We start from the raw sequence: 51,058 nt of genomic DNA on the forward strand, positions 1-51,058 counted from the left end.
TGATCAGCTGGACCAGCCATCTACGCGAAGCAGCGTGCGGTTCTAAGTGATTCCTATCTGCACTGGACTCTGTGCAGTTAAAATCGCCAGCTAAAACTAAATAGTCATCACTGCTGCAGCCACCCAGCGTTTTACACAGAACATCTAAATACAGCATCCTGTCCACCCCACTGCGAGTGCATATACACACACAGAAAGACAAAAGCGCAATGTTCAAAAATGGCACAGACTCTTAAAATTCTACCTGCCATTATGTCCTCAACTTCAACCGACTGAGGAGCCCAGCTTTTAGTGAAGAGCAGTGCCACACCTCCACTTACAGAGCTTCTGTGACTGAGAAAGGCCCTCCCGTCGTATTCCCTCACCCAGTCTACAGCGTTCCGCTCATCAATATGTTTAAATCTAAGCAACCCAAACAGTTGTGCTCTCTTATTAGCATCTCTGGCCCCATTGATATTTAATGTCGCCAACCTGAACTCATCCATGTTAAAAGGAGAGTATATAAAGACGACACAGCCAGCACTCCACACCACAGAAACCTGAGGGGATGTTCACGCCATCTCACTGCTGTCATCAGGGAGCTGATGGTTTAGTTTGGCCACTATCTTCTTTAAGTGGAATATCTCCTGGTCAGTAAACCCCTCCTCCCCCGAGTTGTTCCGCAGATACTGTACTGACTGTACAAACCCGACGCGGTCAGGGAAGTGGTCTTCCACCGAGAGAGAGAGAGAGAGAGAGAGAGAGAGAGAGAAAGAGAGAGAGGGGGGAGAGTGACACACACACACACACACACAAACTCATACTCATACACACACACAAACACACAAGCACACACACACACACACACACTCATACTCCTCAGTCTCCTCAGTTAGAGGAGAAAGAGGAATTTTGGAGTAAGATGGATGAAGTGGTAGATGGTGTCCCTAGAGAGGAGAGATTAGTGATTGGTGCAGACTTCAATGGACATGTTGGTGAAGGGAACAGAGGGGATGAAGAGGTGCTGGGTGTGTTTGGTGTGAAAGACAGAAATGCGGAAGGTCAGATGGTTGTAGATTTTGCTAAGAGAATGGAAATGGCTGTGGTGAACACGTATTTTCATAAGAGGGAAGAACACAGGGTGACATACAAGAGTGGAGGGAGGTGCACACAGGTGGATTATATCCTTAGCAGGAGATGCCACCTAAAGGAGATTGGAGATTGTAAAGTGGTGCCAGGGGAAAGTGTAGCAAGGCAGCATAGGGTGGTTGTCTGTAGAATGAGATTAGAAACAAAGAAGAGGAAGAGAGTGAAGACAGAGCCAAAGATTAGATGGTGGAAGCTGAAGGAGGAGGATGGCTGCAGGCAGTTCAGGGAAAAATTGCAACAGGCCCTTGGGGGCAGTGAGGAGCTACCTGAGGACTGGGAAACTACAGCTAAGGTGGTGAGAGAAACTGGCAAGAATGTGTTGGGTGTTTCGTCTGGTCAGAGGAAAGAAGACAAGGAAAGTTGGTGGTGGAATGAGGAAGTCCAGGAGAGTATTCAGAAGAAGAAGGCAGCTAAGAAAAAGTGGGATAACCAGAGAGATGAAGGAAGTAGGCAGGAGTACCGTGAGGCAAGTCGCATAGCGAAAAAAATGGTGGCAAAGGCAAAGGCTCAGGCCTATGATGAGCTGTATGAGAGGCTGGACAGTAAAGAAGGAGTAAAGGACTTGTATCTCTTGGCTAAACAGAGAGATAGAGCTGGAGAGGATGTACAGCAGGTTAGGCTGATAAAGGATAGAGAGGGAAATGTACTAGTGAGTGAACAGAGAGTGTTGAGTAGATGGAAGGAGTACTTTGAAGAACTAATGAATGAGGAAACGAGAGAGAGAGGAGGACAACGGGGGGAGAGATAGTGGATCAGGTAGTGCAGAGAATTAGTAAGGTGGAAGTGAAGGCAGCTTTAAAAAGGATGAAGAATGGAAAGGCAGTTGGTCCAGATGACATACCTGTGAAGGTATGGAGATGTTTAGGTGTTTTTAACCAGGTTGTTTAACAAAACCCTGGAGAGTGAGAGGATGCCTGATGAGTGGAGAAGCAGTGCACTGGTCCCCATTTTGAAGAACAAGGGTGATGTGCAGAGCTGCAGTAACTACAGAGGTATAAAGGTGATGTGCCACAGCATGAAGGTATGGGAAAGAGTTGTTGAAGCAAGGCTAAGGCGAGAGGTCCAGATCAGTGAGCAGCAGTTTGGTTTCATGCCCAGAAAGAGCACCACAGATGCAATTATTGCATTGAGAGTGTTGGTAGAGAAGTACAGAGAAGGTCAGAAGGAGCTACATTGTGTCTTTGTAGATCTAGAGAAGGCATATGATAGGGTGCCAAGACAAGAACTGTGGTACTGTATGAGGATGTATCCAGAGCAATGGACAGTGTAGAAAAGAGGTGAGGAAGAGGGTGCAGGCAGGATTGAGTGGGTGGAGACGGGTGTCTGGGCTGATGTGTGACAGAAGGATAGCAGCAAGAGTGAAAGGGAAGGTTTACAAGACAGCAGTGCATCCTGCTATGATGTATGGTTTGGAGACTGTGGCTCTGTCTAAAAGACAGGAGGCTGAGCTGGAGGTGGCGGAGATGAAGATGCTGAGATTTTCGTTGGGAGTGACAAGGATGGACAAGATTAGAAATGAGCAGATCAGAGGGACAGTGAAGGTGGAGCAGTTTGGAAATAAAGCCAGAGAGGCCAGGTTGAGATGGTTTGGGCATGTGTTGAGGAGGAATAGTGGATATATTGGGCAAAGAATGTTGGAGATGGAGCTGCCGGGTAGAAGGAGAAGAGGTAGACCTCAGAGAAGGTTTATGGATGTAGTGAAGGTGGACATGGAGATGGTTGGTGTGAAAGTAGAGGAGGCAGTGGATAGGGCAAGATGGAGGTAGATGATCCGCTGTGGCGACCCCTAAAGGGAGCAGCCGAAAGAAGAAGAAGCTATACTATACTGCACTATAGTACAGTGTAGTGGGTAACATCTCTGCCTTCTACGCTGTAGACTGGGGTTCAATTCCCACCTGGGCAAACATCCAAACACATTGTTACCAGTGTAACAATGATCACATTGTAAGTCACTCTGGATAACAGCGTCAGCCAAATGCCGTAAATGTAAACGAAACAGACAAGCAGTGAGCAGGAACGGGTCATAACTCAAATAATTAAAAAGGCCCAATATGGAGAGTCTTAAAAATGGTCCTTGTCAGACGAAGCATAGAGGTGTCAAAAAGTAAAAGTAAATTTAACACAGCAAATATAATGACAGCCAATGGGAACCCGAGGATGGTCGGAGAGGAGGAGTGAAGACAGCACCCGGGGAGGAGCACTGACCATATTCGAAAAACATTATAAAAACTGAAGTATTGGGTGAATCTTTGCATTTTGGTGATCTGGGAGCCGACTCGTCACCTGAAACTTAATAAATGAAGAGAGCCTTCTCCTTCCTCAGCAGAACCATCGGCTGAAGTTTGGTTTTTCATTTTTCTGTAACCTTCTGCAAGAATGCTTTTCAATCTTTTTGACTGTATTATTCTTTTTTGCATTTTGCAAGTATCCTTTGATTCTAATTATCCTTATTTACATTAGAGAGCAGAATAAATTAGCACTAAAACTTAATTTAGGATTAACTGATGGGTAACAACAAATGCTTCATCCACATCGTCTGGGACTCGGGGTAGGAGGGCGAGGCGCTCCGAGTCCTGACGATAGCATGGAAGTGGCATGTGACGTCATACTCTTGGCTATCACAAGACTTCAGATTGGGCACCTAAACTCTTTCCCTGTCATTTCTGGGGATTTTCATCATGTTTCACTGTCTACCACTTTACCACAGTTCTACCAGTTTATTAACTCTGCAACCAGGGAGAACAGAGTGCTGGATCTTCTGTATGCAAATGCAAAGAGGTCAATAAGGAGGTGGTCACCAGAGGCTGAGGAAGCTCTGCAGGTCTGCTTTGAGAGCACAGACTGGAGACTTGTGTGAAATCAGCTAGTGGAGACATACACAGGATGACAGACCGATTACATCAGATTCTGCATAGACACTTGCTCCAGCCAAGCCTGTGTGTTTTCCTGACAGCAAACCATGGATCACCAAGGATCTGAAGGAATTGATGAACTGGAAGAAGCAGGCTTTTAGGTTGAGGGATAAGGAGCTACTAAGGAGTGTACAGAGAGATGAAGGTGAGCCTGAGACAGAGCAAGGAAGCCAACAAAAGGAAACTGGAGGGAAGACTTCTGCAGAACAATTCAAAGGAAGTCCCAGCAATGTGGACACATTGAACATACTCTTCAACAGGTTCAGCACGACACCATCTCCCTCCATCAGCAGTGGCACCACCCCCCCTCCCTTCACCTACACCTCTCACACACCCCAATTCACATCCTGCCACTTCACAGCCATTGCCTGAAGATTCGCCGGTGACAACGAGCCAGCTGGACAAGCTGAAAGTGAGAAGCTGCTGGACCGGATGGGATCAGCCAGAGAGTCCTGAAGGTTTGTACCTTTTGGCTTTGTAGGATCCTTCAGCATCTTTTCAACCAGAGCCTTAAACAATGGTGTGTGCCAGAGCTGTGGAAAACATCCTGCCTTGTTCCTGTTCCAAAGAAGTCACCTGTCTCCTCTTTCAATCTCACATCCCACCTCATGAAAGTACTGGAGAGACTAGTGTTGTCATATCTCAGACCTCAGGTCAGCTCTTTCCTGGACCCCCAGCAGTTGCTTATCAACAGCAGGTTTGAGTGGATGATGCTGTTATTTATCTACTGCAGAAGGCACATTCCCATTTGGACCAGAACAGCACCTTAGTGAGAATCATTTTCTTTGACTTCTCAAGTGCATTCAAAAGTCAAGTCAAGTCAAGGCAGGAGACTTTTGTTATTGCATCTATGTTCAATACACAGTAGAGTGAAATTACGAGGAACAACATGGAAAGTACAAAGTGCAGACGTGCAGGTGTAAGTGTGCAAAACATTAAAATACAAACACTACAATAAATTAGATGAATAAACAGACATTAGGCATAGTAAATATTTACTCTGCTGTGATGTGAGTATACACAGTCAGAGTAATACATGAGAGCATAGTATTTACTGAGGTCAGATACACACGGCACTTCAGTACAGTATCAGCAGCTAATTAGAGCAGCAGAATACCCTCCAACCTCTCATGCTGGGGCAAAGATGGAGAAAATGCAGGTGGACAAGCTCATAATTACATGGATCTTGGACTACCTGTCTGCCAGACCCCAGTGTGTGTGGTTAGGAACCTGCCTGTCAGATCTTAAGGAGCTGTGCTCTCCCCCCTTCCTCTCCACCTTGTACATGACAGACTTCCACTACAGGTCGGACCGCTGCCACCTTCAGAAATTCTCTGATGACTGGTGGTTGGGTGCGTTAGGGATGGGCAGGATGGAGAATATAGAAGCCTGGTAGAAAGCTTTGTTGAGTGGTGTATGAAAAACCACCTGATTCTCAATGTGACCCAGACCAAGGACACGGTGGTGGACTTTAGGAGGAAGAAGACAACGATCAGTCTTGTTACCATCATGGGTCAGAACACTGGTGGCGGTATTTCTACATATTTAGCTGTGCGCGTTGGAGTGCCTGAATACGGGTGGATTCGTGGGCAACTTTCCAGGAATCACTTAATTCGGCCAGTGCATGTACCCGGAAAACTGCTGAACCGCTGAACGTATTGAAGAGACAACGACGCGAAAACTGCCGCTGCGCTCCGCCTGGAACAAGTTTAACATCCCGCGAAATCTGACGTCATCGCGTCGAACGTGTGCGCAACTTTTACTAGCAGTTTTCAGTTTAGTTTTGTGTCGAGCGAAATAATCTTAACCTTAAATTTTACTTTGGCATTTAGAATCAAGTTTGACTGTATTTGATAACAGGCGCTTGCAGAGAAACGAGTAGTACTCTAAATTATGTGAAATTATTAAGTAGCAAGATTGTAATTGTTTATTCTTGTAGAAAGTACTTCAGTCTTCATCTGTTTACAAAGTCAAATCATTTATTCCAGTGTGTCATGATCCATCCCTAAGGTCTTAATTTTTGATCCAGCGATAAAAGTTCAAAAGCAAATTAAAACAGTTAATTAGATCAGCTTTTTCAGCCCTAAAGCATCGAAATGAAATCTCTCACGGTGTCGGATCTAAAAGTCATTCCTCTTGTGTTCCTCCTTTACACTGAAGATATTCCTGTACATGCGCTGCTTCTAGAGCCTTAAAGCCTTCCTCCTGAAGTCTGCTGACTGTTCTCCAGTCCTGCTAAAGCTGAGCTTTTGTGGTTGCTGGTCAGAAACCCCAGAACATCCAATCAGCTTCTTCATTTCATATTTTACCTTCTTTACTCTAAAAACATCGTATTATTTATTTGTTTTTTGTATTCTCTAAAAATGTTGACAAGACCACCAGAATATCAGCCCTGTGATTGGTGAGTTCTCTCACATTGAGGGAGAGAGAGAGACTGAGAGAGAGAGACTGAGAGAGAGAGAGAGAGAGAGAGAGAGAGACTGAGAGAGAGAGGCAGAGAGAGAGACTGAGAGGCAGAGAGAGAGACAGAGAGAGAGAGACAGAGAGACTGAGAGAGAGACAGAGAGAGAGAGAGAGAGACAGAGAGAGAGAGAGGCAGAGAGAGAGAGAGAGAGAGACTGAGAGAGAGAGACAGAGAGAGAGAGAGAGAGGCAGAGCGAGAGAGACTGAGAGAGAGAGACAGAGAGAGAGAGAGGCAGAGAGAGAGAGAGAGACAGAGAGAGACTGAGAGAGACAGAGAGGCAGAGAGAGAGACACAGAGAGAGAGACTGAGAGAGAGACAGAGAGAGAGAGAGAGACAGAGAGAGAGAGACAGAGAGGCAGAGAGAGAACAGAGAACTCTCTGGAACAGAGTTATGTTTATATATTGCCAATCTTCTGAATCCAGTGAAGCACAGTGTGATCTTCCTCACTCAGACTGCTGGAAGAGACTCCAGTAGACTCTCTCTTGCTGTCTTCAAGCACAGACTGAAGACACGCCTCTTTATACAGCACTTAGTTGATCATTAATCTGAGTACTTATTGAAATGTTTGTGCACTTTTACCGAGCATGAACTTCGTCTCCGTGTTGAACAGTATAAACTCTCACTGTGATGCAACGCACATGCAGAACGGACTTTCCGATAGGGAATGTAATCGGATGCAGGAGTTTACACGGATATTATTCTTCTATGTAATGTATTATTTACAGGATTACCCACCTCGATCAATAGGATAGGAACTGTAATCCATGCGGTGAAGTTGTGCGACCAATAAAATAAATAAATAAATAAATGAATAAAAATGAGGAGGGTGCTGCCAAATGTGCAACAACGAATGCTCATCCACAGCCCCTGACCTTGGACAGTGACTGAATAATCGGACATTAACTAGCAAACGATATTTTGTCAGCGTCACGTTTGAGTCACTAAGGTTACTCATACTTTTACATATGGCTGTATAACTTTGCTTGTTTTGTGTTTGCATTGTGTGTCCGTTACTCTGAGCCTTCATGTTTCCCCTCATGTATAACCACGTAAGAATTTGACATTAAATGCAAACGTGAAAGTAAAACTGCAGCGTAATGTAAACTTGTTTTGTGCTTCTGTTTTTCTAGTTTTCTGTTTATTTATTAATGTGGGCCGGAATTGGAGTGAGAATGTGAAAAGAGTCTTCACTGAAAACTCAGTCTGGATCTTGATCCCACTGTACAGACTGAGGCGTGTTCTATGCTGAGAACCTGATTCGGGAGTTTCTATTTACTGTGGCACTTCCTGAATGTAACCCGAGAGCACAGTAGAGCGGCAGCGAAGAAGAAGGAGGAGGAGGAGGAAGGGGAAATCACACAGTAACAGAGACTTTACTCCACGGTAAGTTATAATAAACTCACACACACAGATCTGAAGTGTAGATTAAAGAAAACTCGTGTTTTACTGTTTATAACTGAACTGAGTGGAGGATTAAAGCTCTAGTAGAAGTGAATGTCCAGTGTAGAAGGACCTCAGAGGTTAACCTGAAGTTACACAATAGAATTTAAAGCTTGAACACTAAACTTCCTAGGGTTCCTACTGCCAGTCCTGGTGACTCCTTGTCTTCATTATCTACTCAATACACACCTGAATCAGCCAAGAAGACACCAGCCACGTTTACACACAGCCTGATAATCTGGTAATAATACGACTAACAGCTCCATCGGAATAGAATACGTCCATGTAAACACCTCAGTCGGAATAGACTAATCCGATTAGGCCAATACAGTTTCGGTCCGATTGACCGAGGTGGGTAATCCTGTAAATGATCCGTTAAATAGAAGAATAATAGCCGCGTAAACGCCTGAATCCGATTACACTCCAACCAGAAGGTGGAGGAGCATTCTGCGCATGCGCGTCACAGCGAAAGGATTACTTGTAGTGGGCAGGTAAACGAAGATTTTCATCAGATTGGTTAGAGTGAGATAAACACCTCAGTCTGAACCTGTAATCCCACTGTTTTCAGTCAGCCTGGCAAAAATCTTTGCATGTAAACAGCCAGTGACTAATTAGCTTATGAGTTAAATCAGGGGAGCTTGATATGACAAAGCACAAAAATGAGCGCGGTGTTGGGTCACCAGGGCCAGGGTTGGGAAGCCTGTAGTTGGGTTCCCGTGTGCATAACATGCCCTTCTTTTCCACGTGGAGATGAACGCCTGTAAAAGCTGCCATGTTAAAATGAGACACTGAAAGTCTTTCTTATGTAAGTTTCATTATAAATTACTCACTAAAGCTGTACTTCACTAGAGAGCAGCTGATTAATCAATATGTCTGATTACAGTTTCAGCACAGAGCTTTATTACTGATTTATTAATTAAACTGAACTAATGACGGTTGAGTTAAAGCTGTAGTTCAGAAAAATCTACACTAGTTTCTCCATTCTCTTAAATGTCAATGTCAGGCGTAGCTGTGAAAACCTGCTTGTGTGTTTCCAGTAAAAAATGTAGGAGCTCATCTACTCTGGATTTTACGGTAAACTGTTTAACAGAGAAAAATGCTGCTCGAGCTTTGAGTTCAGGTGTTGAGGAATCTAGAAGATCTGGGTTTCTGAGCTCTAACACTCCAAACACAACCTGCCTGAACAAAAACCAGCACAGAAACCAAGAAATGTGGATTTGATTGATGAACAGTTTCTGTACAAAACCCACTGCTGATCAATACCTGATCAATATAAGCTCCAGTGATCAGATTGAGTATGGGGTGTTCTGGTTGCTGTAGTTTCTGCTCTGCTGAAATCCAGACTCTCTCCTTGTGTGAACTGAATACTTGGCCAACAAAACTGAGTCTGACTCTGAGGTAGAAGAGTCGTGCTGATCTTGTGTGACTGTTTTGCTGTCTGGTGCCGACCAGAGGAGGACAGGTTCTTCTGAGTATTGGTTCATCTTCTGGATTCTTCTTCTTGATCTGAGGGAGATGTTCTTGCCTCTGTTGCCCTCAGCGATGCTTGTTTGGTGCTCAGACCTGAATTTAAGTTCACTGTAAAAATAAAGTACAATAATAAGACTCAATATAAATTCTCCATAACATCAGATGCACAACACCTACGTTTAAAAGCTGTAAATTAATATTCAATCAAGATTCATTAAGAACGGCTTCCTCTTACTCAAAGCATTGATCGTATGTGTAAATTTCCACTGTAGGAACAACAGGTTCAGAATTCAGATTCAAGTCAAACAAACTGCACTTTATTACTGAAGATTTCCTGCACAGGTACTCATGACTCACATGCACATGCATGTTTTTGTGCAAACTTGTATAAACACTAAGTTTAGGAAATTAAGTAAAGTCAGTGAAGGTGAGTCCTAAACAACTCGGTCTGCATTCATCAGGTAATTTAAGGCCACAACACTGAATAATGGTGTCATGATTGGCCCCTCCCAGCGATGTTCATGTGCTCGGGTTGTGGTTACTTCCCGGTCGTCCACGAGCTTCTTTGCCTCTTTTCTGTCCTGCCCCCTTGTTTCGTGGCTCTGCCCCTGATTGTTTCCACCTGTTTCTCACCTGTTGCTCATCATCCCTGTGTTATATAAGCCCCGTGTTTGCCCTGGTCTGTGTTGGTCTGTGTTGGATGTATTGTTTGATTGCGCTGTTTGTACATTTGATTTATTTGAAGAGTTTGGTGTTTTTCCCTGCGTGCATTTGAGTTATGTCTGACTCTCCACATCACAGTCTTGGATAGTTAAACCTGGACCATTTCGACCATGACCCTGGATTTGCCCAAAATGAATCTCGCTTATCTCGGCACGTTAGCAGTGCATGGCTGTGTATTAATGTTTTATTAGTTTACCTTTTAAAATAAAACACAACATCTATGGTACACAGATAACCATGACCGGCATACTGGATACACAACATTAGTGCACTACACATGATAAGAGTTTTAAACATGCTATTGAACGGAATTGGAAATTATATTTGAGTGTGTGTGTGTGTGTGTGTGTGTGGGTGTGTGTTTTATATAATTTCACAACCCTAGAGATGGTTGAGCGTGAAAATCCCAGCAGATCAGCAGTTTCTGAAATACTCAGACCAGCCCGTCTGGCACCAACAACCACGCCACATTCAAAGTCCCTTAAATCCCCTTTCTTCCCCGTTCTGATGCTCGATCTGCACTTCAGCAAGTCGACTTGACCACCTCTACATGCCTGAATGCAGTGAGCTGTGGCCGTGTGATTGCTTGATTAGTTATTTGTGTTAACAAGCAACTGAACAGGTATTTTATTACCTAAATAAAGTGGCAGGTAGAGTGTAAACATGCCTGTTAAAGCTCTGTCCTGAACTGGGATTTTTGTGCTTGTGTAGTTTTGTAAGTTGGTGCATGAAGTCTTTATTTTTATTGATAAATCAGTCACACTGGTTAGTTTCACACTAACATCTTACTAATTTCACACCACCTTGGGTTGAGCTGACCCAGAGCCCGGCTCAAACTGCCAGTGCACTGATTGGCAGTCTGTGGAGTTACCGCTGCGCCACTAGGAAGCACAGGTGACACTTGGAAAAACACCTCAAGGAAAGGGAAATAAAAAGATGGGACAAACAGTGAAAAGGTTTAATGCAGTGTTGTGAAACAAAGGCTGAACTAGAAACGTGAAATAAACGATATAAGGAAACAAAAGACACTTCCACTGTAATGAAGGGAAGGCAGGCTTTATGTTTCTCTTGTTTCTGCTCAGTGGAGCAAACACCTTTTGTATGGCTTGGAGCCGTTTGTACCTCAAGCCTTCTTATGGGTGTGGGGTTTTTAAGTAATTTTAGGGAAATTACTCTCTTTTTATTTTCCAGCCTCTTTTCTTTTTTGTTTAAATTCCCATGTGGGCTGAGTACCGTACCAGTCATCTGTCTACAAAGGTGTAATAAAGGGCTGCTGTTTGCCACGGCCTTAAGTCCACAGGTATGTCAGTTTGGACCTAATCAGCCTGAGGGCTTCTGGGAAGCCCTCTGCTGGTGGCGCAAAATGGACCCTTATGTTTAGATGTTTCATTTCAAATGTTAGACGAGTCTCACTGATCTGGAGCTGTGAATATCAGCTTCACGTTCAGAGTTAAAACCAGGTCATAATTAGAGCTGGAAGTAAAAGCACAACATGCAGCAGTGTTGGCGTTTTTAGCTTTCTTATCTTAACTGTCTGTGAGGTACCAATACTGACACCTGCTGGGGAGGTGTAAATATTAACTAATAAGCTTAACTTAAGGTTTCAGACTAAACAGCAAGGAGTGCACAGCTGAACAAGATTGAGTTTCTCCAGCTCTGATGTGCAACAATAACAAATACAACACAAAGGCAAATGATCATACTAGACAGCATAGACAGATGTAAATAAACGTATAGGAAAAAATCATTGTGTTGATTTAGTAATCCATAAACCACAAACACTTAGTAAACACAGCTGGCTGTAGCATCACTGGCCCAAATGGTGGAACTAACTTCCTTCTGAACCCCAGTCTACAGCGTAGAAGGCAGAGGTGTTAACCACTACACTAACCAACCACTATAACACATCGTGAAGCATCTGAATAAAGTAAATTAAATATCTTGTATATTTTGTTGACATATTATTATATTAAGTTGATGTATTACTGGTACGATATATGAAGTAGACTTAAAATGTTACTTACATTACGAAAAACCTAACCTTATCCAACAACTAATCCAACAACAACCTGGCCCTAATCCTACCCCTCATCCTGGCCCTAATCCAACAACTAACTCTCATCCTGGCACTAATCCTATATCTCATCCTGGCTCTAATCCTAACTCTCCTCCTGGCCCTAATCCAACAAACTCTCATCCTGGCCCTAATCCTAACTCTCCTCCTGGCCCTAATCCAACAAACTCTCATCCTGGCCCTAATCCTATCCCTCATCCTGGCTCTAATCCTAACTCTCATCCTGGCCCTTATCCTAACTCTCATCCTGGCCTTAATCCTAACTCTCATCCTGGCCCTAATCCTAACCCTCATCCTGGCCCTAATCCAACAACTAACCCTTTTCCTGGCCCTAATCCTAACTCTCATCCTGGCCCTAATCCTAATGCTCAACCTGGCCCTAATCCAACATCTAACTCTCATCCTGGCCCTAATCCTAACTCTCATCCTGGCCCTAATCCAACAGCTAAATCTCATCCTGGCCCTAATCCAACAACTAACTCTCATCCTGGCTCTAATCCAACAACTAACTCTCATCCTGGCCCTAATCCTAACCCTCATCCTGGCCCTAAACCTAACCCTCATCCTGGCCCTGAGCCTATCCCTCATCCTGGCCCTAATCCTATCCCTCATCCTGGCCCTAATCCCACCCCTTACTCTGGCCCTAATCCTACTCCGAACCTTAACCCAAACCCTAATCCAGTGAAGCTCCGGATTCAGGATGTGTGTATCAGCTTGTTGAGGATGTTGATGGTTCCTGTTTCATGTACATCTACAGATCTGAACTTGGTCTCCAAATAAAGTGAAAAAGCTCCCGATCACCTCCTGAATGCTCACTGAGACACTCCACTGACAACATCACTGATACGTTGTTGATGTTACTCAGAACCTGTTGAGTGTTTATTTCGTTTAAAAATGACCAGTAAATGTCAGCAAGTTCTCTTTTTCTCATGAAGAATGTTTGAACATTACAGTTGATGATAATATTTAGAATGAAAATATTTAATATATATTTTATATATAATATTTTTATATATATTTATAATATATATATTAAAAATGAAATATTTCACCTGTTATAGTTTAAACTTGATGTAGTTTGACTTTACCCTTCTAAACTGACTAATAAAAATCCTTGTGTGTGGTGATTGGAGATGATAACGCTTCAACATATCAAAGCAGAAACTCTGCTGTGTCTTAATTCATGAAGCTGAATTTCTGGACTTTATTTTCCAGAATCCTCAATTCTTTTGCATTCGTTGTGCCCAGTGATGCAAGATGGAGAACATTCGACGTCAGTTACTGGACATTCTAGAAGAGCTGCTGTCAGACGATCTGAAGAAATTCCAGTGGCATCTGACCAACGGTGTGGAAGGTTTCAGACACATTCCGAAGAGTCTGATGGAGAATGTTAACAGATTCAACACTGTGGACACAATGGTGGAGAGATACCCTCAAAATGGAGCTGTAGAGATCACACTTAAAATCCTCAACCAGATGAACCAGAACGAGCTGGCTGAGAAACTAAGGACCAACCTCAGAGAAAGTAATGCAGGTAAAACCATGTTCACTGTATAATATGCTGCTTTAACAAAACTGCACTCCATGCCTGCCTGTCCTAATTTGCATATATATCACGTAACATAACTGCATAATACTACATCCCCCTTTCAGAAATAGAGGCTTCCTAAGAGCTTCTTTTCCTATCTCAGCTTAAGTCCATAAATTATAAGGGTTCTACTGTTTTGAAAGTCAAAGGTCAATATAAACTACTTTTTTTCTGTTGACACCTTTTTTCTTAGAAAGTTGGAGTAGACTAAGCACCTGTTGACTGAGTTTACGGATTATTCTGCCTCACTTCTCACGCAGTTTTTCCACCTGCTGCAAAGTCTTCCAGGTGCTTTGGAGGCGCCGTTCTCTTCCTGGGTATCTTTACCTGTCAGTATTTAGCTGACTGGGACTGACTGGAATAGGAGTTGAGATCTTCCCTCCAATGAACAATTCTGCAGGGCTGTGGTCATTTGCTAGAGGAACTGAGTGATACACCATCAGTGAAAGGCACTGACCATGGCTTTCTCAAGAAGGCTTCCGCCTCGTCATTGCTTTGTGGAAACCATGGGCTAGAAGTGTAATGCTGGTAAAGTCCCATTCCAAAGCAAACTTTCTGAAGCGCTCAGATGTGAACTGTGGGCCATTGTCCGTGCAGACAGCAGCAATCCCATGCTGTGCAAAGACAGCTTTGAAGTGTTCAATTACTGCTTCTGAGGAAGTTGAGGTAAACTGGTGTTCAGGGTGACGGTGGAGAACATATGACTACCCAATCCCACAGACCGGGGTCTGTTTGTCAGGAAGTCCAAGACCCAGTTACACAGGGGGTTGGTGACTCCCAGATCACTGGGTGGTGGAGGGTGGACAGCCTTGTGTGCGTCTGCAGTGCTCGTGTAGACGTGATCCAGAGTTTTATCTCCTCAGGTTGGGCAGGAGACATTCTGGTGGAACTCTGGCAGCACAGATTGCACATTAGATTGAATTGAAGTGCAGTTTGTTGTTTGCCGACAGCTGCACTTAGCTCTTTCATAGCTAGCTTAGCATTAATATTAGGACAGACACAGGCTGCAGTAACAACATTAACAATAATGGTAACAATAACAATACAGTAATAATAATGGTAATGTAATGATTACAGTAATGGTAACAATAACAATACAGTAATAATAATGGTAATGTAATGATTACAATAATGGTAACAATAACAATACAATAATAATAATGGTAATGTAATGATTACAATAATGGTAACAATAACAATACAGTAATAATAATGGTAATGTAATGATTACAGTAATGGTAACAATAACAATACAGTAATAATAATGGTAATGTAATGATTACAATAATGGTAACAATAACAATACAGTAATAATAATGGTAATGTAATGATTACATTAATGGTAACAATAACAATACAGTAATAATAATGGTAATGTAATGATAACAGTAATGGTAACAATAACAATACAGTAATAATAATGGTAATGTAATGATTACAGTAATGGTAACAATGACAATACAGTAATAATAATGGTAATGTAATGATTACAATAATGGTAACAATAACAATACAGTAATAATAATGGTAATGTAATGATTACAATAATGGTAACAATAACAATACCGTAATAATAATGGTAATGTAATGATTACAGTAATGGTAACAATAACAATACAGTAATAATAATGGTACTGTAATGATAACAGTAATGGTAACAATAACGGGTAACAGAATTCTGCTAAATCGGATATCTCAGATAAACCGGGTTCAGCATATATTGAACAACTGCTTGACTGCACTCCATGCCTAAGGAAGGTAAGATGGTGTTCAGGGTGAGGGTGGAATCCCACAGGCTGGGGTCTGTTTGTCAAGAAGTCCAAGACCCAATTACACAGGGGGTAATAGAGGAGTAAATGATTAACACACAGCAAAGCTGATAACGGCTCATAATAAAGGTAGATCATATACATCCCCATTTACTAAAAAACTTGGGATACTGAGCAAAATGTAAATAAAAGCAAAATTCTATGCAAATCATTTGAACCCTGTATTTCATTAATAAAACTCAATAGACAGTAAATCAGATGTCAAAACTGAGAAATTTGATTGTTCTATGAAAAGTATTTGCCCATTTTGAATTTAATGGCAACAACATGTTCTAAAAAAGTTGGGACGGGGGCCAGTTTAACACTGTGTTTCATCACCTCTGCTTTAACAGCGCTCTGTAAGCATTTGGGAACTGAGGAGACGCTGCTGCAGTTTAGAAAGAGAAATATTTTCCCATTGTTGCTTTGCATAAAATTTGAGCTGCCCATTAGTTTCAGGGTTTCCTTTGTCAAATTTTTCATTTTATAATGCACCAAATGTTCTCAGTGATGAGCGGTCTGGACTGCAGGCAGGTCAGTTTAGCACCCGGACTCTTTTAATACGGAGCAGTGCTGCTGTAATACATGCAGAATGTGGTTTTACATCGACTTCCTGAAATAATCAAGGCCTTCCCTGAAAAAGACGTCATCTGGACGGCAGCAGATGTTGATAAAACATGTTTATATCTTCTTCTTCTTCTTCTTCTTTCGGCTGCTCCCTTTAGGGGTCGCCACAGTGGATCATCTGCCTCCATCTTGCCCTATCCACTGCCTCCTCTACTTTCACACCAACCATCTCCATGTCCACCTTCACTACATCCATAAACCTTCTCTGAGGTCTACCTCTTCTCCTTCTACCCAGCAACTCCATCTCCAACATTCTTTGCCCAATATATCCACTATTCCTCCTCAACACATGTCCAAACCATCTCAACCTGGCCTCTCTGGCTTTATCTCCAGACTGCTCCACCTTCACTGTCCCTCTGATCTGCTCATTTCTAATCTTGCCCATCCTTGTCACTCCCAACGAAAATCTCAGCATCTTCATCTCCGCCACCTCCAGCTCAGCCTCATGTCTTTTAGACAGAGCCACAGTCTCCAAACCAAACATCATAGCAGGACGCACTGCTGTCTTGTAAACCTTCCCTTTCACTCTCGCTGCTATCCTTCTGTCACGCATCAGCCCTGACACCTGTCTCCACCCACTCCATCCTGCCTGCACACTCTTCTTCTCCTCTTTTCTACACTAAAAACATGTTTATATCATTCAGCTTTAATGGGTCCTTCACAGATGAGCAGGTCACCCAGGCCATGTGCACTAATGCCCCCTAAACCATCATGAATTCTGGCTTTAGAACTGAGCACCGATAACAAGCTGAGTGGTCTTCAGCCTGGAGGACACAGTGTCCATGATTTCCGAAGAGAATTTCAAATGTTCATCCGTCGGACCGCCAGACACGTCCACTTCCCCTCAGGTCATTTTAAATGAGCTCAGGCCCAGAGAAGGTGGCAGCATTTCTGGATCCTCTTTAAATATGATTTCTTATTTTCATTGAAGAGTGTTAATTAACATTTTTAGATGCAGCGCCAAACTGTGTTCAGGTTTTTGGTCTTGTTTCTTACATACTAAGATTTCTCCAGATACTCTAGATCGTGCAGTCTTTCACAGAGCGGTGACCCCTCCTCATCTTTACTTCAGAAAGACTCTCTGAGATGCTCTTTATACCCAGTCATGTTACTGACCTGTTACCAATTAACCACCAGGTGTTTTTTTAAGCAGTACACAGCATTACCAGCCTTTTGTTGCCTTTGTCCCAACTTGCTTTGAATTTGTTGCTGCAAAACATTAAAAAAAAAAAAAAGAATTTGTCACTTTCAACATATGATATGTTGTCTTTAAAGCATTTTCAATAATATACAGGGTTTAAATTATCTGCACCTCATTGAATTTTGTTTTTATTTACATGTTGCACAGCACCCAACTTTTTTAGAGGTTGTATGAGGAACGTACAAAAAAAGAAATGCAAATGAATTGGATTTATTATGGGGTGCCCATATACCATCAGATTGTTCAAAGAAAATGGCCATTCAAAAGCAAAATAAAAAAGGCAAATAATAATGAGAGCTCTTGAATAAAATGAGTTCCGAAAACAAAATTGGCCCCACAGCTACTCTGGTAGTGAATGTATGTTTGTGCTTATCTGTATCCTGTTAGGATGAACAGCTCAGGGTCTGAAGTTTCAAAGCTCTGGCTGCTTGGCTGAAGTTCGTTTTATACATGGAGTGATGTTCCAGGATCCAGAGGGACTGACTCACCATCAAAGCTGAACTATACAGATAATCAGTCTTACTTTACAGTACAATGTAAAATATTGTATAAACATTCCCAATTTCACAACTGCAAGCACTCAGACTAGACCTAGGAAAATCCACTTATAATATATTTAGGCTCTAATATTTAGGTTTTGTGTTTGTCATCGACACACTGTACAAGTTAAAACTACTGGAAGACGAGCAGGAAACGGCAGTGTTATTATCTCTAATTATCTGTGATGTGGGATCTTTTATAACGTGAGGCTTTATTTCTATTCTGCAGATGCACAGAGACGAGCAGAGAATCAGTACCTCAAATCAAAAATCAAAGAGAAATACGCAACGTTATATGAGGGAACCGCAGCAAAAGGGAAGCACAATCTTCTGAATGACATCTACACTGAGCTGTATATTGTGGAGGACTGGACAGGAGGAGTGAACACGGATCATGAGGTGGTTCAAATTGAAGCCAGACCAGCAAGACATGCTGCCACAGATGCTGCAATCAAGTTCAGTGAGGTTTTCAGTGGAAGCCAACATGTTAAAAAAGTGCTGACACTGGGAATAGCTGGAATTGGGAAAACAGTCTCTGTTCAGAAGTTTGCTGTAGACTGGGCTGAAGGAAAATCCAATGCAGATATCGATTTTGTCTTTATTATTCCTTTCCGAGAGCTGAATCTTCTGAAAGATAAAGAATACAGCCTTCCTGAACTACTTCATCACGTCTACCCAGAGCAGCAACCCTTAAACGAAACTGGGCTTTTTGATGGTGAATGTAAGTGTGTTTTCATCTTTGATGGACTGGATGAATTCAGAAGTCCACTGAGTTTTGACCAGAAGAAAATATCAGCAGTAACAGAGAAGGCAAGTGTTAATGTGCTGGTAACAAGCCTCATCTCAGGAACCCTGTTTCCATCTGCTCGTGTCTGGATCACCTCCAGGCCTGCAGCTGCAGATCAGATCCCCTCAAAGCACATCCACCTGGTGACTGAAGTACAAGGATTTGTCACTGACCAGCAGAAGGAGGAATACTTCAGGAAGAGAATCGGTGACCAGGATGAAGCCGATGAAATGATCTTGCTCATTAAACAGTCAAAGACCCTCTACATCATGTGCTACATACCGGTCTTCTGTTGGATCACATACACAGTTCTTCAGCACATCATGAAAAATCGCAATGCAGAAGAACTTAAATCATTAACACAAATGTACGCACACTTTCTGACCATTCAGATGGAAACAAAGAGGGAAAGGGATAATCAAACTCCTCAGAAAGATACAAAGAACTTGCTGCAGTCCAACAAAACCATTCTTCTGAAACTGGCTGAACTGGCATTCAAACAGCTGATGAAGGGCAATGTGATGTTCTATGAAGAGAACCTGAGAGAGAGCAGCATTGATGTCACTGAGGCCTCTGTATATTCTGGGATTTTCACTGGGTTCTTTAAAGAGGAAACTCCATTTCAGCAGAGGAAGGTCTACAGCTTTGTTCATCTGAGCTTTCAGGAGTTCCTGGCTGCTGTTTATGTGTTTCACTGCTACGAAAAGAAGAACATGGAGGAACTGGAGATTTTTAAACCATGGTACAGTGAATGGTCTGAGAGCGAGGGGTCTGAGGATGATCCACTGGAGTTTACAGACCACCTGAACAGCAAGGGGTCTGAGGATGATCCACTGATTAAGCTGCTGATGGGAGCCGTGGATAAAGCTGTAGAGAGTGAGAATGGACACCTGGATCTTTTCCTCCGTTTCCTGCTGGGCATCTCACTGGAGTCCAATCAGAGATGCCTACAGGGTCTACTGACTCCCACACAGAGCAGATCAGAGAAAATCACAAAGTACATCAAGAGTTTAATCAGAAGAGGTCATTATCACATCCTCACTGAGAAATTCCTCATCTCCACAGAGAGATCCATCAATCTGTTCCTCTGTCTGTCTGAGATGAATGACCAGTCTCTCTCCAGAGAGATTCAGGGGCATCTAAACTCAGCTAAACACTCAGGAGTAAATCTCTCTCCTGGACAGTGTTCAGCACTAGCCTATATGCTCCTCAGCTCAAGGGAGGTGCTGGATGAGCTGGACTTGAAGAAGTACAGCATATTAGAGGAGGGTTATAGGAGACTGATCCCAGCTCTGACTATCTGTAGGAAAGCTCGGTGAGTGTTTATCTACATTAATACAACGTTCATTAATATTTAATAACTGATGAATAATTGACCTCATATCAGTTACAAATCTACAAATCAGTGTTCAGTTGTTTAGTATTTAGAGTATAAACCTTGCAGCTTCGCCTTCTGAGTTCTCAGTTAGAGACTGTGGCTCAGTGTTTCAAATAAAGTGGCCAGTGTGTATAATCTGTGTTATAGTATTATGTGAAAGATCAAAGGTCTGTTTATAGTTAAAGGGAAATTCCACAAAAATTCCCCATTGTTCAGTATGTGAGGTGAAAACAGAGATTTATAGCAGTGCGGTATGAAATGGTTCAGACATCTTTAGTGTCTCATATTTAGACCTCTGTGTTAGAAATCTCCTGCATATTATACAAAGGTCAAAAGGTCAGTGTTCATGAACTTTATCAAATGCCAACTGCTGTTATGACCTCCCATGTCTAGGGAAAATTTAAGGCTGTACATAAAAGAATTGAGCCAGTGCATCCAACTGCCAAGCCGAGACACCATCAACTACAAAACTGAACAATTACCTATATTTATTTCTTTTAACTTGAACAAGTTAAAGGCACCTTCTTGTAAAAGCTAGTAGGTCTAGTTTTAAACTGGTCAAATTGTGTCCTGATTTAGAAAGAAAGAGCTTTACAGCTATTTAGGCAAACTGATACAACAATAACACGAGTTCACAAAAGGTTCAGGGGCTTGGTCTTGTCAGGTGGAGGCTGAAGGTTCAGGGACTTGGTCTGGTTAGGTGGAGGCTGATGGTTCAGGGGTTTGGTCTGGTCAGGTGGACTGAGTACATTGCCCTGGGGGGGGGGGGGGGGGGCTCCAGTGCTCAGTGTGATGATGTTAGATATGCTGCTCCAGATCCAGACTGACTGAGGTCTCTCAGTAAGAAGTGTTCAGGCCCAGCAGTCTCAGCTTTCCAGTGAGATGCTGAGGGATGATTGTGTTGAATGCTGCACTGAAGTCTAAGAACAGCCTCCTAACATAAGTGTCCTTCTCAAGATGAGTGAGAGATAAATGAAGACTGGCTATGGTGTCATCTGTAGAGTGGTTGGACTGATATGCAAACTGCAGAGGGTCCAGTGAAGGAGGCAGCTGGGTCTTGATGTGCCTCTTTATGAGCATCTCAAAGCACTTCATGATGATGGGTGTGAGTGCGACAGGGTGATAATAATAGTAGTAATAATAATAATTATATAATAATAATAATATAATAATAATAATAATAATAAGTTCCTATTGTATAATGCCTTTCACAAACCCAAGGAAGCTTCATCCAGGACAATAGTCATTGAGACCGGCATTGGGACAATGGTAGTGGTTTGGTAGTGGCTTGAAGCTTGCTGGAACAATGGTGCAGCTTAGGGTTATGTTAAAGGTGTCCCTACGAACTCCCGCTATCTGGTCTGAACATTCTCGTTCCACTCTGCCAAGAATGTTGTCTGGTCAAGCTGCCTTCCCTGGTTTAACTCTGCACAGAGTTTTCCTCACATCAGCAGTGGACAGGCACAGTACCTGGTCACTGGGTGGAGGGGTGGTCTTTCTTGCTGCCAGGTTGCACTTCAAACTGTGTGCTAACTAGAAACTAGAAGTCATTCAGTGCATCTGGCAGGGAGGCATCACTGTAGACAGTAGGGAAATGTTTTCCTGTAGCTGAGAGACTGAATGCACTGCCACATGCACTGCGTGTCACCAGTATTCTGGTATTTATCTTAGAGCTACTTATCTCAAGTTAGGATATCTTAAACTAACAAATTAATATTCAATGCTCATTTGTATTACCAAGCAACCATTAAACATGTGAAATGTAAATATGTCCAAATAATGTTAAAAGTGTAAACTGGAATTTTGTGAACTGGAATAATGTGATGCTGCATCAGAGCATTGCTGCTCTGCTGTTGCAGTTTCCATTTCCCAAATATTCTAGCCAGCATGCAAGCGGCACTGACACGGATTCTGTAAAATAATTTTTTTTGTTTACACCTCCCAAAAATCTGAATCAAGCTTCATTGGCCAGGCATGGACACATGGTTACAGGACACGTTTTTGGTTACAGGAGCTCACAGTACACAGTATCAGACAATTTTGATGAATTTTGACTACTAAGACTCTTTTTACACATCTTTCCTGGGCGTAATGATAATTTTGAAGGGGACTGTATATTAAGCCATCTTGTGTAATATCTTGTGGTACTTTCAGAATGAAGACACTCCAAGTCCAATCTAAAACCACGTTTTATTGTTTTAGCAAATGATATTCTTATTTCATGATATGGAAAACTTGTAGTGACAAAATGAGCCAGATTCATAAAACCTGTCAGTAACAGTGCTACACCACAGAAAATGTACAGTACGGTTATATAAGATAACCCTGGAAGTGATTTAGCATGCTACTGTCTTTTAACTCTGGAGTCTTTTGATTGATGTTATAGATAACAGACAATTTAAATCCACATACTAAAAGAACCGAAGAGAATCTCTGCCTGGCTGCCAAAAAAAAAGGAAAATAATATATAAATAATAGTAGATTTTGGTAAAGATAAATGTAACTTTTAATTAAGAAACACAATTAATTCATTAGAAAATGTAGTGTTTTGTATTTAAAAAAATAAATTAAATTATGACATTTTTGTTGAACTTTTGATTGTAAGAATAGTATTTTAAGATTTAAGATTTAATTCATTGATATTACATTTTCATCATAATTGTATATATTACTGTAAACACTAACATTTTTCCTAACATGATTGTTTAACATTTGCTCATTTTAAATAGTATAAATGAAATTTTCGTGCTCAAATTTTAATTACTATGACAGTAAAGTAACGGAAGGATACAGACACTTGTGGTTTAGAAAACAAAATGAGGCTTTAATGTTTGAATAAAAACCCAAGGTCATAGTCAATGTGCAGGCGTAGGTCAAATCCAGGAAAGATAAAAATAACAGGTGGCAAACAGTCCAGGCTAAAAGGCAGGGTCAATAAAAACAGGCAGGAATGTTCATAAATAAGAATTACAAACTAAATAAACCACTCAGTAGATCTATAATAGATGCGATACATCACAACTAAGCTGTGCTGAAGTAGCTTAAATACTAAACTATGACAGTCCATGATAAAACCAACCAGCATGAGGGAAGGTCAGGAGTCAAGTGAGGATTTTGGGAGATGGTGTTAAAGTGACTCTCAGAATCAGAGGTATGCATGAAATGACAGTCATCTCAGGACTTAATGTGTGAAAATACATTTCAGTAAATATTTAATTTTGACATCTGGAATTTGATTTATGTATTACATTAAATATTAAATATTGATGAGATGGTTTCTGCTAGTAAGAAATACATTTTTAGCTGAAAAATATCATGGTACCTGGCGCTACTGAACTGTCGCTCGCTCACAGATAAGGCTGCATTAGTCAATGACCTTATCGACCAGCATCAGTTGGATCTATTCTTTCTAACTGAAACGTGGCAGGTACCGGGTGACTTTTCTTACCTGAATGCTGCTTCTCCCCCTAATTTTAATTATCTGGCCTCACCTAGAAAAACAGGTAGAGGTGGGGGACTGGCGGTTTTATTCAGGGACAATTTTGAATTGACTCTGGGCAACCCACAATATGTTTCCTCTTTTGAAGTCATGGTTCTCAAGGCTCTTCTTAATGATTTACCGTCCCCGAAGAGTTCTCTGACTGAATTTTTGTCAGAATTTGGGGAGATCTTGGCGTTTGCCAGTTCACTCTCCTCTTCCATCATTGTTCTTGGCGATGTTAATATCCACCTTGACTCTAACTCTTCTGCCTCTTCAGAATTCCTGTCATTGATAAGCTGTTTTGATCTAACTCAACACGTTGACTTTCCGACTCATATGAAGGGTCATATTCTGGACATAATCTGTTCTATGGGTGGGATTATTACTAATATAACTGGACATTGTGTTGGTGTGTCTGACCATATACTAATCAATGCCTCTTTCTCTCCACCTGTTCCTAAACCTCACTCAAAATCTGTACTTACTTATCGTAATGTTAAGGCTATTGATTGTCCTTCTCTGTTGGCCTCTCTGGAAACGTTTAATTTTGCCCATCTTAGTTTAATGCAATCCACTGATGATGCTGTATCATTCTATAACTCTACGTGCTTGTCTTGACACCTTGGCACCGATGAAAACTAGATCTGTGCCTTCTACTCATAGATCGCCTTGGTTTACTCCTGCTCTCCGCAATATGAAAACAGCTGGAAGACGTCTAGAACGTCTTTTTAAGAAATCCGGGTTGCAGGTTCTCTATCTAGCTTACACTGATCATCTGGCCTCATACAAAGTAGCACTAAACAATGCTTGTGCATCATACTATGCAGATGTTTTCAGTGCTGCTGGTCCGAATCCCAAGCTTCTGTTTTCAGTGGTAAATAAGCTTCTGCGACCCCCATCAACTCCAAACACTGCCTCAACTGATCTATGTAATGCCTTTCTGAAATTCTACAGTAACAAGGTGTCAACCATCTACAAAGACCTGTTGAATGCCCCTGCTGACTGCCATGGGCCTATCGTTTTCTCTCCAACTCTGTCACTTTCTTTTTCAAATTTCTCTCTGACTGACTCAACTTCTATTGTCAATATTATAGCTAACTCTAAGACTTCATCCTCTCGACTGGACCCTGTTCCTACCCATCTTCTTCAACGCTGTGTCTCCATCTTCTCCGAACCAATATGCCACTTGGTTAATCTTTCACTCACTTCTGGATATGTTCCTGTGTCTTTAAAAACAGCAGCTGTCACACCTATTATTAAGAAACCTGACTCAGATATAACAATTTTGAGCAATTACAGGCCTATTTCAAATCTCCCATTCATCTCTAAAGTTCTAGAAAAGGTCGTGGCTTCCCAGCTGCTTGATTTTTTGAACACTAATGATTTATTTGAAAAATTACAATCTGGTTTTCGTTTGCATCATAACACCGAGACTGCTCTTCTCTGTGTCCTAAATGACCTTCTCCTTTCCGCGGATACAGGTTGCATCTCCATTCTTTTGCTTCTTGATCTCACTGCTGCTTTCGACACAGTAAATCACAATGTTCTTTTAACTAGGCTCACTGAGATTGGTCTCTCTGGAACCGTACTATCCTGGTTCCACTCGTATCTGACTAACAGGCTTCAGTTTATTTCAATTGGGAACCATACGTCTGACACAGTGCCCATTGAATATGGTGTCCCTCAGGGTTCCGTCCTTGGTCCCCTCCTTTTTATAATCTATATTCTCCCCCTCGGTTATATTTTTCGTAGTCACAATTTAACAGCAGTACTGTTTCCCCCACCCCAGTTAAATAGATGTCTTATTGGCCTGAACTCCTGACTTAGGGCAAATTTTCTTTCTTTAAATGCACACAAAACCAAGTTTATAGTTACTGGCTCCAAGTCTTGTGTAATGTGATATGCATTTTGTAAAGCGACCTTGGGTTTTGTGTAAAGGCGCTATATAAGTTCAACTTATTATTATTATTATTTTTAATTTTCAATAAATACACTGTAAATTGAAAAATAGTATTAAAATCAAAAAGTACTTGCAATAAAATAAATTCTCAGCATGTCAAATTACTTTTCACTCATTTGGATAACAAGACTGGTTGTTTAGCATGTTTAGAAAACCTGCCTAGTCTGATGCAGCTTGCAGTGTTTTTTTAGTGTAATTTCATTTAGTTTTATAAACTAATAAAGTACTTTTTTCTTTCTGTTTAGCAGAAAAGTAATTCCTGTTTGTCCTCCTGCCTCTTCACTGCAGGTTTTACCTTTACTGTATTTCAGGCACCGTCTTTAACTAGTCAACTGTTGCACACAGGAATGTCTAGTGAATGTATTAGTTGACTGGTCTGCCTAAACCCTATAGACCATTATTATCTGTGTTGTAATTACACAAAGCCATATTTTAGCTCATTTCAGTCATTCTGTAAGAAATGTTCATAGTGTTGTATTTAAACACAGTTATTATCTACAGTCAAATGTCTGGAACTCTACTATTTACCGATCAAATCAAACATTTTGTGAATTGTTGAACTCTTACACCACTACTGTTTACCTATATATGTGTTTCTGTTTTTCTTTCCATGCAGATTAGATATTTAATATAAGTGTCATGTTTAGAGTTACACAAGTAAACAAATGTAAACACTACAAGTTTTAGAACTGATTGAGCATTAATTTATTCTAGGTGAGCTGTTATGAAGAAAGACATGTGCTGATAGTAAGTTTGCAAGTATTTAAAAAGATTAGGTCTTTAGGAAATTTGAACTGGAATTCACTCTGGAATTTTATTTAAATTAAATTTCAAAAGTTATGCTTATAAAGTATGTTACTGACAGACGATGCACAGCTGCCACACTTCTTAAACTAATTTAAACAATACAAACTCACAGTCTTAAATATCATAAATATTGTAGCATAAGAGATGTAACTACCTACCCATGTAACTATGAGGCAAAACATGTGTTGTTTAGCAAGGTTTTTGCAAGGATACATTGGATACACAATAGATTCATTGTAATTTACAATTTGTAGAAAAACATTTTTATGTCCCATTAGTAATTAATAACAAAATGCTAGTCTGCTAAAAATATTACCAACGTGACTTCTTCCAGTAAGAAGTAGAGCTGGGAACAGAACAAATTACTTGAAAACTATGAAGTACTGAATTAGTAGTTTGTAATTAAATACTACATTTTAATACTAATAAGCAGTCAGTCTTATGGATCCACGAGACAATAGGCATGCTTGTTTAAAAAGTGCTGGTTGGCTGTCTAAATGAAATTCTGCAATCTGTACAGTCTGTCAACATGTCTGTTGGCACCTCACACTCATTGGTGGTTTCAGTTTGTAATAAAAAAAGGGCCAAATAAATACAATTTAACAATATCAATCCCTGGTAAGAAGGCAGTGTGGTTTGAACAATGTTTGCTTCTTCTGACTGTGGCTTTGGATAAAAATACTTGTTACATTTGAACTTGAATTGATTTGGTCTGAAATTGTTTACCATTTTTATTGTTACTGAAATTTTACCACAACATTTTTTTCTATTCTAAGTATTTGTAGCTTTTATTTTTGTTTATCTTTAGCAGAGGATGTCCATTTTGGCACCCAAACAGGTGCTGAACATATATAATTAATATTCATGAGTTTATTGTGATTGGGTTTAATGTAGGGCATGTGCAACAATATTACAGTGGGGTGGACAGACTGTTGAACTAATGACTGGCAAGGTGATTTTATGAATAAATTCCTTACTGCAGTTTTCGTGGTTTGCAGTATGGTGTAAAATGGTGTAAAATTCCTCTGTGTGCAAAACACAGTTGGCTGATGCTTCTGAATTCAATTCAATTCAGTTCAATTCAGTGGTTACTGCTGCATTTTATGAATCTGACCCAGGATTCACAACTAAAGATCAAATCATTGCAAAAAAACTCTTAACTCCTCTGATACTTGATCTCACAACCTCATTTAAACTGTTCCATCTGCTGTGTTTATCATTCCTTTTTGCAGACTAGCTGGCTGTAATCTCAGTAAGGACTCCTATGAAATGCTTTGCTCTGCTCTACAATCAGCAAACTCCCACCTGAAAGAACTAGACCTCAGTAACAATGACCTACAAGATTCAGGAGTGGAGCTGCTCTCTGCTGGACTGAAGAGCTCACAGTGTAAACTGGAGAAACTCAGGTGAATTTTCTGTTAAAAATATTAAGCAAAAATAGCACAGAAAACTGCAACTAGTATTGTTAATTATGATATTTTCATTCTTGTGGTTACAGACTTACCTATCTCTGAATTTAACCCAGTAACAAGATATACATTTGTATTTTTTAAACGTCATGATGCAATTTTTATTTATTTTTTATTTTAATAAATGAGAGATCCTTGTGTGTTTAAAGACCACTATTTCACTTTCTCTCATACCACTCTTACTTCCCCATCAAATGAAACTGTATTTGAGTGGTTGTTTTGCATGTCATTTAAAGAACCTTTTCCTGTCAGAGATGATAATTCTCTAAACCTGCCTGGTCTGATGCAGCTTGCAGTGGAATTACAACCCCAATTCCAATGAAGTTCTGATGTTGTGTAAAACAGAAATAAAAACAGAATACAATGATTTGCAAATCCTTTTCAACCTGTATTCAACTGAATACTCTACAAAGACGAGATATTTAATGTTCAAACGGATAAACTTTATTGTTTTTTGCAAATATTCACTCATTTTGAATTTGATGCCTGCAGCACGTTCCAAAGAAGTTGGGACAGGGGCAACAAAAGACTGGGAAAGTTAAGGAATGCTCAAAAAACACCTGTTTGGAACATTCCACAGGTGAACAGGTTAATTGGAAACAGGTGAGTGTCATGATTGGGTATAAAGGGAGCATCCCTGAAAGGCTCAGTCGTTCACAAGCAAGGACGGAGCGAGGTTCTCCACTCTGTGAACAACTGCGTGAGCAAATAGTCCAACAGTTTAAGAACAACGTTTCTCAATGAGCAACTGCAAGGAATTTAGGGATTTCATCATCTACAGTCCATAATATCATCAAAAGATTCAGAGAATCTGGAGAAAACCAACACTGAATGCCCGTGACCTTCAACCCACTGCATTAAAAACCCACATCATTCTGTAACGGATATTCCCACATGGGCTCAGGAACACTTCGGAAAACCACTGTCAGTGAACTCAGTTCGTCGCTCCATCTACAAGTGCAAGTTAAAACTCTGCCATGCAAAGCGAAGCCACATATCAACACCACCCAGAAACGCCGCCGACTTCTCTGGCCCGAGCTCATCTGAGATGGACTGACGCAGAGTGGAAAAGAGTCCTGTGGTCTGACGCGTCCACATTTCACACTGTTTCTGGAAATCATGGACGTCGTGTCCTCCGGGCCAAAGAGGAAAAGGACTGTCCGGATTGTTTTCAGCGCAAAGTTCAAAAGCCACCATCTCTGATGGTGTGGGGGGATGTTAGTGCCCATGGCAGGGGTAACTGGCACATCTGTGAAGGCCCCATTAATGCTGAAAGGTACATACAGGTTTGGAGCAACATCTGTTGCCATCCCAGCAGCGTCTTTTTCAGGGACGTCCTGCTTATTTCAGCAAGACGATGCCAAGCCACATTCTGCACGTGTTACAAAAGCATGGCTTTGTAGTAAAAGAGTGCGGGTACTAGACTGGCCTGCCTGCAGTCCAGACCGTCTCCCATTGAAAATGTGTGGCGCATTATGAAGCTCAAAATACGACAGCGGAGACCCCGGACTGCTGAGCAGCTGAAGCTGGACATCAAGCAAGAATGGGAAAGAATTCCACCTACAAAGCTTCAACAATCAGTGTCCTCAGTTCCCAAACGCTTATTGAGTGCTGTTAAAAGGAAAGGTGATGTAACACAGTGGGAAATACGTCCCTGTCCCAACTTCTCTGGAACGTGTTGCAGGCATCAAATTTAAAATGAGTGAATATTTGCAAAAAACAATAAAGTTTATCCGTTTGAAGATTAAATATCTCTTCTTTGTAGTGGATTCAATTGAATATCGGTTGAAAATGATGTGCAAATCATCATATTCTGTTTTTAATTATGTTTTATACAACGTCCCAACTTCACTGGAATTGGGGTTGTAGTATAATTTCATTTAGTTTTATAAACTAATAAAGTACTTTTTTCTTTCTGTTTAGCAGAAAAGTAATTCCTGTTTGTCCTCCTGCCTCTTCACTGCAGGTTTTACCTTTACTGTATTTCAGGCACTGTCTTTAACTAGTCAACTGTTGCACACAGGAATGTCTAGTGAATGTATTAGTTGACTGGTCTGCCTAAACCCTATAGACCATTATTATCTGTGTTGTAATTACACAAAGCCATATTTTAGCTCATTTCAGTCATTCTGTAAGAAATGTTCATAGTGTTGTATTTAAACACAGTTATTATCTACAGTTAAGTGTCTGGAACTCTACTATTTACCAATCAAATCAAATTAAACATTTTGTGTATGGTTGAACTCTTACACCACTACTGTTTACCTATATATGTGTTTCTGTTTTTCTTTCCATTCAGATTAGATGTTTAATATAAGTGTCATGTTTAGAGTTACACAAGTAAACAAATGTAAACACTACAAGTTTTAGAACTGATTGAGCATTAATTTATTCTAGGTGAGCTGTTATGAAGAAAGACATGTGCTGATAGTAAGTTTGCAAGTATTTAAAAAGATTAGGTCTTTAGGAAATTTGAACTGGAATTCACTCTGGAATTTTATTTAAATTAAATTTCAAAAGTTATGCTTATAAAGTATGTTACTGACAGACGATGCACAGCTGCCACACTTCTTAAATTAATTTAAACAAATACAAACTCACAGTCTTAAATATCATAAATATTGTGGCATAAGAGATGTAACTACCTACCCATGTAACTATGAGGCAAAACATGTGCAGTTTAGCAAGTTTTTTGCCAGGATTGAAAATAGATTCATTGTAATGTCGGGATCCAGAGCAGTCCAGCCTCCACCCTGTGTCTCAGACATAGTATTACATTATAATTAATTTACTTTTTAACTAATATTCTAATTTTAATTTAATCTGTTTTCTAATATGAAAAAAGGTTATTAAATCAAAAGATTAAAATGTTCTTGCAAAGTATAAAAAGCAATACCGCCAAAAGGTTTAAAAGATTTTCTTGCAAGAATGAAGAAGATGAAAAAACAAATTTCAGCCGTTGGTTCTTTTGAAAGAAAAGGCTTCTATTAAGTTCCAAGTGACATGTCGGCTTCTGGATCACCAAAAATGCAAAGATTCAACACATCAGTTTTTTTTATGTTTTTCAAATATGCTCATTGCCCCTCCCCAGGGCACTATCTTCACCCCTCCTCTCTGACCATCCTAGGGTTTCCTTTGGCTATCATTATATTTGCTATGGTAAATTTAACATTTAACACTTTTTGACTCCTCTATACTTCATCTGACAAGGACCGTTTTTACGACTCTCCAAATTGGACCTTTTTAATTATTTGAGTTATGACCTGTTCCTGCTCGCTGCTTGTCTGTTTCCTCACTAAAAGCTGGCTTGCTTTTAAGACCGTATTTCTTACAGCTCATATCTGCTCATATCTCAAGGTCTTCTAACACTGCCTGGCATGGACAATTCTTGCCTAGAAGCATAAGGCCTAACTTTCCTACCTAAGGTGGCCTGGGCCTTAGTTACAATGACTCTGTACTCTAGTTTAATAGTTTCTAAATTAATAATTGCTGCAAACCTTTTATTAATGATAACTCAAGGATATATTTGATCAATAAATCCTTGCAGTAATTTACAATTTGTAGAAAAACATTTTTATGTCCCATTAGTGATTAATAACAAAATGCTGGTCTGCTAAAAATATTACCAACATGACTTCCTCCAGTAAGAAGTAGAGCTGGGAACAGAACAAATTACTTGAAAACCATGAAGTACTGAATTAGTAGTTTGTAATTAAATACTACATTTTAATACTAATAAGCAGTCAGTCTTATGGATCCATGAGACAATAGGCATGCTTGTTCAAAAACTGCTGGTTGGCTGTCTAAATGAAATTCTGCAATCTGTACAGTCTGTCAACATGTCTGTTGGCACCTCACACTCATTGGTGGTTTCAGTTTGTAATAAAAAAAGGGCCAAATAAACACAATTTAACAATATCAATCCCTGGTAAGAAGGCAGTGTGGTTTGAACAATGTTTGCTTCTTCTGACTGTGGCTTTGGATAAAAATACTTGTTACATTTGAACTTGAATTGATTTGGTCTGAAATTGTTTACCATTTTTATTGTTACTGAAATTTTACCACAACATTTTTTTCTATTCTAAGTATTTGTAGCTTTTATTTTTGTTTATCTTTAGCAGAGGATGTCCATTTTGGCACCCAAACAGGTGCTGAACATATATAATTAATATTCATGAGTTTATTGTGATTGGGTTTAATGTAGGGCATGTGCAACAATATTACAGTGGGGTGGACAGACTGTTGAACTAATGACTGGCAAGGTGATTTTATGAATAAATTCATAAAAGATCAAATCATTACACCAAAACTCTTAACTCCTCTGATACTTGATCTCCTAACCTCATTTAAACTGTTCCATCTGCTGTGTTTATCATTCCTTTTTGCAGACTAGCTGGCTGTAATCTCAGTAAGGACTCCTATGAAATGCTTTGCTCTGCTCTACAATCAGCAAACACCTCACTGAAAGAACTAGACCTCAGTAACAATGACCTAGAAGATTCACGAGTGGAGCTGCTCTCTGCTGGACTGAAGAGTTCACAGTGTAAACTGAAGAAACTCAGGTGAACTTTCTGTTAAAAACATTAAGCAAAAATAGCACAGAAAACTGTAACTAGTATCGTTAATTATGAAATTTTCATAATTTTCAAAATTTACAGACTTACCTATCTCTCAGTTTAACCCAGTAAAAGAAAATCCATTGGTATTTTTTTTTAAACATGATACAACTTTTATTTTATTTTATTTAGAATATGAGTATGCTGCAAAATGTGTTAAATTGCATCTTTCTTTGCAGACTAGTTACCTGTAATATTGTACAAAAGGCTTTTGAAAATCTAGGATCAGCTCTACAACCAGCAAACTCCTCACTGAAAGAACTAGACCTCAGTATCAATGACCTGCAAGATTCAGGAGTGGAGCTCCTCTCTGCTGGACTGAAGAGCTCACACTGTAAACTGGAGAAACTCGGGTAAGAATTCTGTAAATAGATAAAGTGTTGGTATATATTCAATTACGAAATGCAGGACAAGTTAATACTTTTATAACCTGAGGGTAAATAAATATTCCTCGTACAGGAAGCTCTGGTAATGCTTGCTGGGTAGCAAAGGGTCAGACTTAGTGGCAGTGACATGACAGTAAATAACTCTAACAGTGGTACAGTTTTTCATGCTGTGCTAGATAAATATATTTTATTGATCCCAAAGGATCAATAAAGTTGATCCAATAACATTGATCCCAAAGGATCAATAAAGTACCTTGGAATCTGCTCTTTACCCAGTATCTGTATACACTGGAGACAGGCATCCTAGGACAAACTTTCTTCAGCTACCACAGGAAGTATTCACCAGCTTGGAGACGTTAATTGTCTATGAGAGATCTTTAGTAATGTGTACTCCATGGTCATATACTTCATGGCCAAAAGCAAATTTACATTTGTAACATTTGGCAGATGCTCTTTTATAGAGCAACTTTCAGAAATGCTTTGTTATCCTTTGGGAACATATTAATAAAAACAGGCTCATGTCAGATGATATCCTTGAGCAAAAACATTGCCAGAGACAGGATTTCATGCTACCTCAGTCAGAAGTGCATTGAGGGTCACCTTCATTTCCAGTGTAGCCTAGCAAGTTAAACAGAGACTGAAAAGCTAAAATGAAATGAAAATTGGCAAGACAAGAAAATTTATAAAGAAATAAAAATAGTAAATTTCAGAACATCATAACTACATCACTACAGTCGGGCAACATTAGATATCTAGGTATAAATATTTCTCCCAGGCTGTTAGATCTGGTACGACTGAACCATATTCCTCTACTAAAAACAATAGAGGACGATCTCACGCGTTGGAACTCTCTACCTATATCTCTCATGGGGAGAGTTGCCACAATAAAAATGATGATTCTGCCTAAAGTAAATTATCTGTTCTTAATGATCCCTAATAAACCTTCTATTGCTTTGTTTAAATCACTAGACTCATATATTTCTAAATTTTTATGGTAAAGTAAAACATCTAGAATAAGCTTGATGACTTTACAAAAGCTAAAATGCAGCAGTGGTCTAGAACTACCAAATTTTTATCATTATTTTTTAGCCAATAGACTGCAGTATGTTTCAAGGTGGATGAAATCAAACCGCTCAGACATTTGGGTGTCTGATGGCTCTTGGACTGGAGACGGGGGCTGCCGCTCTGCAGTTTCTGTGTGCGGGCCCTGTTGTTGATGGTGGGGGGCCAGGATGTGTGCGCTCACGGTCTTGGGGTTGGGATCTGGGGGCCCGTGTGGGTGGGTGCTGGTCACGTCCGGGGGGCTGGCCTCCTCTGTGTGGGCCGGGGTGTGGGATCTGGGGCCTTGGCGCCTGGGGTCGCCCATCCCCCGTTTGGGCTCCTCCCTGCGCTGGAGGGGTCTGTGCCCCCCTGGGCGCACCGCCGGGTCGTGGGGGGTTTGGGACATGCCGGGGTGTCTGTCTGGCATTCCGGGATTCTGGATGCCTCCCGGGAGGAGGGGTGGAGCACTCAAGTAGGGGGACAATCACATAGGGCTGGTTGGTTCTGGACCCAGGACCACTGTGTTTGCGTGTATATGGATGTGTGTGAAGTTTGTTGCGGGTGAGTATGTTTGTGTTGGTATGTATGTGTGTGTGTTTGTATTGTAATTGTGAGTATGTGTATTGTAATTGTGAGTATGTGTATTGTAATCGTGAGTATGTGTATTGTAATCATGAGTATGTGTATTGTAACCGTGAGTATGTGTATTTGTGATAATTGTTGTCTCTTGTGTGCATGTGGGGGTGTATGTTTTGTGCTGTGTCAGCTGTGTGGGCGGGCGCCGGCCTGGAGCGTGGTGGTGTCCTGGGGGCATGGCCGCTTCGGGCCCAGGGCCGGCCTTCCCTGCGCCGCGGCCGGGTGTAGGAAACCGGGGTGCCTAGTGAGCTAGCGCCAGCTGGCTCTCTTCCTCCGAGGGGTAGTTCTCTGCCTCTCGGTCTTTCTTATCCTGACCCTTCCCCTCCTCCCACTCAGTCAAACATCACACTACACATGGGGGTTCTGGGGGAGGGGGGCCCATGCTGCAGTGAGTAGGGCCACCTACCTGTGAGTCCATGTATGTTCCGTGTGTGTGAGTGTGGGTGCATGAGTGGGTGACTTGCGTGTGTGAGTGTGGGTGTGGGTGTGTGTGGGTGCATGTGAGCATGTGTGTGTGGACAGCTGGGCCTGGGTCTATGACTTGCTGAGCCTGGACATCTGTGGTACATGGTGGTGGGCAGGAGTTTCCCCTCCCCACAGCTCCCCGCTGCTTGCCGACTCCGCGCCCCCCCCCGGGGTATGGGTGTCCTGTGGGTCCCTGGGTGCATGGCTGGACATCTTGGCATGGTCCCTGCCCTGCTCCCTTGGCGGTTGTGTCCTGGGGGTGGTTTGGGTTTCTTTGGCGTGGGGGGGATCCTGCCGGGGGTCGGCCGGTCTCGGGCGCCTGGGGCCTCGGGGGCCACATGCTCGGCTCATGCTGGGGATGTTGGCCTGCCGGGGGGGTGGGCTGCTCATTGCCTCTGGCTCTCCGGTCACTTGCCCTTTGTCTGTGGGCTCTCTGTCTGGGGCCTCCATTCTTCGTCCTCTGGGGCGTGCACGCGGTGGCCGTCGGAGCATGTGTCCTCAGGTCTCCTGAGTTCCTAATGGGCTGTGGATGGTCCGGGTCCCCCGGGTCCTTCCCTATCTGTCTCTGGACCACGGGGGCATGGTTGCGGCTTCTTGCCCTCATTGCTGAGCACATTCCATGACACATGACACGTGAACGCATATACACACATATACACATTGCTGCAAACAGTAGAATTGTGTGTGGTGGTTGGGTGTATATGTATATATGCATATGTATAGATATGTAAACATGTGTATGTATGTAGCAGCAAATAGTAGAATTATGTCTGGGTGTATATATGTATATGTATAGATATGTGAATATGTATATGTATGTATATCTGTATAATTGTTTTTTTCCCTTCTCTCTCTCTTTTTTTTTTTTAATTTACTTATTTATCTATTTATTTTTATTTTTATTTAGTTGTCTGTTTATTTACTTATTTTATTTGATTTTTTTTTTTTTTATATTTATTATTATTATTTTTTTCTATTTATTTATTTATTTACTTATTTAATGATCATTATTATGATTTATTATTATTATCTTTTTTTTTTCTCTCTCTTTCCTCCCTTCTTCTCTTTCTTTCCTGTCCTCTTTTTTATTGCCTGTCAGGCCTGGCCAAACAAACAAAATACAAAATTTAACAAGAATAGGCTTTAGTAACCTATAGAGCTTTTTCTTGTGAAAACAAATATGTTTGGTACATCAGTACATTCGGATTACCATTCCGATTGCAAAAATGGCCAGACATGACAGGTTAAAAATAAATAAATAAATAAATAAAAAAAGAAAGAAAGAAAAATAATAGCATAAAATAGCAATAAAATATATGCATGCAATGCAAATATATTGAATGAAAACACAGTAAACATGAATAAAAGGAAGTTGAAATAAAATAAACATTAAATAAAACTTGGACTACTGTAGGTCGAAGACCATCAAAGAGGAGAGGAGGAAGGCGGGTTAGACGGCAACGAGAGAGAAGGAAAGGCAGGAGTGTAGGGACACTGAACATAGGGCCAATGACTGGTAAAGGCAGAGATCTTGCAGACATGATGGAGAGAAGGAAGGTAGATATTCTGTGTGATCAGGAGACCAGATGGAAAGGAAGCAAGGCCAGAAATGGTGTAGAGAGGAAGAGAAATGGAGTAGGGATAATCTAAAGGAAATGCTTGGGAAAAGTGTTCTGGATGTAAAGAGAATGTCACACATGATCATGAGCCTGAAGTTGGAGGTTGATGGTGTGATTTTGAATGTGGTCAGTTCATATGCACTACAGGTTGGTTGTCAGTTAGAGGAGAAAGAGGAATTTTGGAGTAAGAGGGATGAAGTGGTAGATGGTGTCCCTAGAGAGGGGAGATTGGTGATTGGTGCAGACTTCAATGGACATGTTGGTGAAGGGAACAGAGGGGATGAAGAGGTGCTGGGTATGGATGGTGTGAAAGACAGAAATGCAGAAAGTCAGGTGGTTGTAGATTTTGCAAAGAGAATGGAAACGGCTGTGGTGAACACGTATTTTCAGAAGAGGGAAGAACACAGGGTGACATACAAGAGTGGAGGGAGGTGCACACAGGTGGATTATATGCTTAGCAGGAGATGCCACCTAAAGGAGATTGGAGATTGTAAAGTGGTGCCAGGGGAAAGTGTAGCAAGGCAGCATAGGGTGGTTGTCTGTAGAATGAGATTAGAAACAAAGAAGAGAAGAGAGTGAAGACAGAGCCAAAGATTAGATGGTGGAAGCTGAAGGAGGAGGATGGTTGCAGGCAGTTCAGGGAAAAATTGCAACAGGCCCTTGGGGCAGTGAGGAGCTACCTGAAGCCTGGGAAACTACAGCTAAGGTGGTGAGAGAAACTGGCAAGTGGAAACTGGGTGTTTCGTCTGGTCAGAGGAAAGAAGACAAGGAAAGTTGGTGGTGGAATGAGGAAGTCCAGGAGAGTATTCAGAAGAAGAAGGCAGCTAAGAAAAAGTGGGATAACCAGAGAGATGAAGGAAGTAGGCAGGAGTGCTGTGAGGCTAGTCGCATAGCAAAAAGAATGGTGGCAAAGGCAAAGGCTCAGGCCTATGATGAGCTGTATGAGAGGCTGGACAGTAAAGAAGGAGTAAAGGACTTGTATCGTTTGGCTAAACAGAGAGATAGAGCTGGAAAGGATGTACAGCAGGTTAGGCTGATAAAGGATAGAGAGGGAAATGTACTAGTGAGTGAACAGAGAGTGTTGAGTAGATGGAAGGAGTACTTTGAAGAAGTAATGAATGAGGAAAATGAGAGAGAGAGAGGAGGAAAACGGGGGGAGAGATAGTGGATCAGGAAGTGCAGAGAATTGGTAAGGTGGAAGTGAGGGCAGCTTTAAAAAGCATGAAGAATGCAAAGGCAGTTGGTCCAGATGTTGTTTAACAAAATCCTGGAGAGTGAGAAGATGCCTGATGAGTGGAAAAGCAGTGCACTGGTCCCCATTTTTAAGAACAAGGTTGATGTGCAGAGCTGCAGTAACTGCAGAGGTATAAAGTTGATGAGCCACACCATGAAGGTATGGGAAAGAGTTGTTGAAGGCTAAGGCGAGAGGTTCAGATCAGTGAGCAGCAGTTTGGTTTCATGCCCAGAAAGAGCACCACAGATGCAATTTTTGCATTGAGAGTATTGGTAGAGAAGTACAGAGAAGGTCAGAAGGAGCTACATTGTGTCTTTGTAGATCTAGAGAAGGCATATGATAGGATGCCAAGAGAGGAACTGTGGTACTGTATGAGGAAGTCAGGTGTAGCTGAAAAGTATGTTAGGGTGGTGCAGGACATGTATGAGGATAGTGAGACAGTGGTGAGGTGTGCAGTTGGAGTGACAAATGGTTTCAAGGTGAAGGTGGGGTTACATCAGGGATCAGCATTGAGCCCCTTCTTGTTTGCAATGGTGATGGACAGGTTGACAGATGAGGTCAGGCAGGAGGCTCCATGGACCATGATGTTTGCAGATGACATTGTAATCTGTGGTGAGAGTAGAGAGCAGGTGGAAGAGAATCTGGAGAGGTGGAGGTTTGCACTGGAGAGGAGAGGAATGAAGGTCAGTAGAGACAAGACAGAATACATGTGTGTGAATGAGAGGGAGGCAGGTGGAAAGGTGAAGATGCAAGGAGTAGAGGTCGTAAAGGTGGATGACTTCAAATATCTTGGGTCAACCATCCAGAGCAATGGACAGTGTAGAAAAGAGGTGAAGAAGAGGGTGCAGGCAGGATGGAGTGGGCGGAGATAGGTGTCAGGGCTGATGTGTGACAGAAGGATAGCAGCAAGAGTGAAAGGGAAGGTTTACAAGACAGTAGTGCGTCCTGCTATGATGTATGGTTTGGAGACTGTGGCTCTGTCTAAAAGACAGGAGGCTGAGCTGGAGGTGGCGGAGATGAAGATGCTGAGATTTTCGTTGGGAGTGACAAGGATGGACAAGATTAGAAATGAGCAGATCAGAGGGACAGTGAAGGTGGAGCAGTTTGGAGATAAAGCCAGAGAGGCCAGGTTGAGATGGTTTGGACATGTGCTGAGGAGGAATAGTGGATATATTGGGCAAAAAATGTTGGAGATGGAGCTGCCGGGTAGAAGGAGAAGAGGTAGACCTCAGAGAACGTTTATGGATGTAGTGAAGATGGACATGGAGATGGTTGGTGTAAAAGTAGAGGAGGCAGTGGATAGGGCAAGATGGAGGCAGATGATTCGCTGTGGTGACCCCTAAAGGGAGCAGCCAAAAGAAGAAGAAGAAGAAACATTAAATAAAAGAGTTGAAATAAAATAGTTAATAAAATAAAATTTAAAACAAATCTAAATAAAAAAGAAAAAGCAGAAGTTAAACTCAATTAAAACAGATATAGTCTGTTTGAAGGTAGTTTGAGACTAAAAGTTTAGAATGATTGACTGACTGGTTTTAGAGATTCTTTTGGTAAATTCCAGGTCTCTGGTGCTTCATAGCTAAAAGCAAATCCAAGCCTCTGTCTGCCCTTACTGACTATTTTATCCATCCATCCATTATCTTCCGCTTCTCTGGGGTTCGGGTTGCGGGGGCAGCATCCTAAGCAATGAGACCCAGACCTCCCTTTCCCCAGCCACTTCCACTAGCTCTCCAAGGGGGATTCCTAGGTGCTCCCAGGCCAGCTGGGCGATAAAGTCACGTCAGCGTGTCCTGCGACTTCCCCGGGGTCTCCTACCAGGTGGACTTGCCTGTGACACCTCCCGAGGGAGGCGTCCAGGAGGCATCCTAACTAGATGCCCGAACCACCTCAGCTGGCTCCTCTCGACGTGAAGAAGCAGCGGCTATACTTTGAGTCCCTCCTGGATGACTGAACTTCTCACCCTATCTCTAAGGGAGAGTCCAGACACCCTGTGGAGGAAACTAATTTTGGCCGCTTGTATTCGCGATCTTATTCTTTCGGTCATTACCCAAAGCTCATGACCATAGGTGAGGGTGGGAACGTAGATCGACCAGTAAATCGAGAGCCTTGCCTTATGGCTCAGCTCTTTCTTTACCACAACAGACCGGTAAAGAGCCCGCATCAATGCTGACCCAGCACCAATCCGCCTGTCAATCTCCCGCTCCCTTGTACCATCACTCGTGAACAAGACCCCGAGATACTTGAACTCCTCCACTTGAGGCAAGAGCCTATCCCCGACCCAGAGAGGGCTCTCCACCCTTTTCCGCCTGAGAACCATGGTCTCAGATTTAGGGGTACTGATTATCATCCTGGCCACTTCACAGTCGGCTGCAAACCAATCCAGCTAAAGCTGAAGTTCCCCAATAGGACCACATCATCTGCAAACAGCAGCGATGTGACCCTGAGGTCACCAAACTGGACACCCTCCATCCCCTGACTGTGCCTAGAAATTCTATCCATAAAAATTATGAATAGAATCTGTGACAAAGGGCAGCCCTGACAGATTCCAACTCTCACTGGGAACGAGTCTGACTTACTGCCAGCTATGCGAACCAAACTCCAGCTTTGTTTATACAGGGCCTGAATGGCTCGTAGCAAAGAGCCATGTACCCCATACTCCCGAAGCACCTCCCACAGAATACCCCGGGGAGCACAGTCGAATGCCTTCTCCAGATCCACAAAGCACATGTGGACTGGTTGGGCAAACTCCCATGAACCCTCCTGAATCCTGGAGAGGGTGAAGTGTTGGTCCAGTGTTCCACGACCAGGGCGGAACCTGCACTGCTCCTCCTGGATCCGAGGTTTGACTATAAGCCGGACTCTCTTCTTCATTACCCCTGCATAGACCTTACCAGGGAGGCTGAGGAGTGCGATTCCCCTGTAGTTGGAACACACTCTCCAGTCCCCTTTTTTAAAAAGAGGCACCACCACCCCAGTCTGCCAATCCAGTGGCACCGCCCCCGATGTCCATACAATGTTGAAAAGGCATGTCAGCCAAGACAGCCCCACAACATCCAGAACCTTGAGGAACTCGGGACGGATCTCATCCACCCCTGGAGCTTTGCCACCAAGGAGCTTCTTAACTATGTTAGCGACTTCGGCCTCAGTAATGGACAAGCCTATTCCCATGTCTCCAGACTCTGCCTCCTCACTGGAGAATGTGTCGGTGGGATTGAGAAGGTCCTCAAAGTATTCCTTCCACCGCCCAATGACGTCTTCAGTCGAAGTCAGCAGCACACCATCTCCACTATATACAGTGCTAATGGCACACTGCTTTCCCCTTCTGAGTTGCCAGAATCTTTTCGGAGCTGACTTAAAGTCACTTTCCAAGGCCTCACCAAACTCCTCCCATACACGGATTTTTGGCTTGGCGATGACTGAAGAGGCAGATCACTTGGCCTGTCAATACCTGCCAGCTGCCTCTGGTGTCCCACAGGCCAACCATACCTGGTAGGACTCCTTTTTCAGCTTGACGGCATCTCTCACCTGGGGTGTCCACCACCGGGTTCGAGGATTACCGCCCTGACAGGCACCAACTAACTTATGGCCACAGCTACAGTCAGCCACTTCAACAATGGAGGAGTGGAACATGGCCCATTCTGAGTCAATGTCCCCCACCTCCCCCGATATCTGTTCAAAGTTCTGACGGAGGTGTGAGTTGAAGATCAATCTGACAGGTTCTTCTTCCAGACGTTCCCAGCAAACCATCACTATACATTTGGTCTTGCCTGGTCTGACCGGCATCTTCCCCCATCACCTGATCCAACTCACCACCAGGTGGTGATCAGTTGACAGCTCAGCTCCTCTCTTTACCCGAGTGTCCAAAACACATGGCCGCAAGTCTGATGACACGACTACAAAGTCAATCATTGAACTGCGGCCTAGGGTGTCCTGGTGCCATGTGCACTTATGGACATACTTGTGTTCAAACATGGTGTTCGTGATGGACAAACTGTGGTTTGCACAGAAGTCCAAAAACTGAACACCACTCGGGTTCAGATCAGAGAGGCCATTCCTCCCAATCACACCCCTCCAGGTCTCACTGTCATTGCCCACGTGAGCGTTGAAGTCCCCCAGTAGGACAATAGAGTCTCCAGGAGGAGCACTTTCAAGCACCCTTCCCAAGGACTCTAAGAAGGCTGGGTACTCTGAACTGCTGTTCGGTGCATAAGCACAGACAACAGTCAGGACCCGTTCCCCAACCAGAAGGCGTAAGGAAGCTACCCTCACGTCCACCGGAGAAAACCCCAACATACATGCACCGAGTCGAGGTGCTATGAGAAAGCCCACACCTGCCCGCCGCCTCTCACCATGGGCAACTCCAGAAAAGAATAAAGTCCAGCCCCTCTCAAGGAGATTGGACCCAGAGCCCAAGCTGTGTGTTGAGGTGAGCCTGACTATATCTAGCCGGTATCTCTCAACCTCGCGCACCAACTCAGGCTCCTTCCCCACCAGTGAGGTACCGTTCCAAGTTCCAAAAGCCAGTTTCAGCAACCGAGGATCAGAACGCCAAGGCCCACGCCTTTGGACAGTGCCCGATCCACAATGCACCCTACTACTGCCCCTCCCATTGATGGTGGGTTGATGGGAGGGGGGACTCATGTAACTCCTTCGGGCTGGGCCCGGCCAGGCACCATGAGTAAATGCCCGGTAACCCTGTTTCGGGCAGGGTACACAAATCCTGTTTTTGTCTTTTCATAGGGGTTATTATGGATCACACTTTGTCTGGCCTGTCACCTAGGACCAGTTTGTCATGGGAGACCCTACCAGGAGCTTTTGCTCCAGACAACATAGCTCCTAGGATCATTCAAGCACGCAAACCCCTCCACCACGATAAGGTGGTGATCCATGAAGAGGGACTATTTTATTCATATGAAATATAAATGTAAGCTTCTCATTCAGCCAAATGCCAGTTCAGGCAAGTAATTATTACAGTATTAAAATTTATATTGAAAATATGGAGGACAGCATAAACTTAACCATTTAAAACTAACTTGTGCTTGTACAGAGAATTCTGTAAAGCATTAAATGAGCAAAAGGAGCTTTTCTATTGCTGTATGAGCAGATTTGGCTGAACTGTATAAAATCATTTTATCTGTGTACAAGTTCACTTTACAGTCTGAGGCAGCGAGATCAGTGTAACATCAATTTTGCTCATTGCTAGATCAGAAAGAAAAACACTCATTTTTTAAATATATTTTTTTACTAACCACCGCCATTTTTTTGTTTTTTTAAAGAGTATTTGTAATGTATCAGATCAAGCAATGATTGCTGAAACCAAGATCAAGTACATCTGAGGCAACACCACAAATATTTAACCATATATAAAACTCAAACAGTAAATCTAAATAACCTAACGTATATTAAACAATCATATCCAGACTGTAGCACTAGCACTTCAAAACTAAAGATTGGTTTACTTAACATAAGATCTCTAAATTCAAAAGCAGTAATAGTGAATGAAATCATAACTGATCAGAAATTTGATGTGTTGTGCCTCACTGAAACCTGGATTAGACCCGATGAATATTTAGCATTAAACGAAGCCACCCCTGCAGGCTATAATTATATACACAACCCCAGATCGTCCGGTAGAGGAGGCGGGGTCTGCATAATTTTTAGAAATTCCCTAGCTGTCAATCAGAAACACTATGATAATTTCACTTCTTTTGAGCTTCTTTACATCAATATAATTAATCCAATTACAAAACAGAATGCATTTTCTTTAATTAATATTTACAGACCACCAGGACCCTATGTAGAATTTTTAAAAGAATTTAGTGATTTCGCTGCAGATTTAGCAGTTTGTAGTGATAAAGTAATTATAGTAGGAGACTTCAACATTCATTTTGAAAAAGTTGATGACTCATTAAAAAAGGCTTTTGCATCAATTCTAGACTCAGTTGGTATTGCTCAAAATGTAACAGGACCTACGCATTACTGTAATCATACTCTGGATCTGGTTTTGACCCTGGGTGTTAGCATAGATAACCTAGATATTCTTTCTCAAACCTCAGTAATCTCAGATCATTATCTTATTTCTTTTAAACTTCATCTTAGTCATAATATACGTACATCCCCCAGCTACTCTATGAAACGTTCAATAACGCCCTTTACCGCTCAACAATTTACTGATAACCTTCCTGATTTATCAACCATAGTGTACTCTCCAGGTAACCCAGCAGAACTAGACAAACTAACTGATTGTTTAGAAAATACCTTCCGGTCTACTTTAGATGGTGTAGCACCACTTAAACACAAAAAAGAGAGACAGAAAAAACTTGCGCTGTGGTATAACGACCAAACTCGTACTTTAAAGCAATTAGTACGAAATTTTGAGCGAAAATGGCGATCAACCAAACTGGAAGTATTCCACTCTGCTTGGAAAGACAGTATTGTTGAATATAGAAGAGAAATTAATAAAGCCCGCTCAGAGTATCTGGCCTCTCAGATCGAGATTAATAAAAACAACCCTAGAGTTCTCTTTAGTGTTATTTCTAAACTGACTAAAAATCAGGCAGGTACTGATCCTCAGATTCCAGCAATCCACACTAGCAATGCTTTTATGGACTATTTTGATAATAAAATCGAAAATATTCGGGACAAAATTCAACAGATAAATAGCACAGCTTGTCTGTCATCTGGTGTGGCTGATATAGAACAAAATCCAGCTACCGAAGTCAGGTTGGAAGTTTTTAACCCACTACATCATTTAGAACTGGAGAAAATTATCTCCTCATCAAACTGCACAACCTGTACACTTGATGCAGTTCCCACAAAACTATTAAAACAGGTATTACCAGACATAATTAAACCACTATTAACAATAGTAAACTCATCATTAAACCTGGGGTATGTTCCCAAAGCCTTTAAACTAGCAGTAATTAAACCTTTGATCAAGAAACCAAATCTTGATCCTAGTGTACTATCTAACTATAGACCTATTTCAAATTTACCATTTATTTCTAAGATTTTAGAAAAGGCCGTGGCCCAACAACTTGGCTCTTATCTGCAAAGAAACCAGATCTATGAAAAATTCCAATCTGGATTTAGGCCTCATCATAGCACTGAGACAGCTCTAGTTAAGATAACAAATGATCTGCTTCTTGCCGCTGACCAAGGCTGCGTTTCTTTACTGGTACTTCTTGATCTGAGCGCAGCTTTTGATACAATAGATCATAATATCCTCCTAGAAAGATTAGAGAAAATGGTCGGTATAACTGGAACTGCCTTATCGTGGTTCAAATCATACTTGACCGATCGTTTTCAGTTTGTGAGGGTAAATAATATACCCTCCAATTATACAAAGGTTAGATATGGAGTTCCACAAGGCTCTATCTTAGGACCGTTATTATTTACGTTATACATGCTCCCCCTGGGCAAAGTTATTAGAAAACATAATGTTAATTTTCATTGTTATGCAGACGACACGCAGCTCTTCATATCAGCCAAACCTGATGACAAACAGAGAATAAAGAAAATGGAGGATTGCGTAAAAGATGTGAAATCATGGATGTCACACAACTTTCTTCTATTAAATAGTGATAAAACAGAAGTTCTTCTATTAGGCCCTAAAGCTGCTAGAAATAAATTATCACACCTAATGTTGAATCTGGCCGACTTCTCAGTCACACCTGGTTCAACAGCTAAAAATCTTGGCGTTATCATAGATTCAGATCTAGCATTTGATAAACACATATCTAATGTTACTAAAACAGCTTTTCTACATCTCCGTAACATCGCCAAGCTAAGAAATGCTCTATCCTTACATGACGCAGAAAAATTAGTACATGCCTTCATTACGTCAAGGCTAGACTACTGTAATGCGCTACTGTCAGGATGTTCTAGCAGTAACTTAAATAAACTTCAGCTAGTTCAAAATGCTGCAGCCAGGGTCCTTACTAAAACTAGAAAATTTGACCATATTAGTCCAGTCCTATCAGCTCTTCACTGGCTTCCAGTCAAATTCTGCATAGACTATAAAATTCTCCTGTTAACGTATAAAGCCCTACATGGGCTCGCTCCTGAGTATCTGAGAGACCTTATCTCCTATTATGAACCACCACGATTACTTAGATCACAGGGTGCTGGCTTCCTAGTAGTTCCCAAAATTCAGAGAAGCTCTGCAGGAGGAAGAGCTTTCTCTTATAAAGCGCCCCAACTCTGGAATAATCTCCCCGATAATGTTCGGGACTCAGACACAGTCTCAATCTTTAAGTCTAGACTAAAAACTTACTTGTTTAGTTTAGCTTTTGGTAGTTAATGTTAATTCCCTTTAGATAAGGCTGCAGATCCAGGGGTTCATGGACATAGTGAATTGTGGGTAAACTGAGATGCTGGTGCTGCTGTCACTCACTACATGCAGTCACTCAGGTTTGTGGACGGTGGAGTGGGTGAATGCCAGTGTCTCAGGGAGCCTCCGTGTCTATGTTACCTTCTGGCTCTCTCCCTTTAGTTAGGCTGTCATATTCAGACCTGCCGGAGTCATTAGTCACACTCTGATAATCTTTTACATTTTCTGTTCTTCATAAATCCAGTCTAAACTAATTCCTAAATCTTTCCTTCCTCCGAGTTACTGACTGTCCACCGGTCCGGCCCAATACTGATGGATGTCCCACCCTCAAGTCCCCCTGTCCCCCTGATTGACCAGACTGATGGAAGTTTCTGGAACGCAGCTTCTCCACTACAGATCACATCCAAATCTATATGAACTCTAATTGTTTCCACTGTTGATTATACACACCTGAATATATTAGAACTGCGTGGATGTAAAATTGACTTTTCAATGTTTAACTTATAAGTTGTCTGACCAGTGGTAGGATGGTCCCCCCTTTAGATGTGAGTCTTGGTCCTCCCGAGGTTTCTTCCTCCTCCAGCTCTGAGGGAGTTTTTCCTTGCCTCAGCGCTCACGGGGGTTCTGTATATTCTGTATATTATGTTCAGTGTTTTGTCTGATTCTCTGTGCTGTGATTCCCATTTTTGTAAAGCTGCTTTGTGACAACATCAGTTGTAAAAAGCGCTATATAAATAAATTTGATTTGATTTGATAACGATGCTTAAGTGGAAAAAAGATTTTGCCACCTCTATGGAAACATTTGTGAGGGACATACTCTGCAAGACCATCTAGCTTTGGACCTGTAATATTATTCATACTGTCCTTAATTTCATAGATTCCAAGGCTAGGAATAAGTTCAGCTACTTTTTCTCTCAGCATAAAAAACACTGTCTTGTCCTCTGTAATGACAATGGAGAGTATATGCCCTAACCTTAACTCTCCCACGTTATAACGCAACACAACAAGCAGGCCGTTTGAGTACAGTGCAGAGTAGACAGACAGGACAAACACCAGCAAACACAAACGTTCAGTTTGTGTGCCATGTCCATGCTTGGTAGTTTAAAGATTCTAGAGTGTTCTCTCCCCGTTCACCACAGTTTATTTTGCTTGTCAGGTCTTTTTTGAATATTTAAGGACAAATGAAAACATCAGACTGCCAGTCTTTGTTCCTATTTGTCCCGTTGGTGTTCTCTGGCCTGAGGTAACTTAGCTAACGCTAGCTGATACTGCTGGATGAGCTGTATCTAGGGTTAGCTAGCTTGTTAGCTTTTAGTCTGCCCATTCTGGGGAACGTTTTTCCTCCTCGAATGTAAAAATGCACATGTTTTCAGTCTTTCATTGCAGCAAAGATTATCGGTGTCAAAACTACGTCGATATTTAGCTACCAAAGAAGCGACAGTAGCACTTACGTTAACACTAACGTTAGCCTGTCCAGAAAATCTGTGGCAAGCTTTAGACTACGGCTAACCCACAGCCATCGTAGGTTAACGTTAATTCGTTGTCTATATTAAATTCGCTAAATGGGATTCTTTATCTTTGTGATACTAGCTGGTAGTCTTTTAGTTACAAGTTTACCTATGCGAACAAAAATGGATGATATTTACCACAGAGGTGCCACTGCAATAAAGAGGGCGAGAAGATGAAATTTTGTGTTGAGGAATGAGCAACCGTTGGTCGGGTTCACACACTACGCACGCGCACAGTTTGAATTTACTGAAAAAGCTCCGTAATTATAAGATAATTGAATTCTTCCGGTGGCACGGTGGCGTGGTGGGTAGCGCTGTCGCCTCACAGCGAGGAGGGCCTGGGTTCGATTCCCCGGCCGGGTGACCAGGGTCCTCTCTGTGTGGAGTTTGCATGTTCTCCCCGTGTCTGCGTGGGTTTCCTCCGGGTTCTCCGGTTTCCTCCCACAGTCCAACGACATGCAGTCAGGCCAATTGGACATGCTAAATTGCCCCTAGGTGTGAGTGTGTGAGTGACTGTCTGTGTCTGTGTGTCTGCCCTGTGATGGACTGGCGGCCTGTCCAGGGTGTATCGTGCCTTTCGCCCGAAGACTGCTGGGATAGGCTCCAGCACCCCCCCGCGACCCTGACGGAGAAGCGGCTTGGAAAATGAATTCTTCCGTAAAAAAGCACAGGAATTATTACTGTTAAATTACGCCTATTTTTTACAGTGCATGCTTCCCTTTGGCCATGTCATTAGTCACCATGGAATTTCATTCCACTGCTATGCTGATGATGTACAACTCTACCTTCGAATTGACGCAAACTCCTCTGTAGCCTCTTCATCGTCAACGCCATCATCACAACTTGCTGCCTGTCTAGAAGATATTCAGTGTGGATGGAACACTACTTCCTCCAGTTGAACAATACCAAAACAGAGGCAATCATGGCACCCCACATCAGACTCAGTCAACCTACATAACCAGTATTAAATTCTCCGGCCACAACATTCCACTCTCCTCATCAGTCTCCAATCTTGGTGTGAGGTTTGACCCTCAACTCACTTTTGAGGCCCATATAAAACACCTCTGCAAGATCTCCTTTCACCACCTCAGAAACATCGCCAAACTTCGCCCCACTCTGACTGTATCTGATGCTGAAAAACTGATTCATGCTTTCATCTCCTCCAGACTCGACCACTGCAATGCACTTCTCATTGGGATTCCTGGTAAGAGTCTCCAGAGGCTGCAATACATTCAGAACAGCGCTGCTAAGATCCTGATGAGAGTGGGTAAATATGAACACATCACACCCGTCCTCTGTTCTCTTCACTGGCTTCCCATCTCTACCAGGATCGAATACAAGGTTTCCCTCCTCACCCACCAGTGCATTTATGGCAATGTTCCTACGTATCTGAAAGAACTCCTCACCCCGTTGACTTCATCACGATCCCTTCGTTCTATGAACACAACCCATCCCCCCCCAGAACTAAACTCCGCACCATGGGGGACCAGGCCTTCTGTTCTGCTGCTCCTCGCTTATGGAATGCTCTCCCTGACCATCTGAGGGCACCACAGTCAAGTGAGACTTTTAAAAAAGGATGTAAAACCTTTCTCTTCAGCAGAACTTACAACCCGTGATCTTCCTATTCAAATCAAATCAAATTTATTTGTATAGCGCTTTTTACAACGGATGTTGTCACAAAGCAGCTTTACAGAATTTCGGAAAAGACAAAGTTTCAACAGGACTGGAAGAATGTACAACCCCCCCCCCCCAGTGGGCAAGCCAGGGGCAACAGTGGCAAGGAAAAACCCCCTCAGAACTGAGGAAGAAACCTTGGGAGGAACCAGGCTCACCAGGGGGGACCCATCCTCCTCTTTAGGAATAGCTTGGAGTCTATGAGAACATCAGTGTAGGGTGGGCAGCTAGTCCAAGGTAGGTGGTGGTAGCTGGGGCGTGGGCAGCTGGTCTGAAGTGGGCAGCAGGAGGGCTCAGCAGTCCACAAACCTGAGTGACCACGTGTGAGCAGCAGGACGACAGCACCAGCGTCTCAGTTTACTGTAATTCCCTGTGTCCATGGACCCCTGGATCTGCTGCCTTTATCTAGGGGGAACATTAGCTACCAAAAGCTAAACTGAACAAGTGAGTTTTCAGCCTAGTCTTAAAGATCGAGACTGAGTCTGAGTCCCGAACAGTTTCTGGAAGATCATTCCAGAGTTTGGGGGCTTTATAAGAAAAAGCTCTTCCCCCAGCTGCAGCCTTAGGAATTCTGGGAACTATTAATAAGCCAGCGCTCTGGGATCTGAGTGGTCGTGATGGCTCATAATGAAAAATAAGGTCTTGCAGGTACTCAGGAGCGAGACCATGTAGGGCTTTATAAGTCATTAAAATGATTTTATAATCAATACGGAATTTAACAGGCAGCCGATGAAGTGATGATGGCGCTGGACTGATATGATCAGATGTTCTAGTTTTAGTGAGGACCCTGGCTGCGGCGTTTTGGACTAGTTGGAGTTTGTTTAAATTCCTGCTCGTGCATCCTGACAGTAGCGCGTTACAGTAGTCTAGCCTGGAAGTAATAAAGGCGTGTACTAGTGTTTCTGCATCACACAGGGACAGGGCATTTCTGATCTTGGCGATGCTGTGAAGATGTAGAAAAGCTGTCCTAGTGATGCCGCCTGTGTGTTGATCGAATGATAAATCTGAATCTATTATAACGCCGAGATTTTTTGCTGCTGATCCAGGTGTGGCTGGAAAGTCGGCGAGATTTAAGATTAAATCTGGTAATTTACTTCTTGCTAATTTTGGACCCAGAAGGAGAACCTCTGTTTTGTTACTGTTTAATAGGAGGAAGTTCTGTGACATCCAGCCTTTCACGTCTTTTACACAGTCCTCTATTTTCTTTAACCTGTATTGGTCATCAGGCTTGGCTGATATGTACAGTTGAGTATCGTCTGCATAACAATGAAAGTTTACGCCATGATTACTTATAACTGTGCCTAACGGTAACATGTATAGTGTAAATAGTAATGGCCCTAATATAGAGCCCTGTGGAACTCCAAATCTCACTTTTGAATAATTGTTTACCCTAACAAACTGATAACGTTCTGATAGGTAAGATCTGAACCATGATAGGGCCGTCCCTGTGACTCCAACCATGTTTTCTAACCTTTCTAGGAGAATATTGTGGTCTATTGTATCAAAAGCTGCACTGAGGTCAAATAGCACTAAGAGAGATATGTAACCTTGATCAGAGGCAAGAAGAAGATCATTAGTTATCTTATCTAGAGCGTCTCAGTGCTGTGGTGTGGCCTGAATCCAAATTGAAATTTTTCATATATATGGTTCTTGTGTAGATATGAACTAAGTTGTTGGGTCACAGCTTTTTCTA

At 42.0% G+C, this 51,058-nt stretch overlaps 1 protein-coding gene across 3 annotated transcripts; it reads left to right on the plus strand.

Annotated features, from left to right (window-relative positions):
- The first annotated feature begins 7,784 nt into the window (after positions 1 to 7,784).
- LOC108413598 (NACHT, LRR and PYD domains-containing protein 3-like) lies at positions 7,785 to 46,508 on the plus strand. 3 transcript variants are annotated; one of them, XM_037532181.1, is made up of 7 exons: positions 7,785 to 7,888; positions 13,461 to 13,746; positions 18,205 to 20,077; positions 27,621 to 27,794; positions 32,246 to 32,419; positions 32,653 to 32,826; positions 46,463 to 46,508. In XM_037532181.1, exons 2-7 carry the CDS (start codon positions 13,470 to 13,472, stop codon positions 46,467 to 46,469), a joined length of 2,679 nt encoding a protein of 892 aa, XP_037388078.1. In that variant the 5' UTR covers positions 7,785 to 7,888; positions 13,461 to 13,469; the 3' UTR covers positions 46,470 to 46,508. The 3 variants fall into 3 exon arrangements, with proteins under 3 accessions (XP_037388078.1, XP_037388086.1, XP_037388082.1); XM_037532185.1 differs by having other exon boundaries at positions 7,795 to 7,888; positions 13,428 to 13,746; XM_037532189.1 differs by lacking the exon at positions 46,463 to 46,508 and having other exon boundaries at positions 32,653 to 33,598.
- The last annotated feature ends 4,550 nt before the right edge of the window (positions 46,509 to 51,058 follow it).

The sequence above is a fragment of the Pygocentrus nattereri genome, chromosome 2, assembly GCF_015220715.1.
Source record: "Pygocentrus nattereri isolate fPygNat1 chromosome 2, fPygNat1.pri, whole genome shotgun sequence".
Classification (NCBI taxonomy): domain Eukaryota; kingdom Metazoa; phylum Chordata; class Actinopteri; order Characiformes; family Serrasalmidae; genus Pygocentrus; species Pygocentrus nattereri.

Excerpts from the sequence above, each read along its gene's own strand:
- LOC108413598 (XM_037532181.1), top strand. The coding sequence starts at position 13,470 with ATGGAGAACATTCGACGTCAGTTACTGGACATTCTAGAAGAGCTGCTG. Across the intron at positions 20,078-27,620 it reads ACTATCTGTAGGAAAGCTCG|ACTAGCTGGCTGTAATCTCA; the intron begins GTGAGTGTTTAT and ends TCCTTTTTGCAG. Across the intron at positions 32,420-32,652 it reads TGTAAACTGAAGAAACTCAG|ACTAGTTACCTGTAATATTG; the intron begins GTGAACTTTCTG and ends CTTTCTTTGCAG.